This window comes from Sorghum bicolor, chromosome 1 (assembly GCF_000003195.3).
Source record: "Sorghum bicolor cultivar BTx623 chromosome 1, Sorghum_bicolor_NCBIv3, whole genome shotgun sequence".
NCBI classification, from domain to species: Eukaryota; Viridiplantae; Streptophyta; class Magnoliopsida; order Poales; family Poaceae; genus Sorghum; species Sorghum bicolor.
The window spans coordinates 60,543,547-60,614,426 of NC_012870.2; the positions used below are offsets into that span (position 1 = coordinate 60,543,547).

Sequence of the window (70,880 nt, forward strand, 5' to 3'; positions counted from 1 at the left end):
AATCAACGTACGGAACACGACTTTAAGGAGACAATGGCGGAACTACAGAAGATGATGAACCGAGCGGGCAAGGCATGGTTAGATCAGCAGATGGAAAATAAAGCGAAGTGGGCATTAGCATATGATGAGGGTGGGTTTCGGTATGGCATAATGACAACAAACTCCTCTGAGTCATTCAATCGTGTGTTCAAAGGCGTTCGATCTCTACCAGTGTCCGGTATTGTTGAGTTCTCTTTTAAGAAGTGCAATGAATATTTTGTTACGCGGTATGGCCTAGCCCTGAGGAATGAAGAGGAGCTTGGAAGATGGGGGAAGGCTGCACACGAATATTTGCAGGAGGCTGAGGAGTTGTCCAAGCAACAGGTTGGCGAGGCCTATGGATGAGATAGACTTGTTTTTAGCGTACGAGCTAGAGGGGGCACAAACCTTGGCGGCGAACGATTTGGTGGGCGAACGTTCCGTGTGGATCTTCAAAAAGTAGAATGCAGTTGCAACGTACCTCAGATCATGCATGCCCCTTGCTCACACATGATTACGTCTTGTCGGCTTAGAGGTTTGGACTATACAGTTGAACCATACATGTCACCCTTGTATCTCCGTGCCAACACCCTAAATGTTTGGGAGAAGAGCTTCGAGCCGTACCTTGACGAGTCGCAGTGGCCTCCATATTATGGTGAGGACTACGTGCCTTATCCGGACCTAAGAAAGGTAGGGAACAGAAGGAGGAAGAAGAAGCGACTGAAAGGCGATATGGACAATATGAAAGGTTATGGCGATGACATGTATGGTGGCGGTGACTTCAACGAAGAACGTGCGCAGAACCTATGCAGCATTTGCAAGAAACCTGGTCATAACGCTAGATTTCATAGGAGGGGTAGACAAGAGGTTGTTTATTAATCTTTGTGCTTATCAAAATTCTTAGTAAACATGCATTTATGTTATTCGTCATCAAATTTACTTGCTTTGTCTTATTACTAATGTTATTAATTGTACTAATGTTGTTTCTTTCATTTTTGAAACAGGCGGGCTACGATGGCGGCGCGGGCACCTCATCCCCGCTTTAGCCTCATTGAGGCGGACTACGACAAGGACCACCGGGCCAAGGCCTTGTCGGAGCAGCAGATGCCGTTGTGTGTGCTTCGTGGTCGCACGCACCACGTACACAGCTGGAACGAGCGATACGCGCCGTACATTCGTCGTGCAGGCTTTCTTGAGATCGTCCGGGTCTACAACAGTGGACTTCCCACTCTAGACCCTGCACTTCTTACTGCTTTTGTTGATAGGTAACATAGCATTTTACATTACTTTAATTTCTTTGTTAAATATGTGCCTTCAAATAATTGATATACACAACATTATAACGATGCAGGTGGAGACCAGAGACACACACCTTCCACACACCTTGTGGAGAAATGACTATCACATTGCAGGATGTGAAGATGATATTGTGTTTGAGTTTGTCTGGTCATCCGGTGACTGGGGTCGTCGATGAATCTACTTGGCTAGACTTGGTACAGGAGTTTTGTGGTAGGCGGCCATCAGATGCTGAAGTTAAAGGCACCAAGTAAGTTCATATTTGAGTCCCATTGAAATTACTAATATAACCATTTTAGATACATCTATATTTATACAATATTGGTTTACTTGTAATTGCAGGAAGACCTCAGGAGTGTCGACGTCTTGGATTACGCAGAACTTTGGTGCAGGACCACCGCCTGATGCTCCAGATCATGAGGTGGAGATGTATGCAAAGGTGTGGTTGTGGCACTTCTTGGGGGGTTTCTTGTTCCCTGATTCCTCAGGAGACAGCATCAGCTGGATTTTCCTGAGGATCCTTATGCAGCCACTGGAGAACATTGCCGGCTATAGTTGGGGTAGCGCGGTGCTTGCATGGACATACCGTCAGCTTTGCCAGGCCTGTCGTCGCCAGTCATCGAATGGAAACCTAGGTGGTTGCTCATATCTACTTCAGGTTTGGATTTGGGAGCGTTTTCCAGTTGGAAGGCCAACTAAACCTCCGGGTTTGCCTGTAAGTGCATTTGCTATTTCGATTTCTTCATAACACTTAAGGCATTTGTGACATTATGTTTGTGTTAATTGCAGGTATGGGTGCATGAAGATGTTGGACCCACCGCCCTTTTTCTCTGGTCAGATGCTAAGGTTGTCAGGGGCGAAGCAGACAGGAGGTACAGGCAGTACACTGACGAGCTAGACGTGTTAACACACAACTACGTAAGTTCAATTCACTTTTAGTACTAAATGCACTATTAATGCGTTTTATTTTGAAATATTAAAAATAAGTTTACAAATTTTGCAGGTCACATGGTCACCGTGGTCTCGGTGGGAGCTAGAGGGGTACCTTAGTCCACGCTGCGAGGAGGAGGATAGCGGTTGGCTTTACGATGGCCCACTGATCTTCTTCCACGTGGTCGAGATGCACTACCCTTGCAGGGTTTACAGACAGTTTGGGAGGCTGCAGGGGATTCCGCCGCTGTATTCCACAAACGCTGATCTGCATAGGTATGATGGCACTTTGTTTGTTTCCATTAAGTGGCTCATTGCTAATGCAACATTAAGTGGCTCATTGCTAATGCAATATATTTTTGTAGGATTGATCGTAGGTTTCGGTCCACGCAAAAGGATTGGGCGGTCAGGCACGATGCACATTTGCAGACTTGGTATCACAGGCAGGTTCCCCTCGTCAACTCACTACCACCGCACGACCCGGCCAGATGGATGGAGTACCTACAGTGGCTGCACCGGAGTACGAGGACTCATATCATGGTCCCGTACACCAACACCCCTGCAGATGAGGGTGGTGAGGATGACATCGCCGATGCGTTCGACGAGGTGCAAAGGGTTGACAAACAGGTTCTTAGAGCACCCTTAAATAGATATGTGGTAAGTACCTTGGACTTTCATGTATTATTTGATGTTTATGGCACAACAGTTGTCCAAATGATCGAGTTAATGTTGTGTGTCATGTTGTAGTCACAACAGTTGTCTAACTACTCCGAGGAAGCTAGTAGGCAACTGTTCCTGAGTAGAGACGACAAGAGCAACCCTCTTCGCAGCTTTGTCAAGGTACTTTCGATAAAATAATTCATTATTACAAAGCAATTACAACTGAATAATGTATGTTGTCATTTTATCCTGCAGAAAATCAAAAAGGGCTGCAAGAAGTTAGCGGCTAAGCTGAGCTGTGCAGACACGACATATGAGCCTCCGTTGCACCCCATGTTGTCTAGGAGCCAGACGGCCTCGATGTCCACCAGAGCTACTTCGGCTAGGGCCGCTTCCTCCTCTGTACGTACTCCGCAGTACACAGGGAAGGGTCCAGCGGACGTGGACGATGAGGACGAGGCCCTTCAGTACTCCACGACTAGTGGCGACGACGACGACGACGAGTTACAGTGGGAGTTCACCGGTCACGAGGAGATGGGTACCTCACAGCTACGCGGTGCTCCTATTGGTACACAGGGGGTGGAGTACACACAGGGGGTGGAGTACACACAGGAGGAGTACAGACACGTCGAGCACCAGGTGCCTATACTGTGCTTTTACTTTTCTATATTTGCATGATTCAAAATTTAAAATTGCTCATTAGGGTACTTGTTTGCAGGGTACTTCGTCCACACAGGAGATGGACCGTGTCCATAGGCGGCAGCGAGAGAGGTAGCGGCGAGACCGCACGGACGTGGGGTGGACAAGCAACGTGGTGCCTACCAATCCTAGGAGGCGACGGAAGCCGCGAAACCGCTACACCCCTGGCGATGATTAGATTAGACATGATTAGCAGTTGGGACTTGTCATGTAGTACCTGTGCAATTTGTTATTTCCAGCATGTTGATAACTGTGACATATTTCTAGATATTTGATGTGCCTTTTTTAAGCATTAGTGAGAATTATTTTAGTTGTTCGTTCTATAGTATATTTGGTATTTACGTAAAAATCTCTGTCTTGCCAAACCAACTGTGAACCAGGACAATCGGTTAACAAAAACCAAAGAAAGAAAGTGCAGCAAAGGTTCTGGCCATTTTCTGGCTACCCCGCCATGGCTGGGGCGGGTTAGGGGTACCCCGCCATGCCCCATGGCGGGGTAGCCAGAAAATGGCCAGAACCCCATGTACCTTTCATGGCACTAGTCAAAGTGACTTCCTCTATTTCTTTTTAAATATTACACAAAAAACTAGCTAGTTAACATGCAAGAAACAAAACTTTTAAATGTTATATTAGTTAAACATATTACAAAATCTTTTTAAATTGTTATGTTAGTTAAACATTCTGACAGCTGTGGACTTTAGCGAGGAGCGATCAAATTGAAATACGTCGGAATACAAATTATTACATGACAAGTTTCAAAGTACAAATCCCTAAGCAACTCACATACATTACCACATCAATCAAACTGCGTGCACCACTGCGTAAGCAACTCGTCCTCGGACTCCCAATCGTCCACTACAACCTCCTTACCCATGCTCGCCTCCGCTGCCTTGGCCTCACTAGCCTGTCTCTCGTAGTAAGCTGCCTCCGCCTCTTCTGCCGCCTGAGAGTATAACTGTCCCTCTTCCTCGGTCATTTCTGTTGGCCACCATGAGTCGTAGACCGATGTCTTCTGGTTGTGGTATGCAGCCTCACCCTCCTCTAAGGCACCGACAGTCATCGGTCCTGACGCCTCACCCTCCTCTGCAAGACGAAGTAGGTCGCCTATCCTTCCCATTTCATAGTCATGCTCGTCCTGAGGGTACCCCAATTCCTCGGCAAGACGAATGAGATCGCCTATCCTTCCGGTGTCGTCGTCTTCCTCCGCCTCGGCCTCCTCTTCGACCACAATCGGACGGCTAGCGGTGCCACCAACTGCAGCGTCCCGCCCTAATATCATATTCTCCGCGTACTTAGCACGGCCCACATCTGCTTGCCAGTTCCCGGTGCATCCAATCTCTGTAACTACAAAATTGAAAGAATTAATAACATATTCATTTCAGAGAAACAAACAGTTTCACTTTCAACAATTAAATGACTCACTAGCACATAATGAGGCAATAGTATCGTTCAAGCATTGCATCTCAGCTCTCTCAGCCTCCTCCGCAGCCTTCCTTGCATCCTCTTCAGCCTTCCTTGCACGGTACTCCTCTATCTCCTTTTCCCTCTCCTCGGACCACTTCTTCCATGTAATACTCGCAGGGTTACGAACACGCAACTCCTGGGCGAATGCAAGCATTTTCTTCTTATGGTCCTTCACAAAATCAGTGACATAGTTTGCAGGATAACCTCTCGTCTTGCGAACTGCTACTCTTGCCTTATACTCATCTTTGAACTTAAACACATCATCAGATGATTCCCATTTGCATTTCTGAGTGCTCTGTTACGGGAAATATATGAATACAAAGTTAGCGTACAAAAACAAATATATGAGTATAGTAGTACTAAATGTGCACAGTCCTAGCAAACCTCATCATAGTCGATCATGTGGCCACAGAAGTGGCCAATCCCAAGACCTGAAGGAACTAGGCCGTAGGTAGCTTCAACACCACATTTGCACATCACGGGAGGCGCAATAGACCTCCGCTTCTTCTTCCACTCTGGAACCTCCTCCTGCTTCTCAGGCTCTGGCCAATGGCTCTTTGGACCATAGATCCACTCCGCGAAACGGCACTTTCGAAAACCACGATCCTACAAAAAGAACACATTAGAACACACATAAACCAACTGAAATTTTAAGATTGACCCTAAAACTTACTTCACGCCGCAGAGGACAAATGAACTCTAGTTCATTCCGTGGATTTATCACAGCTTGTTCTCCGCAATGACACTTTGGAGGATCCTCGAGCCGCCGTGCAGAGGCGACGGCCTTCTCTTCCTCCGTCATAGGAGGAGGGTTAGGGGGGGGCGGAACCCAGCGAGTAAACAACTCACGTTTGCAATGATCAACGCCGGGATAGAAAAACAGAATTCTTGGGTCAAACTTGTCCGGCCCGTCGATCCATTGGAAGAAAAAGCACCGGAAGTAGGGCTACAAAAGAGTTTCAATTGTCTCATTGGGAATAAAAAGATAAAAAACCATTAAGAAAAACAAAGAGCACAATGACTTACGCTATAACTATAACAAGTATAGAAGCAACGTGCTGCAGTATCCGGATGTCTCGACTGGCTCACGTGTGCCGGATGTCCACAATCACAGTTAGGAATAGGTTCCTCGGGAGGCACGGGGGCATCCTTGCAAGACACATTGGGGTACAATTCTCTAGGACGACCATTTTTTCGCCAAATCGACTCACGATACGAGTCTTCCATCTAAATACGCGAAAATAATTCAACACAAATCACATAACTAAACAAAGTAACGTAACAAGAGATTTACTAAACATATTAAAAATAAACAATTGAAGTTATCTAAACTATGAAAACGTAAAGGTTGTAAGAAATTTACCATCTCCAAACGAGGGGTGGCCGGAAAAACAACCGTGGAGAACGACGAGGTGGGGAATACGCAGCGGAGAGGGGCGCCGAGGCAGGGCAATGGGGGTGAAGGACCACGCGGAGGGGCACCGGAGAAGAGCGGAGCTCCGGTGTGAGAGAGGGAGAGAAAGAGAGACCCTCGGGGTGAGAGAGGGAGAGAAATGAGATGAAGATGGCCGTTCGGCCGATTAAGTAGGGCGCGGGCATACCCCGCCATGATCCACGGCGGGGTCCACGTCACCACACAGGCACTACACCACAACACTTTTTTAGCGTCAGATATCTGACGCTAAATCTTTTTTTATCGTTGGATGATCTGACGCTAAATATTGTTTACAGATCAACTGACGCTAAATTTATATTTACCGACTCATTGTCTGATGCGATAGATATTCATATTTAACGTCGTAATATCTGACGCTAAAACCCTACACAGCGTCACTCCATCTGACGCAAAAAAAATTAAGTGGGTCCAAGCAAAATAATTCCAAGGCTGCTTTATAAATTGTAGAACTTATTAAAGATTGTTACTTCTGAATTTATGTATCTATGGTCACAATTACGAGGTTGCGTTGCACCTACAACTGTGTGGATCATTTTTTAGCTTAGCAGAATGAACAACATTCTAAACTAGTACAAATCCTGACATTGTCATGCATATGCATATTTTATTGTAGAGAACTCATGACCCAAGTGATGCAACCATTGGTCATCACTACAAGAAATAGTGCTTTACATGACGGTTTAGAGATGACATTCTTACAAACCAAGCAAGCAAACGACAAGGACAAGCAAGATCAAGATTGTGGGTTATTTAAGAATTATTTGGTTCCTTTAACATTTTATTCCTGATTTTACCAAAGGAAAGAAAATAGCAAAACCTTTGTTACATGAAGGGCTCGAACCTCAAACCTCCCAAATGAAAATTAAATCCTACCACTATGCCGTTTATATCAGTTTGTGATATGGATGGTTCGTTATCCCTAAAAGTTTATTTGACGTTCATAATTTTTTTTTTTAAAAAAATCAGATCATACTATAATGGGCCTCAAAATGATGCCCAGTTCAGCCCAAACCAAGCCGTATTCTCTGACTCGTTGGTTCTTGATGAGATGAATGGCTGCAATGCACCAGACTTTGAATAAACCTGCTCAAACCCTATCGTCTCCTCCTCAGCTGCAGTAGATATCGGCGCCTCCTCCAGCGCCTCTTTTTTCCTTTTCCCCATCCTCGCATCGGGCAGAGCAGTGGCTCTCAGTGTGCCCAAACCCTAGCTTCGCACTACACAGCTCGCCAGATCTCGCCCACGCGGATCCGGCCCTTGCCGCAGTGGACCATGCCCCTCCATGTTTGGAGTCCCGACGGCTGGCTCGTCTCCCACCTTCCATGACCACGGTGGGCACGGTGAACTGCACGAACAACACGACCTCGGCGAACCAGCATGGAGGCCTGCCCGCGTGGTGCAGGCCCCAACTGCGCGCGTGGTGCAGGGGCATGGCGACGGCCGGCTCCAGGAGGTGAGGATCTCCTTCTCTCCTCTTTTTATTTTTTTATTTAGGGTCAGGGTTAGGGATTCGGGAAATAGAAGACTATTCCTTCTAATTGCATAGCTCATGGACTGAATCACCCTTAATTTCATAAGACTAGATCTAATCATGATTTGTCTCAGGTCCCACAAACTGCTCTAGTATTTTTGGAAAAGCATTAGGGACTAATCTTCTAGTAATTTGATCAAACCTGCTCTTCTTTGAAGAATGAACATCATATCTGCAACGCCAACCACTGCACCACCGTATCTCTGCAACTGCAGATTTAGACAAATTCTGCGGAGCATATTTCCAAAGTAAGCTAGTTATGAATCTTTGAAGTTATAAATGATACATATATAATTCTATATATCTGGATAGGACTGAATCATGCCATGATTCAGATTCTAAAGTTACATGATGAAAAAATAATGTGAAAAATCTTTATCTACTAGTGATACTCGACAGAGGATTCTTGTGAAATTTTGAATGCCTTCCAAGTGATCAAAGTACAAAATTTGCTAAATAGTAAGTGCCATATCAGGCAAGTGTGTTAAGTTTATATAAGTACTGAAGAAATAAGGAAAGCTAACTATTTCCTGAAGAGTGAAATGGTGAATCGAATTGAATCATCATTTTTTGGACAGTGAAATGGTGAACTGAATTTTTAGCAACCTGCGCAGTTGAAAAATAAAATCAGAAAATTGTTAGCATACTAAGGCTTAGCTGTGCATATATAGTTGATTACAGTCAGCACTGCATACATGTAAATAGTCATATTGCAATCTGCAAACAGTTATAGAATAAAAAGTCCACTACACTTCAAGATAGTGCACTAAAGAATTTGATTGAACACGTGTACAAAGGAAGTTAGCATGGTACCAGATGTCAAAGATCCTTGCATAGTCTCTCAAAACAATGTGTTGACATTTCCTGATATCCTCGATTATAATTACCGATCTACATGTTCGATAGCAGAGTTAATACAAGTACAATGATATTAGGACAACTGATATAGGAGCTCTCGGACATTAATGCATTTTCTAGAAACTGGATTTAATAAGGTACAGGTCTGTCAATATACATATCCATCCAGACAATGCCAAATTGCAGGCAAGTAGGCATCACCTTGCACTATGCACAGCAATTAGTAAGAAAAAAAATATTTCCATTGATAAATAAAAGATAATTAGTCAATTAGATAAGATAATTACCTTCAGAGTAGTGAATGCTTCTGAAATTTGTAGCGCTGAGTGCCAGTCTTGTAGCTCATGGAGCGAACCACCCTTGAGTGAAATTTGTAGCTCATATACATGCCTTGTTCTAACATTCTTAGGGCGCATCATTTATTTCAGGTTAAAAAGGATGTTATATTATATGCTATATTGAGATCTGAGTTACCCGTGGCTAGGGGGACAATCCTTTCAACTACTCCAAGCACTATTGTAGGAGGATAGTCCATTCAATAAAGTAATAAACTAGACTTGATAGAATTTTCATTTCCACGACCTCTGATGCATGACCAATGTTTCTAATTAATCCTATATGTGATAGATAAAGGAATGCAAGAAGAGGGAAGACAAGAAGGCATCAAGCACACCTCTCAAGGGCACTACAGGTATGTCCCTTGACTACCTGTAAAACCTACTGACTAAATTCAGCACCTAGTGACAATCCTCAAGTAATGATTTAACTTACTGTTGTACTACTATAAAAATGTGTGAAGGTTTTGACCAGCCAAGAAAGTTTCTGGTTAGATATTTAGTATGTAACAGTAGCCCATTTTTTCTAGGCCTTAGTCATCTTGTTTGTCACATGACAGTGCTGCTATGTTCATAAAAAAACATGACAATGCTGCTAGGTAGAGGCCTTTGCACTCGACTGATCTGCACCTAATTATTTTAGTCATCTTGCCACTAATAAGAAGTATACGTGCTCCCTAGTGGTAAATTTACTAATTCTCTAGTGCTCCCTAGGATGAGGCAAATGGAATTGTTGAATGATTCTGAAAACAAGAAGAGTTATGCCCATGGCAACCCACTGCCTCAACCTAGCAAGTGACTCAACCTAGCAAGCAGAATTTAGCTAGCAAGTAAAAGAGAGAATCTTTTAAAGATGATCCTACTCACACACTAGTAGTACACTACTATTATACAATAGCTTTATATTATTTTCTCCAACTCAACCTAGCAAGCAGAATTTAGCTAGCAAGTAGAAGAGATATTCTTTTTAACAGATGATCGTACTCACACACTAGTAGTACACTACTATTGTACAACAACTTTTTATTATTTTCTCCACTTGCCTAATTACATGTTATATTTTTCAGGAAGTGCTAGGCACAACAAGTGTTTGGCTTAAGTTCATGGAAAATGGTTCTCCACAACCTGGTGGACGTGCTTTTGGTTTTTCATTTTCTATTGTGTGCACCAACCTTAGTATTATATATCAAACACAAACTACTATATATTGCTTGGTGTACATTCATGTAAGCTTGTGTTGGATAATGTACTATGCAAGACAAGATTGTATGTTTGACTTTGTTGGATAATGTAGTGTGATGTAATGTGCAAGACAAGATTGTATGGTACAATATATATATATCTACCTTCATATCATGTATGACCTTATATCTTTGTGTGTGATGGACATTGAGCTTGAATGTGGGTTTGATGTGCTAAATATTTCCATTTTTTTGTATTCGAATTGTGTCGTTGAACAATCTGACGCTATATATATGTTGATCATTAGATGATCTGACAGTATATGTTTGGCCAAGGAGTGTCTGACGCTAAACATTGCCAGGAGACTATCTGACGCTAAAAATTCTCACAGCAACAGGCTATCTGACGCTAAAAGTCTGATCTGACGCTATATGATTTTAGCGTCAGCACTTACTGCGTCTGCAGAAGTCTGACGCTATATGTTTTTAGCGTCAGACAGCATGGCGTTGTAGCGGCTTTCTGCGTCAGATCATCCGGCGCCAAATCTGGTGTTGTGGTGTAGTGAGGGCCATGCAGCGCTGACGTGGCAGGTACAACCCCGCCACCATGCATGGCGGGGTGCTATGATTTTGCCCCGCCATGTATGGTGGCGGGGCCAAACGGCCTACTTTTGAAAATTTTTTCAAAACCGTGTCAAAATTGAAATTTGTTTTAAAAATGGACTAAAAATAAAAAAAGATTCGCCATGCATGGCCTTCTTTAATTTTACAATTTTTTTTTAAAAAATTTCTGTGACATTAAATCTTATAACATATGTATAAAACATTAAGTATATATAAAAAATAACTAATTATATAATTTAACTGTAATTTACACGCACAATACTATGTTTATCTATAATTTGAGACATAATTTTTTTTAAACTTAGTTAATTTATAATTAAATAATAATTATCAAATATAAATGAAAATGATATCCTAGCTAAATCCAAAAAAGAGAGAACATGTCAGTGGGTGGAGCGGCGACCGGACGGACACACGACGTGGGGAAAGGGAAGGGAAGAGAGAGAGGTTGCCTGGCTAGCGGCTCGAAGCCGAGCCGATTGGAACGAGTTGTGAGTTGGAGCTGACCGAAATGAGCTGGTCCCCGTTGCCAAAAGCTGCACAAAGGCCTTGTTTAGTTCACCCCGAAATCTAAAAGGTTTTCAAGATTTTCTGTCACATCGAATCTTGCGGTATATGTATGAAGCATTAAATATAGACAAAAATAAAAACTAATCACACAGTTTGACTGTAAATCGCGAGACAAATCTTTTAACCTTAGTTAGTACATGATTAGACAATATTTACCATAAACAAATAAAAGTGCTACAGTTCCGAAAACTTTTCAGTTTTCAGAACTAAACAAGGCCAAAGTACGGGTCCCACTTGAAAAAGCAGCCAATCAAAGCATCCTGTTGACCGCTACTAGTTACGAAGTTACAAAGTAAATGACAAGAACAAATATATAGGTCTTTTATTCTATATCGTGATTCCTTGGAGATAAATTGAAACATGATGATGGCCCACTAAAAGCCCAACTGAATGAATGAAAAAAGAACAAATAAACATATGGTGGGTGTTCAACCCCGACCACGATGGAGCATATGGTGAATGAATGCCCTTAAGCGAAGAACGCCTTCAAGAACTCGAGGACCTTATCCACATCCTGCAGCAGGATGCCCTCGGCCGCGTCGCCCGCGCGGAACCGCTCCGCCCACGCGGCCAGGAGCGGCGTCCTCGCCGCATCCAGGACTCTGACGCCGATCATCTTCTCCAACACATCGAACCACCCCAGGTAGCCGCCGAGCACGACGTCCATGTACCCGGCGGTGTCTCCGCCGAAGTAGCCCTTCCCCTTGGAGCAGTCCTGGAACGCGCTTTCCAGCGTCTCCAGCGCCGCGATCGCCTGCGCCGCGCCGTCCATCTTCTCGTCTGTCTCACCGGCGAACAGCATAGTCCGCCATGCAGACCCGACCTAATAATGCATGTCCAAAGCAAAAAGGAGCATCGTTTGAGGTCCATGACAAACTTAACTAAACAGAGCAATGGCGACGAACGCACCTTGTCATCCACGTACGCGGCCCAGAAGCGGGCGGTGGCACGCTCGTAGGGGTCGGCGGGGAGAAGCGAAGGTCCGGCGGCGGCGGTGGCGCCGAAGACTTCATCGATGTAGTGCACGATGACCTGTGATTCGCAGACGGGCTTCCCGTCGTGGATGAGCACGGGCACCTTCTTGTGAACGGGATTGGACGCGAGGAGGAGCTGGCTCTTGTTCTTGACGTCCTCCTCGACGTACTCGTAGCTCAGGCCCTTGAGGTTGAGCGCGAGGCGTGCCCTGATCACGAACGGGCTGGTCCATAGGCCCAGCAGCTTCAGCTCGCCGCCGCCTCCAGCCATTGGCAGAACTTGCTTTCGGATCAGAGCGTACGTGCAGACAAGGAGAAAAGCCGAAAATGTGTATGCAGATGCGTATAGCGTAGGCGTTCACGTTGTGGTTTGAATCTGGTGCGTTGTGTCCGTATAGTAGTGTCAGGCTATTGGGTTATATAGAATGTGAGCCTTCAGTTTTTTGTTTGATTGGAAATTGGAATGCTGTATGCGTGTCCCGACTGGCCGTCTTGATGTGAACGTTCGGGTCCGTCGTTTTGAGTTTCAGGTGATACAGGTACGGTGTATGTATTGATCGGTGCCGCTAGCATGGTCGGCAGTCAATGAGATAGCAGCCACGCCTTGTTCGTCCTAAGAAAAGTAGCAGCAACAGTTACCACGGCACTAACCATGCATCTCCTTTGGGGATTCGTTTTGAAAAGTAGGGCTGCGATGTTCTTTCTTTGACCAAGATGCTCCCCCTGCCCTTTTCCGACTACAGTTTGTGCGGCCAGCTTCTATCTAGTTCTACTAATCTACTCCATCGCCCGTGTCTGTTGGTGTTGCTAATGATTACTCTCTGGTCGCTGCTAGTTAGATTATATGAAACGTGTTCTTCACTTTTCTGAAGGACATTGCTTAAAATAATTTATGCGAAAGATGACGCACCCAATGACCTGCCGCACGCCTGCATCTGCACCTGCACATAAAAGGCTCGACAAACTTCCGTTGCACTTGCACCATCTCTCTGATGATCTGTATACCAACCGGTACGTGTCTCCATGTCATTGTTGTTTATTTCCAGCCAATCGAGATAAATACAAGTACTGTTTGCTCAATAGTTTCTATCTCATCAATGAGATAGCAACTTTTGATAACTTCACCCGTTCAACAGTTTTCTAAAGCCACTACTAATATCAGCTTTCACTCCTAATCTCATATTGAATTTTTTGGGAAACCACTCAGTCACTCACCAACAGTTTTGTACTCTCCTAAAATATAGTGCATCATTGTTCTAAAATATAGTACATTTGGAAAACAAGAAGATAACGTTTACCTAAATAAAAATACATATTATTCTATATAAGAAAAGTAATATAATTCATGTACTTATCATATTTTGTATAAGGAGACTGAAAGTTCACCCTTTAATTATGAAGAATAAAATCAAATTTCAATATATTAGTAAGCTAAGTGAGGGATATATGGGTCTATTGCACTCTACCTTATTTTGTCTCACAATAGACATAATGCACTATATTTCACGACAGAGGGAGTAGACTACCAATTCTTACATGTTGCAAAAACAGAAGGCACACGCTTATCAATCTGTGTATGTGTAACACCCGAAATACTGATTTTCAATTTATAGGATTTAATTTAATTTAATTAAGTGTTTTTGTGGGCATTTGAATCTAGCAAACAAATAATTTTGTGAAAATTAAAACTCATCATAAGTTCAGAAACATGTTATGCATTCATGCTGGAGCATATTTAATTCTGTGCTTTTGGCTTTTTGGTTTGAATGTATTTGATTCAAATTCACTTGTGAAAATGCTTTGGAAAATAATAAAAAAAAAGGGAAAACCCAGCCAACCCCCTGGGCCTAATCCCTTTCCCCCGGCCCGCTTCCCTTTCCCCCCACCGCACCGCAGCGGCCCAAACGGCCCAGGCAGGTGCGCTCCCTCTCCTCTCTCACCGCCAACCGGGCCCCGCGCGTCAGTCTCCCCTATCCCACTTTCCTTCTTCCTCCCTGCCGTGCTCGAGCAGGAAACGTTTCCTCGCCGAATCGGATCCGCGGATCCCGCGATTTCCTTGCCAAGCGCGCAAACCGACCACTATAAAGCTTCTAGCATCGCTCCCTCGTCATGTTTTCGCATCTAGGTCGCCAAAACCGAGTCCCCGTGCCTTGTTTCGCGAGTTCTGGATCTCGCCGGGAGCCCTTTTCGCCGCCGCGCGTGGACACGCCCCTCTGCTAGCTCTCGGCCCGAGCCAAGCCCCTAGCTACGTTCGCGGTGAGCTTCTCGCCGTCCCGGTATTTTCCTTTCAAAAAACGGTGCTCGGAAAGGAGAAGCCGAGGAGCTCCGGCGAGTTTCCGCTCTCCGGCCATGGTGGCCACCGCACCGGAGCCGGCAGCCTGCTGGCCGGACCACCGCCCAGCGTCCAGGATCAATCTCCATCGTCGGATTGAAAATCAACGGCCGCAAATAGAACTTACCCCTTCGGGGTAAATTATGTTAAAGAGCCCCTGGGTTTCTTTAGTTTTCCACCCGCGCTCCATGGCGTACTTTCGTTTTTACGCTTTCCAGTTTCAAAAGCGTATTTCTGTCAGCTGAGTTTCAAAGGCGCTTTCCAGAAATTACAGAATTGCCACTAGATTTGTTTTGCTTATAAAATGCTCATTTTAACTCCGTTTTTGTCCATTCAAATTCCGTTGGATTCGTATTTACGATATCTACATGTTAGAAATATTAGTTTACTGTTTTGAAACTTTTTAATTTCCTGGGTCTATTTAATTAATTATTTCTCTATAGAAATCTTAGAAAATTCATAACTTCTACGTTTTAAATCCGATTTTCGTGAACTTTACGTTTGTGTGATCGTAGCGCTGCGTAGAATATTTTGATAAACTTTTACATTTGTTTTACTACTGTTTGGTGTATTGCTCTAATTATATCTTGTTTGCTTCGTGTATGATTGTCTACATTGGAATGCGTGTTGTTGATTGATGATTGGGATTAGACGGTGAGCCGTACGTTGGTGACCAAGACCAAGCTTTTGAGGACCAGCAAGCTCAGGAGAGCTTTGAGCAAGGCAAGTATAACTGGGGACTATCCTTGTTACCTATATACAATTAATACAATATTTATCATATGCATGTGTCCACCTTGATGACCTTAGCAAAATCATAGATGATTGTTATCTTGAATTCCTTGTTACCTATTTGGATATGCATTTGGGTAGTTCTTGCTAGTGCTTGATTATTAATCCATGATCTTGTGACATGAATATTTGAATATACAATAAACAATAAAATAAGCTTTCTAGCAACTTGAATATAAAGGGTGGAAAGAACTCTGGCTTTTGCTAGATTGATCTTGACCCTCCATAAGGACTTATCCCTTGGCAAAAGCTGGGACAACTCGTACAACCATGAGGGCTATATGGCTCTGGCTTTAGTCAAGTATGAGTAAGCTTTTCTAGCTTGTTAGAGGTTACCCGAAAGGGCGGAGGGGCTGAACCGTTTTGGGTATAGTGCGAGCCCCTGTCCTTATGTGTATAGGCTGCGCGTCATTGTGCCATTCGGAAGGGGGGTATCTATATCTGCGCGCAAAGGAAACCTTGCGGCCCTAACTTGTTAGACGAACCTTTGAAAGACTTCATAGTGAACCCTGCCGGTTTTCCTTGGAAGTGAGCTAAGAGGTCGACGGGCCTCGGGCGAAAGGGTAAATCACGACTCATGGGTAAAGATGTACAACCTCTGCAGAGTGTTAAATCTGGTATACTAGCCGTGCCCACGGATACGGGCGGCCCGGAAAACTGACGGAATAGATGGATACTAATGAATATGACTAATGATAATAAATGATGGTTTATTATGTTGTTTACATGTGTTATTCTTAATTCTTGTATACATTGATCATGTGGTTATGGGATTATTTATGCTACCTTGACATTTGTTATTTAATTATGAATATGCTATCCACCATTACAAGCTAAATGCAGTCAAACCAGTGTCAGCTATTTGAGCCTCATGAACCCCTGGTTATACTTGTTGAGTACGATATGTGCTCACTCTTGCAATTTCCCAACACCTCAGGAAATGATAATGAAGATGACTGGAATGAGGATTATCGTTACGAGTACTAGGTTTGGAGCCAACCAGTCAACAGTGTCCCTGTGTGAAGCTTCCGTCGAGAGCGTTGTTTAACTCATATTACTTTTGGTGTAAGACTATGTGATTTATTATGTTCCGCTATGTAATAAACACTGCAATGGTACATTTAAGATTTGTCTACTTATGTGTGCGACTATTCCTGGGGCACATATGAGTCTTTTAGGCATCCTATTTTGTTCTTAAAATATGGGTGTGACAAATTGGTATCAAAGCTTTGTTGACTGTAGGACGCAAACCTAGTTAGCAAAGGGTCAAAATTTAGGTCCTTATTTTACTTACTTCATGCTTCCCACTATGGTCTTGTTATTTGCTAAAAGTTTATGCTTCTCTATCTTGCTCTATTGTGAAATTATTGCATCCATCTGATCTATGTCTAAAAACTTTTTGTAGATGCCGCCTCGTACCCGTAGTGCTGCACGCATGGCTGCTGAGGAGTACCGTGCCATGTTCAACCTAGGAGGACAGCATGTGGATGGAGTTCCTGAGCTGGAAGATGAGGAATCAAGGGTGGAAGCTCAGGAGGAAGGGCCTGAGGATGAGGAGATGCAAGATCTACCTCCACCACAGTCTGCTAATGCAAGGATGGGATGGACTACTGAGCTGTGGATTCCAGAAGCAGATCCCAAGGCCTTCTTCCATGAGAATTTGGTGTTAACATTGAAACACCATTACCCGGATTTGCAAGCCACACTGGAGTATAACTGCACTGAGCACAAACACCCGCTGAGGAGATCACTTTGGGTTGCAGAGCTGATAGTCAAGACACTGGATGCCACCAAGGGGATTCGAAAGGTGGAATCAAAACACATCGCTCGAATCAGCCGGGACACGATGAGAGAGAGCATGGCAGATGCAGCTTACCAGGCCTTGATCTTTTACCGTGGTAGACGCTTTGAGGATGTTCAGTACAATGCAACATACCACTATCCTCGCTTTGTACCAGAGAAGATGACTTGGGCCATAGAAGTTGCAGATGCTTCACAACCAAAGCTTCAAGCACAAGTGGAGTTGACTTATGAGCTGACACTCAAGGTGATAGAGTTGGAGAATGAACTACACCGTGAGAGGAAGCTGCTGGAGAAAGAGCAAAGGGAAGCTGATGACCTTCGAGCGGAGTTAGGCCGCCCCAAACTTCATAAGAGGCTGCATGTTGAACCCATCTTGAAGGATGCTGCACCCGAGGAATAGAAAAGAACCCATATGTAATAGGAACGTTAGTAGTTTACGAGTTATTTCGAGTCTTTTGCTATTGTGGCGTGAACTTGGTGTGCTTGCTGATTTGTTATTATGAATTTGTGTGATTTGGATTTTTGTAATGAGTGCTGGGACTTTGTGGGCATGTCCACAAGTTCCCTAGTTAAGAACCTTAAGTAAGAACATGAATAAATAGTGGGTTGGGGTCATATCCTGTTTCTGTCTTTTGCTGTTTTCTGGAGCAGTCTGCAATGATTCTGGAATAAATCAAATTCTGCTCATGCAATGTTCATCAAATTTTTCTGGGAAAAAGTAGACTTTCATATATTTCCAATGCCGCAAGAATGACCATATTATCTATTATGAGCTGTGAGTTATGACTGTTTAAAGTTGAGGTTTCTGCGCAGTCTGGAATTCTGGAACAGTTTCGGTTGTACCCAGTTTTTTGGTTAACCTCACGTTGGAATCTGGTAATATGATCTAAATGAAAGTTGTAGACAATTTCTTTATCTTTCCAACGGTGTACAGCATGTATCCTTTTGAATTCTGGAACTCGAGATATTACTGATTTTCTGATCTGCTGATGTTGGATGTTACCCAGAAAATTTCAGATTCGGTTAACTCTTGTAATTGTCATGTTGGACATTACTAAGATGTGTTTATATACCTTGGAATGCAGATGGCAGCAAGGGGAAGAGGCAGAGGCAGAGGCCGTGGCAATGGCAATGACAATGGCAATGGTGGCAATGCCCCAATCACCGTGGAGGAACTCATGCAAACCCAAAATCAGATGATGCACGTTTTCATGCAGCACCTGCAGCAACAACCTCCACCAACACCACCACCTGTTCATGTGAGGGACAAGCGTGGAGAGTTTATGAAGGGGAGACCTCCGGTATTTACACACTCAGCTGATCCCATGGAGGCAGATGATTGGTTACGTGCTGTGGAGAGGCAGCTAAACATAGCACAGTGCAATGACTTGGAGAAGGTGTTGTATGCTTCTGGACAGCTTCAAGGTGCAGCTCAGACATGGTGGGAGTCGTATCAAGCTGCTCGTCCCAACAATGCTCCTCCTGTCACATGGCTGGAATTCTGTAGGGACTTCAGAGCTCGACACATAAATGAGGGAATGATGGAGCTCAAACAGGAAGAATTCAGATCACTCCGGATGGGCTCCATGACAGTGGCAGAATATCATGACACGTTTGAACAGTTGGCTCGCTATGCCCCGAATGAAGTCAGGGAAGATGCTGATAAGCAGCGCTTGTTCATGAAAGGCTTGTACTATGAACTCAGGTTGCAGTTGGCAGGAAACACTTATCCTACCTTTCAAGCTCTTGTGAATCGTGCTATCGTGCTTGATAATATGCGGAAGAGTCAGGATAAGAAGAGAAGGATGCTGGTACAAGGATCTGGGAGCAACAACCGTCAGCGTTTCAGTTCTCATCAAGGCCATCAGCAGAGGTTCCAGGGACCAGTTAGTCAGTGGAACCGTAACCAGCAACCCCAGCGTTTCCAGAATCAGTCGCAGAGTGGGAACCAACGTCCTTCATTCCAACAACGTAACTACAATCAACAGCAGCATGGTCAGCAGACACCTCGCTCAGGGAACTCAAATGCCAACTCCACAAAAAGAAGTGCTTCTAACATTCCTACCAGGTGTTTCCGTTGTGGGAAAGAGGGACACATGTCATATGATTGCCCGGAGAAGCTCAACAAGCCGAACAACAACCAGAAGACTGCTGCTTATGCGGCAACAGTGAATAATGTGGCTACAGAGACAGTTCAGGAGGGACCAGAGATCATGATGGGTACGTTCAGCATCAACTCTATCCCTGCTACAGTTTTATTTGATTCTGGAGCTTCGCATACATTCATATCACAAGCATTTGTTAGAGTTCATAGCCTTCCACTAGTTGCAATGAAAACTCCTATGCTAGTTAATTCACCGGGTGGGACTATACCAGTTTCTTTATGTTGCCCCTCAGCAAGTCTTTCTTTAAGGGGGGTAGATTTTCCTATCAGTCCCATGGTTATGAGAACTTCAGGCATAGATGTGATCTTGGGTTTGGATTGGATGAAGCAACATGCGACAAATATTAATTGCAAAGAGAGAGTAGTGGCTCTGACAACACCAAAGGGAGAAAGAATCAGTGTTGATGTAACAATGCAAGCACCACTCACAGCTAAAGTGAACCAACTGACTGATGATGTTGATCCTCCGAATCTGGTAGTGGATGAGTTTCCGGATGTCTTTCCAGATGAATTGCCAGGTATGCCACCTGACCGAGACATTGAATTTATTATTGAGTTACTACCTGGTACTGCACCCATAGCTAAAAGACCATATAGAATGGGGGTTAAAGAACTAGAAGAACTTAAGAAACAAATTAAGGAATTGCAAGATAAAGGGTTCATTCGTCCTAGTTCATCACCATGGGGTGCACCAGTTATCTTTGTTGATAAGAAGGATGGTAGTCAGAGGATGTGTGTTGATTATCGGTCACTTAATGAGGTCACTATCAAGAATAAATATCCATTGCCTAGGATTGATGACTTATTTGATCAGCTAAGAGGTGCTTGTGTGTTCTCTAAGATTGATCTGCGTTCTGGTTATCATCAATTGAAGATTCGGAATTCAGACATACCAAAGACAGCTTTCACAACAAGGTATGGGTTATATGAGTATACAGTTATGTCTTTTGGTTTGACCAATGCACCAGCTTACTTTATGTACATGATGAATAAAGTATTTATGGAGTATCTTGATAAGTTTGTGGTGGTCTTTATTGATGACATTCTGGTATTCTCTAAAACCAAGGAAGAACATGCTGAACATCTGAGATTGGTCTTACAAAAACTTAGAGAACATAAGTTGTATGCTAAGCGTAGTAAATGCGAGTTTTGGTTGGAGGAAGTTTCTTTTCTTGGTCATGTTGTCTCTAATGGTGGTATTGCAGTGGATCCTAGTAAGGTGAAAGATGTGTTGAATTGGAAACCACCTACAGATGTAAGCGAAATTCGCAGTTTTCTTGGTCTAGCTGGTTACTATCGTAGATTCATTGAAGGGTTCTCAAAACTTGCAAAGCCTATGACTGCTTTGTTGGAGAAGAATGCTAAGTTTGTATGGTCTGATAAGTGTCAAGCTAGTTTTGAGGAGTTTAAGAAGAGATTGACTACCGCACCTGTGTTGGTATTGCCAGATCTGAGTAAGAGTTTCTCTATCTATTGTGATGCTTCTCGTCTGGGTTTGGGTTGTGTTCTTATGCAAGAAGGTAGAGTTGTTGCTTATGCATCCAGACAGTTGAGGAAACATGAACTGAATTATCCTACTCATGATTTGGAGTTAGCAGCTGTGGTTCATGCACTCAAGATTTGGAGACACTATTTGATTGGGCATAAAAGTGACATATATACTGATCATAAGAGTTTGAAGTATATCTTCACCCAGACCGACTTGAACTTGAGGCAACGAAGATGGTTGGAACTGATAAAGGATTATGATTTGGAAGTGCATTATCATCCTGGGAAGGCGAACGTCGTAGCCGATGCACTTAGCAGAAAGAAACATGCTAATGAGCTTCGGGCGACACCTGAATCTGAAGAGTTGTGTGCTGAATTTGCATATTTGAACCTGGGAATCGTAGTAAATGCTATGGAGATTGAGGTCACTCCTACTCTAGAGGAAGAGATATTGAAAGGACAGTTGGAAGATGAGAAACTGAAGGAGATAGCACAGAATGTGGTACTAGGCAAAGCACCAGGATTCAGAATAGATGACAATGGTGTACTATGGTTTGGAAAAAGGATATGCGTTCCAGAAGTGAAGGCTATTCGTGATATGATTCTGAGAGAGGCTCATGAGTCAGCATATTCCATTCATCCTGGTAGTACTAAGATGTATCTAGATCTGAAACAGAAGTACTGGTGGTATGGCTTAAAGAGAGATGTGGCCGAATATGTTGCTTTGTGTGATACTTGTCAGCGAGTGAAGGCTGAACACCAGAGGCCAGCTGGACTGTTGCAACCAATGAAGATTCCTGAGTGGAAGTGGGAAGAAGTAGGCATGGATTTCATAGTGGGTTTACCACGTACACAGAGAGGATATGATTCAATATGGGTAATAGTGGATCGATTGACTAAAGTTGCTCACTTCTTGCCAGTCAAAACCACTGATTCAGGAGCTCGACTAGCAGAGTTGTATATGGAGCGGATAGTTTGTTTGCATGGAGTGCCTAAGAAGATTGTATCTGATAGAGGCACTCAGTTTACCTCTATTTTTTGGAAAGCAGTGCATGACTCATTGGGAACCAAGTTGAATTTCAGCACCGCGTATCATCCACAGACAGATGGACAGACTGAGAGGATCAATCAGATATTGGAAGATATGTTGAGAGCTTGTGCCTTGCAGTATGGGACTAGTTGGGATAAGAGTTTGCCATATGCAGAATTCTCCTACAACAACAGCTATCAACAAAGTCTTAAGATGGCACCGTTCGAGGCACTATATGGTCGGAAGTGCAGGACACCTTTGTTTTGGAATCAGACAGGAGAAACTCAGGTGTTTGGTACGGATGTGCTTAGACATGGAGAACAACAAGTGCGAACCATCCGGGATAATCTGAGAGTTGCTCAGTCTCGTCAGAAAAGTTATGCAGATACACGTAGGAGAGAACTAGCTTTCGAGGAAGGTGATTATGTCTATCTAAAAGTGTCACCTATGCGGAGTGTGAAGAGGTTTAATATGAAGGGAAAGCTAGCTCCAAGGTATGTTGGTCCGTTTAAAGTTTTGCAAAGGTGTGGAGAAGTAGCGTATCAGTTAGAGTTGCCTGAAAGTTTGTCTGGCGTGCACGATGTGTTCCATGTGTCACAGCTCAAGAAGTGTTTGCGTGTACCTGAGGAGCAATTACCATTGGAAGAACTTTCTGTTAAAGGTGATCTCACTTATGAGGAGTATCCGGTCAAAATATTGGAGATAGCTGAGAGAGTCACCAGAAGTCGGGTCATCAGAATGTGCAAAGTACAGTGGAATCGACATTCGGAAGCAGAGGCAACTTGGGAAAGAGAGGATGATCTGAGAAAATCGTATTCATATTTGTTTGAGTAAGTTCTGCTCAATCTCGAGGACGAGATTATTTTAAGGGGGGTAGAGTTTGTAACACCCGAAATACTGATTTTCAATTTATAGGATTTAATTTAATTTAATTAAGTGTTTTTGTGGGCATTTGAATCTAGCAAACAAATAATTTTGTGAAAATTAAAACTCATCATAAGTTCAGAAACATGTTATGCATTCATGCTGGAGCATATTTAATTCTGTGCTTTTGGCTTTTTGGTTTGAATGTATTTGATTCAAATTCACTTGTGAAAATGCTTTGGAAAATAATAAAAAAAAAGGGAAAACCCAGCCAACCCCCTGGGCCTAATCCCTTTCCCCCGGCCCGCTTCCCTTTCCCCCCACCGCACCGCAGCGGCCCAAACGGCCCAGGCAGGTGCGCTCCCTCTCCTCTCTCACCGCCAACCGGGCCCCGCGCGTCAGTCTCCCCTATCCCACTTTCCTTCTTCCTCCCTGCCGTGCTCGAGCAGGAAACGTTTCCTCGCCGAATCGGATCCGCGGATCCCGCGATTTCCTTGCCAAGCGCGCAAACCGACCACTATAAAGCTTCTAGCATCGCTCCCTCGTCATGTTTTCGCATCTAGGTCGCCAAAACCGAGTCCCCGTGCCTTGTTTCGCGAGTTCTGGATCTCGCCGGGAGCCCTTTTCGCCGCCGCGCGTGGACACGCCCCTCTGCTAGCTCTCGGCCCGAGCCAAGCCCCTAGCTACGTTCGCGGTGAGCTTCTCGCCGTCCCGGTATTTTCCTTTCAAAAAACGGTGCTCGGAAAGGAGAAGCCGAGGAGCTCCGGCGAGTTTCCGCTCTCCGGCCATGGTGGCCACCGCACCGGAGCCGGCAGCCTGCTGGCCGGACCACCGCCCAGCGTCCAGGATCAATCTCCATCGTCGGATTGAAAATTAACGGCCGCAAATAGAACTTACCCCTTCGGGGTAAATTATGTTAAAGAGCCTCTGGGTTTCTTTAGTTTTCCACCCGCGCTCCATGGCGTACTTTCGTTTTTACGCTTTCCAGTTTCAAAAGCGTATTTCTGTCAGCTGAGTTTCAAAGGCGCTTTCCAGAAATTACAGAATTGCCACTAGATTTGTTTTGCTTATAAAATGCTCATTTTAACTCCGTTTTTGTCCATTCAAATTCCGTTGGATTCGTATTTACGATATCTACATGTTAGAAATATTAGTTTACTGTTTTGAAACTTTTTAATTTCCTGGGTCTATTTAATTAATTATTTCTCTATAGAAATCTTAGAAAATTCATAACTTCTACGTTTTAAATCCGATTTTCGTGAACTTTACGTTTGTGTGATCGTAGCGCTGCGTAGAATATTTTGATAAACTTTTACATTTGTTTTACTACTGTTTGGTGTATTGCTCTAATTATATCTTGTTTGCTTCGTGTATGATTGTCTACATTGGAATGCGTGTTGTTGATTGATGATTGGGATTAGACGGTGAGCCGTACGTTGGTGACCAAGACCAAGCTTTTGAGGACCAGCAAGCTCAGGAGAGCTTTGAGCAAGGCAAGTATAACTGGGGACTATCCTTGTTACCTATATACAATTAATACAATATTTATCATATGCATGTGTCCACCTTGATGACCTTAGCAAAATCATAGATGATTGTTATCTTGAATTCCTTGTTACCTATTTGGATATGCATTTGGGTAGTTCTTGCTAGTGCTTGATTATTAATCCATGATCTTGTGACATGAATATTTGAATATACAATAAACAATAAAATAAGCTTTCTAGCAACTTGAATATAAAGGGTGGAAAGAACTCTGGCTTTTGCTAGATTGATCTTGACCCTCCATAAGGACTTATCCCTTGGCAAAAGCTGGGACAACTCGTACAACCATGAGGGCTATATGGCTCTGGCTTTAGTCAAGTATGAGTAAGCTTTTCTAGCTTGTTAGAGGTTACCCGAAAGGGCGGAGGGGCTGAACCGTTTTGGGTATAGTGCGAGCCCCTGTCCTTATGTGTATAGGCTGCGCGTCATTGTGCCATTCGGAAGGGGGGTATCTATATCTGCGCGCAAAGGAAACCTTGCGGCCCTAACTTGTTAGACGAACCTTTGAAAGACTTCATAGTGAACCCTGCCGGTTTTCCTTGGAAGTGAGCTAAGAGGTCGACGGGCCTCGGGCGAAAGGGTAAATCACGACTCATGGGTAAAGATGTACAACCTCTGCAGAGTGTTAAATCTGGTATACTAGCCATGCCCACGGATACGGGCGGCCCGGAAAACTGACGGAATAGATGGATACTAATGAATATGACTAATGATAATAAATGATGGTTTATTATGTTGTTTACATGTGTTATTCTTAATTCTTGTATACATTGATCATGTGGTTATGGGATTATTTATGCTACCTTGACATTTGTTATTTAATTATGAATATGCTATCCACCATTACAAGCTAAATGCAGTCAAACCAGTGTCAGCTATTTGAGCCTCATGAACCCCTGGTTATACTTGTTGAGTACGATATGTGCTCACTCTTGCAATTTCCCAACACCTCAGGAAATGATAATGAAGATGACTGGAATGAGGATTATCGTTACGAGTACTAGGTTTGGAGCCAACCAGTCAACAGTGTCCCTGTGTGAAGCTTCCGTCGAGAGCGTTGTTTAACTCATATTACTTTTGGTGTAAGACTATGTGATTTATTATGTTCCGCTATGTAATAAACACTGCAATGGTACATTTAAGATTTGTCTACTTATGTGTGCGACTATTCCTGGGGCACATATGAGTCTTTTAGGCATCCTATTTTGTTCTTAAAATATGGGTGTGACAGTATGGCGAGAATTAGAGCATCTCCAGTAGACTACCTAAGCAAACTACCTATACCCAATTTGGGTAGTAGAGGTAAAAACATTAACTCCAGCAGACTACCTACTATACCTAATAAATTTGTTGGCTACCCAAATTCCCCTCCCACCAGAGACTACCCATTTTCTCGTTCGCTTGTTTCTTCCCTGTGCGAGTCTTCTCTTCGACCGAGCCCGACGTAGGGAGCCCACCGCCGCTGCTTAGGAAGCCGCGACCCCACTGCAGGAGAGCCGACACCAACGCAAGAAGTCCGACGCGCCATAGGGTAGCCCACCGCTGCCGCTGGTCCTTCTCCGCCAAATTTGGGGTCGACCACCTCTCCAACTTGCTTGTCTGAGCTGCCACGCCATCCATTATCGGTAGCCTACGCCTACCCGAAGCGCCTCACCGCTTCTTCGATGCCGCTACAAGTGCCACACAGAGCAGCCACGAAGTGCATCCACTGAGTGCATCTCCACCTTGGCGAGCCAACTAGATTCGCATCTGCGGTCCAAGGCTCATCGTAAGACGCTAGTGGCCTGTGCGACCCCGTCCGATGTGCCTCTCCCCTGCAGGCTCCCCTCCACCGCTATGGCCAAGTTCATCTATGATGGGGAGATAGGGACGAGGATGACATGTGGGAACCAAAATTGCAGCAGAATGAAATTAGGTGGCTACCAAAATTGAGTTTTAGGTAGTGTTGCTAGAGATGCTCTTATGTTAGTGGGTGCTTTTCTTCCATTTTTTCTCATCTCATGCCACCTGCCGTCATCCTTCTCCTTTTTTATTTTTTTAAAGCAAACCATTGAACACTATTAGTGAAACACAATAAAATCCGTCCATACTCCTTTTTGAGTTAGAATAATCATAGATTTGATAAGTGATTTTTGGGACCCGATGGAAATGCTCTAACGAAGTTCATGTGTAGACGAATAATTGCCTCCTTTGAAGCCAAAATTGCTTATTTCCATTACCTAAGAACATAAAAAAAATCAATCTGTAATTTGTAGGTACTCAGTCAAAACTAAGCAGTACTAAAGGAACAGGCTCGGTATTCAAACTAGAGTGAAACATTTGACTCCTCTCAAATTATCAATAATTTTGAAAAAAATATCCTTAGCACAAATTCTAGAAATCTTACATCCTTCACCTTTTTAAATAGAACAAAGTACCCCTACATCAATTAAGGGTCTTTCTGGAACGCATGAGTTACATAATCAGTTCATTCCTCACAGGAAGAATAGAGGAATAGAAAAAAACCCTACATTCCTATAGGAGCCTAAAAACAGATATTGGGACCGGACTGGACCGGCGGTCCGACCGAACCGAAGCCAGAGGTATGCAAATGAATCGCTAATAAACCGTTGAACTGCCGGTTATTTTTGAAAAACCGCTCAAAAAGCCAGAGATCAGGCCAGTGACATCACGTGTGCAGAGCCAGGGAGGGGAGAAAATAGTGGAAAAAGAGGGCTAAAGTGGCTGCAAAGGGAATCGAACCAAAGAACCTCAACTTTAAAGAGCAATAGCACCACCGCTGCGCTATGTCGGTGTTTGTGTCTTTAGGGCAGATCGAAGCTATTTGAACCATTTTGAACCGGCAGTCTAAACGGTTGAACCAATCAAACCGTGAACCGAGAGTTTACCGGTTCGATCTCCGGTCCGGTCTTAATAACTATGCCTAAAAGTGGTTTTGAGGGTGTTTTTTAGTTAAAAATAAATCTGGTACATAGTAGATAATGTTTTATAACTAAAAAAATAAGCCTAAAAATTTGGAGAAAACAATATTTGAGACATATTAGGACAAGAGACTCCCAAATAAAATATTGGGAGGTCGAGAAATTACTTCAAGAAGTTTCCAAAAATTGGATTGACCTATAGGAAAATTCAAAAAATTTAGAAAATTTCCAAAACATTAAAATCAACGTCTAAACAGAATGCCGGTTGCATCCATGCTTGTTGCATCACATGTTTTTATTGTGCAAAGTTTTTGAAACATGTTTATACATCAAGAGTGTTTTGGGAAATTTCAATGTTTTTCTCATTTGTGAAGAGCTCGATCAATTTTTAATAGCTTCCATAAAAAATCACACAAACCTAAAATATATTTAATTTTGGTGTCTATTCAAAAACTTTTCTAAGATTTTTATTGATTTTTTGGTGTCTTGATGATATTTTTAGTGTTTAATAATCTTATATACTCCCTCCACCCAAAATAAGTGACGTTTTTTTACTTTTAGATTTCTTGTTTGACAATTTATCTTATTTAATTTTTTATACAAATAATAAAATAAATAGTTATTATTAAAGTATATCTAATGATAAAAAATGTCATAACAAAATAAGTAATATTTATAAAAAAAAAATGTTTGAATAAGACAAACGCTTGGCTGACTGATTTGTTATAACTGCTGAATTCCTGATAGATTCGGTGAAGCGAACATCGAATATGGAAGAGAAGCCATATATGAAACCCAAAACCACTCTCTGTGAAACGTTTCATCATGATTTTACTGGTGGTTCCTGTCTAGAACCTGGAATAATTCAGCTTGATGCTCGGGTAAAATCAGGCCTCAATTCTATCGAATCAACTGGGAAACACCCGACGACCCATTAACAGAACAGCGCACTGAAAATGACCAAAGCAAACATTGGGAGTTCGACACCGGAGCACATGGTGGTGGCGCCCACCTAATCCAGGAACTGCTGCAGGAACTCGAGCACCTTGTCAACGTCATCCGGCAGGACGTCCTTCGCCGCTTCCGCGGCGGCGAACCGCTCCCCCCACGCGGCCAGGAGCGGCGTCCTCGCCGCGTCCAGGACCCTGACGCCGACCATCTTCTCGAACACCTTGAACCACCCCAGGTAGCTGCCCAGCACCACGTCCACGAACCCGACGCCGTCGCCGCCGAAGTAGTCGACGTACCTCCCGCCGGAGCAGTCCCTGAACGCGCCCTCCAGCGTCTCCAGCGCCGCGATGATCCGCGACGCCGCATCCGCCTTCTTCTCGGCCTCCCGCGCGAACAGGATGGTGTGCCATGGAGACCCGACCTTGTCGTCGACGAAGGCGGCCCAGAAGCGGGCGGTGGCGCGGCCGTAGGGGTCGGCGGGGAGGACCGACGGGCCCGTGCCGGCGAAGACCTCGTCGAGGTACTGGACGATGACCTGCGACTCGGCGATCGGCTTGCCGTCGTGGATGAGCACGGGCACCTTCTTGTGCACCGGGTTGGACTGGAGAAGGAGCTCGCTCTTGTTGAGGAGGTCTTCCTCGACGTACTCGTAGCTGAGGCCCTTGAGGTTGAGCACGATTTGGACCCTGTTGACGTACGGGCTGTCCCACACGCCCAGCAGCTTCAGCTCACCTCTCTTGGCCGCCATTTCTGCCGAGCGATAGAGCTCGATCGATGATGGATGCTTTTTGAAGGGGACGCAGTAGTGGAGCTACTAATGCGAGTGGCCTTGCAGGCATTCAGGAGACTATGATTGAACTAGCACGTTAGTTAGTGCAAACCTGTCCTCGGCATAATCGGATGATTTGGGTAGTGGGAAATCGAATGAATAGACGTGCCAGCTGCCAATTATTTGGTACAGCTTGTCTCCCGCTTTGTTTTCAAGGAAAGCAATGGAACCGGAAGTACTTAGTGAAGGACGGCGATTAGAAGGGGTGAACGGGAGCCTTAAATATTATTTGAAACTTTCAACCACTATTCCAACATCAAGCCCTAACACAATACAATGAGAGATACACAAGTTTTTTTTTTGAGGAAAATGAGAGATACACAAGTTAACCGGTAGCTAGATATCCTTAGCGAAGTCTTAGACACACTTAAGAACACTCAAGCACCGATGGAAACAAACACGAGAAAGAACGGAAGAAAACGACACACGCTGCTGAGTCCCGGACTGCCCGGTAGGGAGCTCAAATTGTCCGCGGAGCAAGCCTCGACTGATAGACTTTAAGGGCCGGACTGTCTAGCGTTCACCCTCCCAAAACCGAAAGACAGCAAATAGTTCTGGACTGAACACAAGCAGCAACGGCGGACTAGACTATCCGAGGTCAGGGCCCAGATTGTCCACAGGACAAAATCCAAAAACCAAACTGTGAGAAAACAGTCTAGACACTGCTCGCACAGGGGTAGCGGATTGCCCACAAGATGATTTCAAGCAAAGCCTAAGCTCACCTGTGCTCGCTCACGATTAGCAAATTGTCCGCTAACTGGGGCTAGACTGTGTCCAGGGACCGCGGAATAGTGAAGAACAGTAGCACCCCAAAATCACCCTCACCCTTGATTCATCCGATTTGTGGCTAAATCAACACCAATTGCCACCAAACTTGGTATGCATGATCACAAGGCAGTAGAGGAGTGATCACTAAGAGATCATCATCCAATTTGAAACCAATCAACGGGAAATCAAGGGAGAATAAAAAAGCCCAAAAACCACACCACAAACTTGATTCGTCCCGATATACAAATTCGTGGGGATTCAGTCAAATTCCTACGGTGGAAAAGATCAACTCACGCCATAGATCAAGCCAATACAAAAAGAACAAATCAAATTAGTCTCAAAATGATAAATCAAGCCACACAAGAAGACGAGCAAAGGGGAACTTGTGAAGAACAAGATGAACATGAAGAACACGGTTCACAAATCGAAACCTGGAGTTCTCACTGTAAAATCTTGGTTCTTACATAAATCACATGAATTTGTGGACCTCTTCTGCAAAATCTTGGTTCTTATCTAAATCACATGAATTTGTGGACGTCTCTCACTCAAGAATACAGGAAGAAAAAACAAAGTAATAAGGAAATGTAAATGGGAGAGTAAGGGTGATTGGGGCACCCTCATCCTTATTTATTAGGGCTATTTGACAACCCTAAAGTGGCCTTAGATATTTTGAGTTGAACCACATAACCTTAGGGTGTTAGGGTCCAACCTAGTAATCTTCGTCCGATGGCCATCGCACCCTTCATAAGATAGTTTCACCTCGATGCAAACTACTCAATACCGGCATATGTTATCCGTTCCTCGTTGGAACCTCTGCCCAGGTTTTGAGGCCTAAATCCGCGAAACTCACCACCAGTGGTTTTGAGGCCAAAACCACCCAATCATCCGCGAGTAGCATATGCTCCATACGCGTCCCCCGCCACTTGACAAGTGTCACCGCCGTCCTCGGCTGGTCGGCTGCCAAGTCCTGCTGAGCCTTGCTCGACTCGCACGTCCACTGTTTTGACTTGGTCAACACAGTCACTCTCATGTACACTTGTGCTTGTTGATGTCCTAGATATCCGCCACCGCGCTTGGTCACTCGGCCTAATGGTCCCTTGGTCCAAGTCTTATGTCTGTCCTTCACCGCTCCCGGTCCATCGGCATGGCACGTCCCTATGACCTTCTCCTCGCCATCGACCATGGCCTCCGAACTCTACACCTGTACACCACAAGCCAAGAGATATGTTGCATGACCCAACTCACGCTAATTGTTTGTCACTAACTCAATCTAGGTAGTGAATCATGTTGACAATCACTCATCACAAAACAAACTATAAGAACACATATCAATCATGTGTTCGCGCTTAGTACACCCTCAGTTTCAAATGATAAGTCGCTTTAACTACTTCGTACTCCCATGTCTATATCTCTAGATTTAGGGTGTATATAACCGAACGAAATGTATGTAGATGAAGTATATGATCATACTAGACCATCTAAGGTGATATGTATGTTAAGTATGTATACACTATTGTAGTATATATAATAAGTATATATTACCTTAGATGGTTATACTTATTATATATACTACAATAGTGGCATTTTAGTAATATATTAAAAATATGGATTCATTCGAAATTTTTTTGTGTGGTACGATCTAGAATATCTTAATTTGAGTATATAAACATACTCAAACCGATAAACAAGTATGAACATATATATAATGTGGTTTATTGAAGATGGGAGTAACTACTACTGGAAGTACGGAATATATTATTGTGGTTTGCTGGTCTGAAAAGTTAAGACTGAAATTATTGTTGGATGATTTATTATAAGACAAAAGCACTGCTGTCTGATAGAAAAAGTACGACTGAAACAAAAAAAGAGAACAGGCTCACGTTATATAAGTTTTTTTTTCAGAGAGGGAACAAAGGCATGTTCGGCTGTTGGAATGCGCATGGACATGGGTGAGGTATAGATTGCCACATGAATACATGATGTCTTCGAAAAACTGGTGCGACAAGTCGGACGACACTTTATTGGTTTGTGTGATAAGTTAGGATAGAAAGTACTGTTGGCTGATTTATTATGAGAGAAAAACAATACTGAGGCCCTGTTTACTTTCCTACCCAAAATTTTTTCATCCATCCCATCAAATCTTTGGACACATGCATGGAACATTAAATGTACATAAAAAAATAAACTAATTACACAGTTTGGTTTAAAATCGCGAGACGAATCTTTTAAGCCTAGTTACTTCATGATTAGCCTTAAGTGCTACAGTAACCCACATGCGCTAATGACAGATTAATTATACTTAATAGATTTGTCTTGCAGTTTTCTGATGAGCTATGTAATTTATTTTTTTATTAGTATCTAAAACCCCTCCCGACATCCTTCCGATATATCCGATGTGACACCCAAAATTTTTTTATCTCTAATCTAAACAGGGCTTGAATGGCTGACAGATTCGGCTGATAAGCCCAAACGAATAAGGCCACGTCGCTCGAACGCCGCGCCGAAGAAAAGAGGGACACTGCTGGCCCCACCCTATCCGCATAGGGAGCTGCACCTGAGGTTGCGTGGCCTTGTTTAGTTTCGAGAAAAAATTGCAAAAAATTTCAGATTTCCCATCACACCCACATCGAATATTGCGGCGTATGCATGAAGCATTAAATATAGATAAAAATAATAATTAATTGTATAATTTACCTATAGTTTGCAAGACGAATCTTTTAAACCTAGTTAGATCATGATTATATAATATTTATTAAATACAAACAAAAATGCTACAATATCTATTTTGTAAATTTTTTTGAAACTAAACAAGGCCTAGAATGAGAGCTGAGGCGGCAGGTGGAACATGTGGTGACTAGTGAAGCACAAGACCACCAAATTGCGTTATAAAAAAGGCAAAATAAAATAGAGGCCACCCACTTGCCGTTTGCCACTCGCCATCCACCCAAGTCATAGTCTGCAAATAAATATATCATGACACGAACGACCAACTAGATCCATGACTTAGTACTCTGTAAAGAAAGTCGTCTAAAATAACGATACGCTCTTTGAATTCTAATTATAATTTAAACCTTGTCTAAAATAATTTTTTTATAGCTACGGAAAAAATATATACTAGAGAGGATTAGATGCCCTTACTATGTGAGGCTAGTCTTGCACAGACTCGGAGCAAGATAGGACTAGTTAGCTACATACAAGGCAAGAACCAGCAGTGGAGCGAGGGAGACACTGAGAGAGAGAGAGAGAGGAAACAATGGCGGACAAGGAGGATCTTAAGCTCCTCGGCCTGCAGCTGAGCCCGTTCGTGATCCGCGTGTGCATGGCGCTGACCATGAAAGGAGTGAGTTTCGAGTACGTCGAGGAGGACCTGAACAACAAGAGTGAGCTCCTGCTCAAGTCCAACCCGGTGCACAAGAAGGTGCCCGTGCTCATCCACAACGGTAAGCCCATCTGTGAGTCACTCGTCATCCTGCAGTACGTCGACGAGCTGTTCGCTGGCCGGTCGATCCTTCCAGCCGACCCCTTCGAGCGCGCCACTGCTCGCTTCTGGGCTGCCTACGTCGACGACAAGGTATGCACGCACGCACACGCGTTTACTTCTATGTTAGTTTTCTGCGCCTGGTCTTGTTACCGATCGAATTGGCAGCGCCGGCCCTTGTTGCTCGCAGTTGTTCCCGGCGTGGTACGGCATGGTGAAAGCCCAGGCGGAGGAGGAGAGGGCGGAGAAGGTGAAGGAAACGCTTGCCGCAATCGAGAAAATGGAAGTGGCCTTCGCCAAGTGCTCCGGCAACGGCAACGCCGCCTTCTTCGGTGGCGACTCCATTGGCTACGTCGACATCGTGCTCGGCTCCTTCTTGTTCTGGTTCGAGGCGGTGCGCAGGGTTGACGGCCTGGAGATCATTGACGCGAGCAAGACTCCGCTCTTGGCTGCGTGGGCGGAGCGGTTTGGAGGGAGTGTAGAAGCGAAGGAGGTGGTGCCGGTGCCTGAGGCGGACTTGGCGGTACAGTACATCAATAAGTTTCGTGCCCCTGCCATCGACGCTGCGAAGTTAGCGAGTTCAGAATGAGTTCAGGCCACCAAAGCTGGAAGAGGTAAACGGTGGGGTAACAGTTGCTATGATCCTTCCAATTCCAACCGAATAATGTTGAAACTTGAAAGATTATTATATTGATAAATATGTAGCGGGTTGACTAATTTTTCATCTGATTATGTTGTTCCAGTCGTCTGCTCTGCAATAAATATGATTATTTTGGTGTGAACCTTCCCCTCTATGTAAAATCTAGGCAAAAAAAGAAAAGAAAAAAAAGCCCGTCGACAATGCGCCCACTCGCTGAGCCTGCTGTCGGACCCATCACGAGACCGGCGAGCCTAGCAAGCTTGTCAAGAGGCCCACTAATGTCGAACCCACCGAGGGTCTTCCGAGAAAACGTCAGACACTAGCCTCACATTTCATATATGTCAAACCCGCCACGTAGATCTCGTGAGCGATTTAGTACTACTTGAATGAATCACTACTACATGATTCTTTTTGCGTGGCGGTGACCTATTTTGAATAGAGGCATGCACACTTTTTGCTCGCCACCATTATTCCATGGCAGGCTAGCCCCCTAGCGGCCGCCTTAGTTAAAGTTTAATGGAAGCAGATATTTTTAAACAACCGCCTCCGAAATTAGACTATTTTGGGAGTTTGTCCTCTTAAAATGATTGTCTCCATTAAAACGATTTACGGAGGCGAGTAGCTATCAGGCCCACCTCTACAAAGGTCGAGGCCCAATAGGGCCCAAGTGTGGTCCGACAACCATCTACAATATAAATATACAGGTTGGAGTTTCCTTTGACAGACATTTCTCTTCGTCTCCCTTATTCTCTGAGCCGAGCGGCGGCGCGCTCCTCAATGCTCTTCCTTCACCGCCACCCTCCTCCTCAGCTGAGCGTCTCTCCTCTCCCTCCTCTCTCTCTCTCTCTCTCTCTCTCTCTCTCCCTCACTCATCCTCTCCTCTCTCCCTCGGCGAGCAGTGTGGGGCTACGACGGCGCGGGGCTACGGTGGGGCGAGGCCACGATAGTGCTAGGTGATCGGTGCGTATCTGCATGGCCGCGAAGGCACTTAGCCCTTGGTGTAGGCTGTGACTGCGCTCGGCGTAGGACCGAGCGGTGGTGCCCCAAGCTCCACTGCATCTAACACTTGGCGTGGATCCTCAATCGAGTGCTTGGCGTGGAAAGGCAAACCTCGATCTAGTCTTCGACACAGGTAAGATCCGCTCTTCTCTCTCACTCACCATCTCTCCTCTCTCCTCACTCTCTCTTCCTCAGAAGGGCTGAGGGTCCAGTGGCGGCATGGAGGTGCACCAGCTCTGGATCTGCCATGGAGAAGGCTGCCCACACTTGGATCTAGCAAGGAAGAGGTTAGATGTGCTTGGATCCGATGACAGCAATAGTCTGGATCCACAATGGTGGTCGGTGTGGAGATGTCTGCGTGTGGCATGGCGAGTGAGGCGATACCAAATTCGAGAATGGATTTGCTGTTGGGCTCGTGGATTTTTTGTTTTTTATCGATTAATCGAAGTGCGTATTCTAAAGGGCCCGCCTCCATTAACCAGTTAATCGAGACAAGCATGGTAACCGCCTCCATTAAGTCTTGATTAACAGAGACCTTCCATTGGAGGCAGTTACGAATGCCCGCCTCCACTAATGAATAATGACCGCCTCCATTAAATTTCCTGTACTAGTGAATTCACTACAGAGAGCAAATCGAATTGAATGAGAGAGTGGGAGGAGACAAATCCGGTACAGATGAGGTATGTCAATGAGGGCGAGCAAGACAGCACTCCAAATAGGCTCTAGTGGTGGAACTCTGGAAGAGCACCAAAATCCATTACATTTATGTACGGAGGAGGGACGGATGTAAAGCCATTGCTACATTATCTCGTTTAGAAGAGGAAGGGCATAATTTCATCCATGCTAGATCTCGTCATGGTGGATGGGGATCTTGCCATGTCTGGAGGATTGGAGAGGAGGTGGGTATCTTCAAAGTCGAAGAGGATGTAGATGTTGTTGTCCATAGAGACGGATAACCGTTGCCACTCCATTAGCCTTGTAGTGGCCGCTACTAGGCCCTCAACCATGATGCCACCAAGAGGCCCTTGATCGCACCACCATCACCAAGCCCTTGCCCGGCATGTCGCCTCTGCTGTGATGCTAGAGATGAGAGAGCCGAGGAGAAAGAGGAGCGAGAGGGTGAGATAGATGCTTGAGGAAAAAAATGAGTTCCCTTCATGTTGAAATCCTCATTGTTGCTTATATATATGAACCATAGTGATGGGCTAGTGGGCTTTGACTTTTAGTGGCAAATCAATTTAGTTTTGTAGAGATGGTTCCAAAGTAAAGCGCCTCTGAAGTTAGGTAGGTATTTTAGGAGACAGATAGTTTTGATGTGCATCTATTGTAAATAAAATAGGACTATCTCTTAAAATTATTTTTGCAGTGGTTCCAACCATGCACTTTGTTGTTTAGCAGCTTTAGGTCCTTTTTGGGACAACTTATCTCTACTGAAGCTTGCTTTCTCTCACCACTGGTTTCCAAAATAATCACGGGGAGAAATGGCTTCTTGTTTGGCATGCCCAATTGTAGGAAGAACCACCATTGTAGTAGCTAAGATGAGGTAGAGGGGGGGGTCGGCTGTGTCTCCCTACTTTGGCTCTATCGCAAAGGAGGAAGAGGAGGTATGTGCGGCAATATGATGAACCCTCGCTAGTTCACCCGAATCTACGTAGAAGGGGCGAGGGTAGTCGTCTCCTAAATCGCCATGAAGAAGCATAACAAAGGAAGGGGCACACCGAAGAGGAGGAAGTGCCTCCTTGCTCAGTCGCTGGTGAGGAGGTGTGCACATGGCAACCCCTCACCTGGCCGATCTTGGTTGGGATGTGCTTCTCGTCCGGATCTTGACCAATGATGAGCTTGGTAGGGGTGACACTTGAAGAGGAGACAATGAAGGGGCAGACATTGCGACGTGATGAGTATAGAGGGAGGATGGCCATCGACAGATAAGAGGTGGGCACGTATGACGAGGACAAAAAGGACAGGAAGACACTAGTGCACAGAGGTACTATACAGGCGGTTTGTAACCCCTTTTACAGGCGGTTTGGCGAACCGCCTGTGTTTGGTGGCCTGTGGAAATAAATTTTTCCACAGGCGGGTCACTGAGAACCTCCTGTGGAAATGCATTTCTACAGGCAGTTCAGTTATGGCAACCGCCTGTAGAAATCTTTTTCCAGAAAATATAAAATCAGTTTTTAAAAATAGGGAAAAAAGATTTTAATACAAGGAAGGCCCATTGGCTATTCGTGTAAAATCACGTGCTACGCGGTCAGTGGGATTCGAACTCGAGACCTCGCCCTCGCGCGTACCCTCCTCTACCACTCCACCTATCACTCAGTTGTGTTCGAATTAGAGTTGAGTTCCCCACATACTATCATAAACCAAGCATAAATTGATTATTTGAGGCCCTAAATGGATTTAAATGGAAAAGTCGTCAACTACAAAGTTTTACAACTTTTTAAGATCTACAACTTTTATATTGGTAGTTCCTTCATCCGAGGTCATTTATAAAATTTGAATTTCAAATTTGAGAAATTCAAATGTAGTTTTCAATGACAAGATGATTTCAAATGAAAAAATTATCAACTAAAAAGTTTCATAACTTTTCAAGATCTACAACTTTCATTTTGACAGTTTTTTCAAACGAGGTCATTTGAAAAGCTCAAAAAATTCAAGTTGACATGTATTTCTACAAGCGGATTTCTTTGTACAGGCGGTTCCTTAAGAAATCCACCTGTAGAAATACATGATTTCTACAGGCGGTTTTGTAGTCAGGTAAGCCAATTTCTTTCTACAGACGTTCTTTAATTAAAACCGTCTGTAAAAATAAAATTATGTTCCACCGCTGGCTTTGAGCAATTCTGTACTAGTGAGATATGATGAGGGCGATGCTTGCAGAGGGAAAAGCTATGGTGATTTTTCCCACTGCTCCCTCCCTGTCACTTCGGTGTTCATGTGTAATTGGTGTTGTGGTGAGAATCACGGGATAAAAGCCCGGTATTTGGGGGACTTGGGCCCATATTTTTTATCCGAATCTATACCAAACATGCCTTAGCCGCTAGGCATGTGAGGTGGGCTATCGAATTATAGATGGGCTCTAGAACATTTCATCGTAAATGTATACCTATCAAATCTACATTGCAGAGCTGACGAAAGAGAAACTTTGCAGCATCTTCAGCACGAAAGCAATCGCTTGCTTCTCAATTGAAATGTCTGGAAGACATGCATGTTTTTCTTAGAGTTGACTGACTAAATGCAGGCAGATAGATGGCCCAAGGCCTAGCACACCTATGGGCTATGGCAGCCCCCTGCGAGCCCGCCTCATCTTGTTATACTCCAGCAGCCTCTGCACGTCAGGTATCACCTCCCTGACGCCGTCGAGCGCGGCGAACCGGTCCGCCCACGCCGCCAGCAGCGGCGTCTTGGCGGGGTCGATAACCCTCACGCCGCACATCACCTCGGACGCGCGCAGCCACCCGAGGAAGCCGCCTAGCACGACGTCCACGAGGCCGGCGGCGTCCCCGCCGAAGAACGCCTTGCCCCCGGAGCACTCCTCGAACGCCTGCTCAAACTTCTCCAGGACGGCCACCACCTGCCTCGCCGCCTCGACCCTGTCCTCGCTCGTCCTGCCGTTGTAAACGGGTATCCAGGTGGTGAAGAGCTGCAATGCAATTGCAAGCCGCCCAATCAGTACCAAATCTGAATTAAGTTGATCTGCAATTGCTTGCGAGTGCATCATGGAAGACACGGCGGCACCTTGTCATCTACGTAGGAGGCCCAGAAGCGAGCGACGGCGCGGCGGTATGGGTCGTCGGCGGGGAGGAAGCGGGGGCCGTTTGCCGGGAAGGCCTCGTCGACATACTCCACGATGACCCGGGACTCGCAGACGGGCCTGCCGTCGTGGAGGAGCACAGGCACCTTGGTGTGCACGGGGTTGGAGGCGAGGAGGAGCTCGCTCTTGCAGTTGAGGTCGTCCTCGACGTATCGGTAGGCGAGGCCCTTGAGGTTGAGCGCGACGCGGGCCCTGATAACGAACGGGCTCGACCACACGCCGAGCAGCTTCAGCTCTTGGCCTTCGTTGGCTTCTCGTGCTGCCATTGGTTTTGCTGTGAGTGAGTGAGAGTATTCTAGAGTTCCTTTGGTCTTTGTTTGGAGGAGTGTGTGAGTGTTCCTTCCGTTCTGCGAACATCAGGATTCGGTCGTGATCTGATTTGGAGCGGTGTGCGAACGTCAAGATTGTGTCCATGTGACCATGTGCGTGGTTCAGACATTCACTGTTCGTGTTCGTCATGCATGACGTGCACTCGCTTCGGAAAAAGGGCAGCAGACACTGTAAAGTTTTATTGACTTGACTAACCGCGAATTGCCTGTTTCGACAATGTAATATTAACAAACATTACCTAATCGCTATACTTAAAAGATTCGTCTCGTGATTTACAGGCAAACTATACAATTAGTTTTTGTTTTCATATATATTTAATGCTCCATGCATATGCCGTAAGATTCGATGTGACAAAGAATCTTGAAAAGTGTTTGATTTTTGGGTTGAACTAAACAAGGCCTTACTATATATTTTTAGCAAGATTCTTTATTATATATACTACTAGTAATTAGAAAACAAGTTTTTTTTTTCCAAAAATAATTCCAACTGATGGAACCACATGTATAACTTCTCATAATTTATCAAATGCAAGGCGTTTAGTGCTCTAAAGTTTTTTTTTATCTTTTACATTTTCTAAATAGCTTGTTATAGCTTTTTAAGGAATTGAAAACTGTCCCATCGTATTTAACGACACTTTAGCTCTACTAAATACTCTAGTCTAGCTGATAATTTTATTTTTTTCAGTATTGCTAACCCTGACAAAGGAAAATAATAGTTGTTTTTTTTACTTTAGGTGACTATAATCAACTTATCGTGTTGTGTTCTTAGCTTAATACAAATGATGTGTCATGAACCAATAAATTAAGTTACTGAGTCATCCATTGTTGAATGTTGAATGAATACACAAATGTTGATTATATTAATGAATACGTTAACTGATTGAATGACACAACTACATAGAAATTTTTACAAGGCGTTTCTAAAATAGCCTCCGAGGTGGTTGGGCCGGTTTCCTACCTCGGTTATTCGTGGTAAAGCAGCCAGCCACTAGTTAATGTTTAACCGAAGCGGTTATCCTATCACAATCATCTCTTTTAATATATTAACCGAGACAGTTGCCTTAAAATAACTATCTTGGTTAATAATCGATAATGGTTGCCTGCCTCGGATGTTGGAATAAAAAATAATTTAATTTATAACTTTTTCATATGAATTCAGGTGAAGATAAATTTTATATTAAAATTGTAGCACTCAGAGATCTTCAATTTTCTAGTTCGTTTTTCTGAATTGGTACTGTTTAGGTCCCAAAATAATGTTTTAAGTGCACAAATTTTGAAATTTAAAATTATCACCCGATCTCATATGCTAGATATGGTCTATACAAAATTTATTGTTCTTAATAGAATCTACAACGTCGTGTTAAAAAGGCTTTACTTTGAAGATGTTTAGAGACCCAAATATGTGTTTGAAGTTTATAAAATTTGAAATTAAAATTTTTAAATTCCTAAACGATCTCAAATGTTCACATAGTTGATACCAAAGTGTAGTAGCCAACCTGATCTAAATGTTTGATATTCACAAGTTTTTTATTTAAAGTCACTTAGAGTCTCAAATATGTGTTTAAAATTCACATGGTCTGAGACTTAATTTTTTGAAAATTTTCAAACTATCTCTAATGGAGATACATCATATACCAAAGTTATAGTACTTCAGAAGATCTAAAACTTTGTAGTTGAAAGTTTTTCATTCAAGTTTATTTTGTAACTAAAATGTCTAATATAATATTAGAAAATATTGATATAAAAAGATAGCCTATTAATAAACATGAATGATTGTGTGGTGGCAGCAGTAGTGATGTGATAGTGGTGAGTGCTAGATCATGAGTTTAATTCACTAAAGTCACATGTTTTTTAAGGCAACCGCCTCATTGCAGGCATCTTAACATGATTGTCTTGGTTAATCGATTAACCGACGGTTGGCCAACCGCTATATATCCTGACCTTTTGGCGAAGCCGGTTAGAAAAATCACCTTGGTTAGGGCGGTTTCGTGTTTATAAAATTTTCTTGTTTTAATATATTTGTGCAGAATTGATTGAGAATTTCTGTTTTCTTTAAAACCATGAAATGAAATAAATTCTACCATGTACGTACCTGTTTGGTGCAGATTCTGCAAAGTGCTTCTGCCCAAAAATAGAACGCCAACTAAACGAGTAGCGCCTGAAGCTACTTTTTCAGAGCAACTATTTTCATGCATGTAGTATAATTTTTGTAGTACCTACGACCTACTTTCAGTTTTCTACTTTTTGAATAGTTAGAAATAGAGAGATATTTCATAGTTGTTTCAAAGGAGGAAGAGAGAAGGGATATGCTTCATAGTTGTTTCAAACAAACAACTTATCATTTTATTTGGTTTATCTATGAATTGTGGAAAAGGTTATTCTCATAGATACCTTTTCCACTTATCATTTTGCATTACATATAGTTCACAACAATTTTTTCACAGCACATAGCTCACAATATCTTTTCCACAACTCATAGATAAACCATATATACCATACACCATGCATTTTATGATTTTTGTATAGGAAGCTACGGCTAAACAGTTTAAAACCTAGCTTAATTTTTTTAGAAACATGTATTCTAAAATGTTTCTGCCACTTTTAGCTTTTTATAGTCTCCAGAGCATTTCCAGCGAAAACTCTAAACAGGACCTCAACTCTATATTTTAGGACTATATTTTTTAATTAAAACATACACACACGAAAAGGGCGTAGAAAAAGGTGAAGGACGTATACATCGATCATTACCTAACGCACTAACAAGTAACCACACAAGCAAGTTGCACTCTTGCTATGTACCGCACGTGCAACAATATCACACCAAAGAAGAACAGGGGCGCTCAATCGATAACATCGCATGCACCACCTTAAACCCTTTATCTAGCATAATATTAGGAACCGAGTAGATTCAGTTATTCGTTGCCAAAGCGGCTGCCGCCGCGCCCCGCCTCATCATGGCGTGCTTGATCACCCTGCCGAAGTCCGGCAGGGCCGCCTTGGCCGCGTCAAGCGACGCGAAGCGGTCGGCCCAGGCCGCCAGGAGCGGGGTCCTGGCGGCGTCGAGGAACTTGACGCCGAGCAGCACCTCGGACGCGCGCACCCACACCAGGAGCCCGCCCAGCGCGACGTCCACGTTCCCGACGCTGTCGCCGCCGAAGAAGGGTCTCCCCTTGGAGCACTGCGCCAGCGCGCCCTCCAAGGTCGCCACCGCCGCGAGCATCTGCTTCACCCCGTCGCCCATCTCCGCTCGTGTCCTGGTGCCGTCAAGCATCTTGAACCAGGGCTCCACCAGCTGCACGCACACGCAGACAAACGTCGTCGTCAGTTCAATCCGCAGCGCTGTGAACCGCGAACAATAATATGCATCAGTAGTTAACCTTGGTCTCGATGAAGGCGACCCAGAACCGAGCGATGGCACGTTCGTAGGGTTCAGAGGGGAGGAGCGGCGGCCCAGCGGCGGCGAATGCCTCGTCAATGTAGTCGACGATGACCATGGACTCGCACAGAGCCTTGCCCTTGTGGAATAGCACGGGGACCTTCTTGTGGACGGGGTTGCTGTCGAGGAGGAGCTGGCTCTTGTTGGTGAGGTCCTCCTCGACGTACTCGTAGCTCAGGCCCTTGAGGTGGAGTGCAAGCTTCACTCTAGATCCGAAAGGACTGAACCAAGTGCTCAGAAGCTTCATCTCGTCTCCTCCACCTGCCATTTACTTGGCTTCCCTGCGTGTTGGGTCTTGTTTAATTTTTGCTGTTGTGATGTGATGTGTTTGTTGTGTTCCTCGCCGTGTGATCTGATTCGAGCGACGATCAATATATAGAGAGCTTGGTGGGCATTGGTTGCTCCGTCGTTTCAGGCTTCGAGCGCGGCGTCTATGGGCAAACGTTGTTTAGAATCTCAAGCAATGAGAGGCAGAGTGGGTTCGGGTGAACAGTAAACTAGAGAAAGGTAAGAAAATTAAGTGCTCGAGTCAATACCCAGGACTAACTTTGCAATCGGAGAACAAGAAGGTTCTATTTGCCTTTCGTCGTGTCGCCCGGCTCGGCGGTTAGCAGAATGTAGGGAAAGGGGTGCACATTGGCACGGACGCGCACTCGGGTTTCGCAGCCAGTTTTAACTTTTAACGGCTGCCGCACACAAGATAAAATGACGGCCCAGACAGATTGGGCTCCTTTCTCCTCATCTCGATCCAAAAATCATAAAATTGAGGAGAATACTTCACTCACCTTAAACAACTTTGGAACAACAACTGGACAACTATCAAAACTCACACCACTATATATATACTCCAATTTGGTAGAATCGATCCAACTAATTAACAACTCAAACAAAGGACTAAGAAACACAACCACCTACTCGGCAACACTAAACATCACGCAGCTTGGGGCACAACCACAGCCAGATGACAAGGAGCAACCGTAGAACTGGAAAGACTAGCAATGTCTCTAAGGATGAAACAATGCTAAAAGCGCTGACCAGCTAGCTTATCAAGGAAAGGTTTTCACCTATAACATCCAATACGATAGGAGGAGAGGTAGAATAGGACACGGACGTCGTTGTCCAAGCTTTTGCCGAGCCTCATGCAACCTCTACATAGTCACCACCAAAGACCCAACCCTACCAGGTTGGTAGAGTGCGACGATGGGTCAACAAGAGCCTTGACCTGCCTCTACCCCTAGGGACGACGGCTAGGAGAAGCGCTAGGAGGTCGGAGAGTGTGCCCCCCACCAGAATAAGCAAAGTTGGCTAGCAGCAAGTAGATCTTACCAGCTCTGCCACATAAATCGGCCTGAAGATGGGGAGGGCAGATGGTTGAGGGCTAGGCAGAAGAAGCCCAAGTCGCCTAGCCCACCAACGCTCTAACCCCTACCGAGCCGCCTCCATATCAACCACCTTGTGCAAGGCCTCCAACAACATTCACACTGAACTGCCACCATCTACACGCCTGCCCCTGCCCCTCCACGGATATAAGCCAGACCATAGCACTAGAACCAGGAGAGGATGTTGGATCCGATAGAGGAAGCGCTGACCACAACCATAGAGGGTAGACATGGCCTCCCACTGCATCCCTACCACCATGGCACGCCTCCGATATGTGCACAGAGTCCCCAACTACTGCACCCACCTAGACGTGGTCTAAGAGGGCCCACCACCATGGGCCTCCTTAGATCTGGCCACAGGACCGCCTGATCCGGCGATGGAGGCGCTAGCACTACTACAAAAAACCTTTTGCGAGGCGTTTCAAAATGTGCCTCAGAGGCGGGCAGACATTTCAACCATCTCGGTTAATACCTCGGATTAACTGAGACGATCATTTTTTATTAATCGAGGCGGTTATAGTCAACCGTCTCGCAAAATCGATTTATGGAGGCGGTTAAAAAATAACCGCTACCGTAAATCTTAACGGAGGCGGGCCTTATAAGTAGCCCGCCTCCAAAAATACCTCTATTTTCGGAGGCGAGCTACTTATAATGCCCGCCTCGGTTAATATTCCCGAGGCCCAGCGAAAAGCCCATATCCAACTCATATCGGGTTTATATATATATACGGGGAGTTAGGGTTCCAATCACTCAAGCCAATCGTCCCTTGCCCACCGGCGCCCCTCCCCTTCCCCTTCGTATCTCGCCACTAGCCCGACGCCCCCGACCCTCCCCTTCGTATCTAGCCACCGGCGCCCCTCCCCTTCCCATCTCACCACCGGTGCCCCTCCCCTCCCTGTCCCGCTGGCGGCTCCCCTTCTCTCCCATCTGGTGGCACCCCTTCTCTTCCAAGCAGCGCGGCTCGTCCATGGCGTGGGGAGACCCGGCCCCTCCCGGCGCGCGGTGTGCGGAGCGACCATGGCACGGGGAGGATCTCTACCTCCACTGCCACGGGACGGTATGGCCCTCCTCCACGTTGGCGAGCTCCTCCCGGCGCGGATCGAGGGCAGTGGCACCTCCTTGCAGCAGATCGAGGGCGCCGCCGTCCTTCGGCTGTGGATCGAGGGTGTCGTTGTCCTTTGGCAGCGGATTGAGGGCGTCGTTGTCCTTCGGCAGCGGATCTAGGGCGGTGAGACCCCCACGACTCCCCAACAGCACCGGCGGCTCCTGAGCGACGGTGGCGGCGATGGCTAACCGTGGATGGGCTCGGCGGGCTCGTGGTTGGGCTTGCGGGCCTATCCATGGATTTTTTTTATTTTTTTATTTTTTATTTGATTAACCGAGGCGGGTAGCAAACTGCCTCGGAAAATAGGTCATTTAGCGTGACCTTTGATCCGAGGCGGTTGCAAAAACCGCCTCGGTTAATCGATTTTGGCCGCCTCCTTAAAGTTTTTTTTAGTAATGTAGAATCGTGGTACAACGCTGGAGGTACCCGCCGCCAGCCAATGCGTTGTGGACGCCACCCATAGGAGAGAGAGAGAAGGGAAAAAAGGCCCCGCTACCACCATCCTTGTGGATGCATTGGCCTCTAACAGTTAGCTCCGATGGTGGCAAGGGAAAGGAGTCAGGGAGGCAAGGCCTCGATGGCGGGGTAGGCGAGGCACCGCCCAAGTCGCTTAGGAGAGTGACAAGGAGACCATGAGAAAAGTGTTAGTTTCATTACAGAACATTAACCTATGTTAAATTGGCAAGATGTTCTAGCGTCCGCGAATGCATTTGATGAGAGTCAAACATAGGGATATTTAAGTCCTCAAAGAGTACCAACCGACAGATCCTGACCGACCTCACAAGGTCGCTCAAAGGCTCGTGGGCTATACCCATCGGACGCTCACATGCACCCTCTGGTCGGGAGTTGGGCAGAGCCTGAGCACGCCGATGGCCACTATCTGGGACTCAGGGGTACACCAGAGCTCTAGGTTCCTGAGTAGCGGTAGCTCGAGCCTGACTCCAACATAACACTAGCTCCAGCAAACGCTTGGGCATGTGACCGATGTCGCGAGTGGTGGCCAACCTATTGGGCATCTGAGACTCCAATAGATACGAAGATCCCTTAGAATCGGCCCAACCAACGGACATGGGGTGTTATCCTCCACTTCCTCGACAGGGCCACACAACTGGCATGACAAAATGAGACAAACAACTTCACTACCCTAGGAGTGTAGGGTTCTAGGATCCACTTGTTAGCCCCTCAGGCAAGGCCTCCTATGCAATCAAAGAGCCCTTGAGAAGGTTCACCAGGTGGAGGCCAGACCATAGTAGACATCCCCTGACGGTCAAGTGTCATGGGCTTCAGCAACGTCAGGCGGTGCCTGCAGCTCCTCCAACTCTACGACAAATTTAGGTCCATCCATGCATGCCACTACTGGAATTCCCTTCTTTGCCGACTGCCAAAAGCAGTCGGTAAAGGCCCTAAAACAGGTGGCAAAGGTTTTGCCGACTGCTTTACACGTGGCAGTCGGCAAAGAACACGTGGCAAAGAATTTGTCGGCAAAGAAACCTTTACCACCTGCCAAGAGAAAAGCAGTCGGCAAAGCCTTTGCCACCTGCCAATATGGCAGTCGACAAAGGGAACGAACGCCGTAGTGAGATGACGGAGCGCATCCCGTTTGCCGACTGCCACGCGGCAGTCGGCAAAGGCTTTTCTTCTTCTTTTTTATAATAGAATTTCTTTGCCGACTGCTTTTATTGGTAGGTGGCAAAGGTTTTTTATTTTTTTCAAAACAGAAATTCTTTGCCGACTGCCTTTTTTGGAAGGTGGCAAAGGAGTCTTTGCCGACTGCCTTTAATGGCAAGTGGCAAAGGGCTCTTTGCCGACTGCCTTTAATGGCAGGTGGCAAAGGGCTCTTTGCCGACTGCCTTTATTGGCAGGTGGCAAATGGCTCTTTGCCGACTGCCTTTATTGGCAGGTAAAATAGCTTTTTCTATACAATTTAAAATATATTTAATATACTTGAATAAGAACATGTGTACAACACTCCAACATGACCTAATACACACGATTATATATATTATTAGTAGTCCAACATGAATCCACTAAATACAAATATATCCTAGTGTTGCATCAACATAACAACAAAGTACACAAGGCGCGTAGACTTTTGGCACCCATCTACCCAAATCTTCTCCAAATATTTGGCATCAACATAACAAACTCTTTGCACAACCACAAAACTGAGAGTACTAGCTAAACATTTACTAAAAGGAGTAACATTGGACAAAGCACAGGCAACAGCCTTGCCTTTGTCGCTGCAGCCCCATATCTCCCTTAGCTCGAGTTGCAGATTTGACAATGCAACCAAGACAGCCACCTAGCAAATTGGCAAAGAAGACATCTTGATCATCCAATATCTGAAATTAAGATTGCAAATAGGCATTAGTGTTAGAACCATGTTGTCCGACAAAAGATAAGAAACAGAAATATAAATCAGCTTCAATTTTAAACATGTGTTAATGCTTCAAAAAAAAGACCTAGCAGTAAACTAAAAGCATCGCCTGTGCTCCAAGCAGTTGATCCTGAATATACCTCATATGTCACTATCCCACCAGAGTTTGCTGGTTGACGCAGTGTCGCCGTGCACAGAGCGTCGTTTGCTGAAATTATGCATGTAGTGTGCGGGCCTTGTTGAGAAAAGGCCATTATTTTGGACGCAATATCCTGAAAATACAGAGATAATTTCGTGCATAATCTCTCATTAGATTGTTAGTGATACAGTACAACAAAATAGCAGGCTCAAAAAACACAAGCCATGGATGCCACTAAAGTAGTTGCCAACTGGTAAATATATGATTAATGCAACTAGAATGGAAGCCAAGATAGAATCTACAGAACATTCTCCAAAATTTGTAAAATTATCCCCTGAGCATTATGTTATACTTACTATACTAATGAATTCTGTAATATGTTGAACAGATGTGTCCTAATTCATTGATGGAACAGAAAACATGGGAAGTTTCGCAGCAGTTAACAGCAAGAGAAAAAGGTATAAAAGGATAATGCTAAAAATGCTGAAAAGGCCATGCAAGAAATGTTTTGAGCTTATTCTAGAAGGGAAAAAAGGCATATGGCTCTCTCTTGTTGCTCCTTTATTAGATACAGGCTCTCTCTTGTAGCAACAACTAGATAATACACAGTGAATTTCTTTGACTAGGCCATGACTAGGATTAAAATATTGCAGGAAGAGAGTAGCAGTAGTAGAAGAGGAGCTCAGTATAGATGAAAGGGGTCTTGCCTCCATCGAAGTAGCAGCCACTTAGTTCCTGGCTCTTCACTCAAAGTTGAGGCCTTAGAATATTTGGTGAGGTTCATAGGGACACCTTAGAATATTTCTTTTCCCTCTACTAAAAACACAAAGCCCCTTCCATGAGAAGAACCTCTAATCTGCTCTAGAGCAGCACAACAATTAGGTGCTCAATAATATTTTGGGCCAAGAGATATATGCTAACTATTATCGGAATAAGAACTAGCATTCCTTCTTTAGTAGAAAGCTACATATGAAAATACTTGAGCCTTGGCTAAAACACTAAAACAGGAACCTGTAAATCTAGAGCACATGAGCACTCAGGTATATATCTTTCAGTTACAGAGTTGCAGACTAGGTTAAAAAAATAAAGAAAGAACAGGAAGATGTGAGGGAGAAGGGAGAAGAACTCACTTTCAGATTACGGAGGGTTGTTGCTGGAGTCCAAATCCCCACACATCAGCATGCTCGGGCCTCCTTGGCTTGCCTGGGCGCCATGGCTGCCCAGCTCTGCACATCAGTGGAGCACGCTGCATCGTGCCTTTGGGATGCAAGGCATTAGGATGCGGCAGTGAGAGGTGGCGCATGACGGCAGAAAGATGGATAAGACTGGAAAGCATATGGAGGCGTACTATTTGAAGGTCATTGTGCTATCAAGATTGCCCTTTACAGCAAGAACTTAGCCTACTTGTACTGTACATTACCATATAGCTGTGCAAGCAAACTCCAAAACTATAGACATGTTTCCATCAGAAGACATGTATTGAGTACCATTATCATATTTAAACATTGGAACTCATTGAAAGGTCTATCAACGATTACACATCCAATTTGCACTCCGTTAAGAACTAAGAAGCAATACTAAGAGGCGATGGCAAAATAAAAGAAATAGCCAGAGCATGTGCATTGGTAAGCAAGCACAATCTATATATTATATATGAGGCTCTGGTCACCAACATGAAAAGCATACATTTTTAGCCACGCTAGATCAATGCATGTTATAGTAATTTACAAGATCTGTGACCTACTAGCTTAGCACCCACTGCACCAGCACCATACAAAGTTGTATTAAGTTCTAATTAAAGAGCCTATTAGATAAAAAAATATTTTTACCTCAGGAATAAGATGTAATAAATCTAGCACCAGTTTTCTTATACCAGTGCATACCCTGAGAATATGGAACAAGAACAAAAAGAGAGATCATAATATTTCAAGAAAGATTTATATCGCCAAGAATTATTTCTAGAAATATGTCTATATATAGGATTCATGCTTAGGTTGTGGATGCAGTATATAGTGGTCAAGTCCAGCAATTGTTTTTTTAGATATAGTTCATTGATGGAACATTGTTTTCAGAAAAAAGGCCAAAATATATAGGCTAGATTCGAGCATATATATATCTTGGGAAGTAGTGATAGCAGGGACTCAAGCAAAACAAAACAGGTGAGAATTCTTCCGTTGATTCTCCAATAATACCCCTGCAACACATGAAATCGATCGAGCATGCCGTGTTCAACTAGAGTCTACAGTAAGCAAGCAGACCGTCAGCAGCTAAGGCCCTGTTTAGTTCTCCACCCAAAAATTTTTCATCCATCCCATCGAATCTCTGGACACATGGACACATGCATGGAACATTAAATATAGATAAAAAAATAAACTAATTACACAGTTTAGTTGAGAATCGCAAGACAAATCTTTTAAGCCTAGTTACTCTATGATTAGCCTTAAGTGCTACAGTAACCCACATATGCTAATGACAGATTAGTTGTGCTTAATAAATTTGTCTTGAAGTTTCCTGACGAGCTATGTAATTTCTTTTTTTATTAGTTTCTAAAAACCCCTCCCGACATACTTCCGACACATCCGATGTGACACCAAAAAATTTTCGTTCCCAATCTAAACGGGCCCTAAGCAAAGCAGCGGGCCACGACTGGATCTCTGCTCAGCCACTCGCTGCAACCAGCAGTCCAGCGCATAAACCCGACGCTACAAGGCACGCTCCTGCAATCTGGACTCAGCACGACAAGCTTAAGCAAACCCCAGCGCACACGAATTTGGCAGGGCTGCTCTTCCGTACGGAAAGCGCGTCAGATCCTAAATTAGCACTACTGCCCAGCGTGGGCGGACGGGTGGTAGGGGAACAGCGGCCGCGGCGGGAGGGGGCGAGGGAATCAAGAAACTCCAAGGCAAGGCAGGTGCAGGGCGGCGGCGGCGGTGGAAGCGGAACTCACGATGTAGCGCTGGTAGAACTTGCTCTTGAAGTGGTCGACGACGTCGGGGCGGGAGGCGAGGTTCGGCGGGACGAGGACGTTGGACCAGTAGTCGGCCCAGCGCGCGTCGCCCTCGTAGTCGTACGCCGCCGCCGCCGCCCGCCGCGTCGGTCGCGGACCCCTCCATCGCTCGCCGGGCTGGGGGTTGGGTGCGGGGCTTTTGCTGCGCGGGGGAGAGAAGCGTGGCGCAGGGGAGAGGGGGCGGGGCGTGGCGCAGGGGAGAGGGGCAGGGCGTGGGGGAGAGGAGCGTGGCGCAGGGTAGAGGGGCGCGGCGCAGGGGAGCTGGGCGGCGGCGCGGCGGGCAGGGGAGAGGGCGGCGGCGCTCAGGGCAGGGTATGGCCGGCGGCGGCGCTGGGGCAGGAGAGGGAGGCGCTGCGGGTAGGAGGGAGGCGCAGTGAAATAGATATGAGGAGAAATGGGCCGGCCCAAATTTTTTTAGGGTAAAGGCCTTTGCCGACTGCTTCCAGGTAAAAGCAGTCGGCAAAGGCACTAGAAAATATTTTAATCTAACCTCTTTGCCGACTGCCCTGAACCAAAGCAGTCGACAAAGATTTTTTATGTTTTTTCTTTTTTTTGCAGCCACAACTTGCTCTTAATTTTTTGAAATTTTTAACATAGGTTCCACATGTGATAACATTAAACCTCAAAAAGTTTTGTGATTTTTTGACTTTTTTTGCTATATTTCATTAATTAATTTCTTTAAATTGATTTTTTAGTTCATAATTCTACTTTGAACTATAGGTGCATGAAATAGTAAAACTTAGCCATTCAAAGTGTGATAAAAGTGATTTTTAATTATATAAAACTCAAACGAAATCAGAAAATTACGAAACTTGTTGAGGTGTCATGTCACATGAGGAGCCTATGATAAAAATTTGAAAAAATTTGGAACAAGTTGTGACGTCAAATGTACAAAACCCAAATATTTCCGCATGTGATGACATGTGATCTTATTGGAAATATTTGGTTTTTGTTCATCTGGTACTGCAACTTACTCCAAACTTTCTCAAATTTTTTTATAGACTCCAGATGTGATAAAATGACACCTCAAAAAGTTTTGTTATTTATTGACTTTTTTTGCTATATTTCATTAATTAATTTCTTTAAATTGTTTTTCCGCTTCATAATTCTACTTTGAACTATAGGTGCATGAAATAGTAAAACTTAGCCATTCGAAAAATGATATTCACGTTGAAAATATATTTTTAGACCATATCCATAAACTGATCCAAAATTTTGAAGTCCTTGTCCATGAAATATGATCATCCAAGTATGGTAGAAGTGATTTTTAATTATATAAAACTCAAACGAAATTGGAAAATTACGAAACTTGTTGAGGTGTCATGTTATCACATGAGGAGCCTATGATAAAATTTTGAAAAAGTTTGGAGCAAGTTGTGACGTGAGATGTATAAATCCCAAACACTAACGCATGTGATCATATGTGATCATATTGGAAATGTTTGGTTTTTATTGATTTGATACTGCAACTTGCTCCAAAGTTTCTCAAATTTTTTTTATACGGTCCACATGTGATAACATTAGACCTTAAAAAGTTTTGTGATTTTTAACTTTTTTTGCTATATTTCATTAATTAATTTCTTTAAATTGATTTTTCCGCTGCATAATTATACTTTGAACTATAGGTGCATGAAGTAGTAAAACTTAGCCATTTGAAAAATGATATTCATGTTGAATAATATATTTTTAGACCATATCCAAAAACTAACCCAAAATTTTGAAGTCCTTGTCCACGGAACATGATCATCCAAGTGTGCTAGAAGTGACTTTTAATTATATAAAACTCAAACGAAATCGGAAAATTACGAAACTTGTTGAGGTGTCATGTTATGACATGAGGAGCCTATGATAAATATTTAAAAAAATTTGGAACAAATTGTGACGTCTGATGTACAAATCCCAAACACTAGCGCATGTGATCACATGTGATCATATTGGAAATATCTGGTTTTTGTTCATCTGATACTGCAACTTGCTCCAAACTTTCTCAAATTTTTTCTATAGGGTCCACATGTGATAACATTAAACCTCAAAAAGTTTTGTGATTTTTTGACTTTTTTTGCTATATTTCATTAATTAATTTCTTTAAATTGATTTTTCCACTCAATAATCCTACTTTAAACTATAGGTGCATGAAATAGTAAAACTTAGCCATTTGAAAAATAATATTCATGTTGAATAATATATTGTTAGACCACATCCAAAAATTGACCTAAATATTTGAAGGTCTTGTCCACGGAACATGATCATCCAAGTGTGGTAGAAGTGATTTTTAATTATATAAAATTCAAACAAATAAGAAAAATTATCAAACTTGTTGAGGTGTCATGTTATCACATGAGGAGCCTATGATAAAATTTTGAAAAAAATTGGAGCAAGTTATAATGTTAGATGTACAAAACCCAAACACTTCGCGTATGTGATCACATGCGATCATATTGGAAATGTCTGGGTTTTGTTCATCTGATACTGCAACTTGCTCCAAACTTTCTCAAATTTTTTATAGCTTCCACATGTGATAACATGACACCTCGTCAAGTTTTGTAATTTTTCGACTTTGTTTGAATTTTATATAATTAAAAATCACCTCTAACACACCTGGATGGTCATGTCCCGTGGATAAAGACATCAAAATTTTCGGTGAGTTTCGGGAAACGACCTTAAAATAGACTCTCCAACATGAATATCATTTTTCGAATGGCTAAGTTTCATTATTTGATTCACATGCCGTTCAAAGTAGGATTCTGCGGTGGAAAAATACAATTAAAAGAAATTAATTTACAAAATATAGCAAAAAGGGTCACAAAATCACGAAAGTTTATAAGGTTCACTCTTATTGCATGTGGAGGCTATGAAAAAAGTTTGAGAAAGTTTGGAGCAAGTGACGACATCGAATGTCTAAAACCTAAATTCAAATTTCAAAAATAAAAAAATTTATCTTTGCCGACTGCCTAACGGCTTGGCAGGTGGCAAAGTGGACGGAGATGGAGGCCGTTAGTTGGCCGCCACCTTTGCCACCAGCTTTTCTTTGCCACCTGCTAGGCAACCACCTTTGCCACCAGCCAGGCAGTCGGCAAAGGACGTCTTTGCCGACTGCCTTTCTTTGCCACCTGCCAGGATAGTTGGGCAGTCGGCAAAGAATCCTTTGCCGACTGCTTTTAAAAGCGGTCGGCAAAGAAAATGTTTGCCGACTGCCCTACCTTTGGCAGGTGGCAAATAATTTTAGTAGTCGGCAAAGCCCAGTTTTCTTGTAGTGTGCCGTGGTAGCACCCTCCTACACCCGACGCTTGAAGACCATATAGACCAAAACTCCAAGCAGACTTGTACCCAACTTTCCTTGGTATATATATAAGGCGATACGTCTACCATTGAATGATGAATTGTGCAGGTGCAGTTTGTTTCTTTTCTTAAAATAAATCTAGAAACATAGAACTCAAGTTGATAACTTCAACGTAAAGATATGTGTTTCTTCATGGGTGCACGCTCTTCAACCACAAGGACTTTTTTATCCTATCTAAATTGTCCACGTGGGAACCGCAACCAGCGGCGCGAAGGAGGAGAGATGCGCAGCCGATACACGCGCGGATAAATGCGTGCGCGTTGCCCTCGGATGCCAAGTTTCTTAATTTACCAACCTCTCATTTGCTAAACCATTGGAGACAACAATTTCTTATTTTACCAAATTATCAAAGATAACAACCTCATTTGGCAAACTCTTGAAGATGCTCTAACATAGCTATCTCGTGCAGGGTCAACTACTGAGCTTCTGATCGGAGATGATCTGGATCTGTCATCTCGCGTTCTTGGAACATCCTTTCAGATCCATTTCACTTATGTTACCTAGGATCGACGCTCCCGACCATACTGGATCTAAACATTGGACGTTTCTTTTGAGTCCCAGGCCAAGGATGGCTGTTTTTTCGCGCAGGCGTGCACTGGAGTGACTGCATGAATTAATGTGATATGGAAGATCTTAGATCGGACGTTGGGAATACATCTACAACCTGTGCTCCATTGCTTGGCTTCAAACATAGCGGGAGCCAAGCTGTACCAAATAGTTGGCAGTTGGCACGTCCATGATCATTTGATTTCTCACTAAAGGGAAGCTGTGTCCCAGATCATCCAATTATGTGCGACAAGAGGACAATATCATTGCCTAAAGGGAAGCTAGAACTCAGGCATCTGACAATTAGGAAAAGTAGTTCTAAATAGCTTGTTATAGCTTTTAAAGGAATTGTAAATTGTTCCGTTGTATTTAAGGACACTTTAGACTAACTAAATACTCTTATTTGGCTAGCTGTTAATATATTTTTAGTATTGCTAACCCTGACAAAGGAAAATTATCATTTTTTACTTTAGATCACTATATAGTCACCTACTCATCTTATCGTTGTGTTCTTTACTTAATATAAATGATGTAATGAACCAATAAAATTTTGAGTTATTTACTGTTGAATGTTGAATGAATACAAATGTTGATTATATTCATGAGTATGTTAACTGATTGGATGACTGAAGTAATGAATATGTAGATATGCTCCCTAGAGCGGTCAATATGTCTTTGATTATGAAATTTTCTTGTTTCCATATATTTTTGCAGAATTGATTGTGAATGTCTATGTTTTCTTAAAAACCATTAAATTCCTTAAAACCGTTAAATGAAATAAATTGTACTATGTACATGTTTGGTTTAGATTCTGCAAAGTGCTCCTGCGCGGTGTCAAAAAAAAAACACCTACTAAATGAGTGGCACCTAAAGCTGCTTTTTCAGAAGCGGCTACTTTGTGTTATATATAGTGCCTTGGACTCTACTTTTCAGTTTTCTACTTTTCCAAACAGGTGAAAAAGTGAGACATTTTATAGCAGTTTCAAAGGAGACAGAGAGGAAGAAATAGATTCCATAGTTGTTTCAAACAGACAGCTTCTAGTTTTTGAAAGCTCATGCTAAACCAAACTAGTCATATACACTTAAATACCTTAGTCTGCTATTTAAAACCTTGAATTTTGTTTAAAAACATCTATTCTAAAATGATTCCGCCTTTTTAGCATAGTGAGCATTTCTAACAAAAACTCCAAACATTTTTTAGAAAAGGAGGTTTTCCTTGCTTTATATTTCAAAAGCAACACAAAAGTTAAGGTCTAAGTTTTGGCGCATCCGCCTTACAAGTTTGGCCTCAAGGCAATATCATTGGGCTATCAGTGAAAGCATATGACAATCTATTGTCTACGTAGTTTTCTCTTTCATGCCGAGCCGAGATTACAGCGTTGAATCCAAAAGTTGAGCACCCGATTGTACCGACTCTGATAAAGAACTCTCCAGATTGATCCATATTAGTTGAGGGGGTGATGACGCTTTTACTTCCAGATGTCTGACCACCTCCTCGATGCGTTCCCCTGTCTCTTGCTGCAGCATTGGCCTCCATCTTGTTAACATTCTTGCAGTCCTGAGAAGCACATTGTTCAATCCCCTCCAGAAAACAAAGTTCATTTCGTAATTTCCAGATCGACCACAAAACTGCAGCAGATACAATATTAGTGATCCTATGTCTTTTGTTAGCCGATCAAAACCGAGCTATAGACTCAAAATCCTGCCTCAAATTTACTCCTGTAATATCAGAGATGCAATTCCAAACTAGGATTGAGACACAACAACCAAAAAAAAGATGTGGAATAGTTTCATTCTCCGCACACATTAGACAGGTAGGATCATTAACTTTCCTCCTCTTAGCTAAATTGTCCCTAGTTAGCAACTTGTTATTTGATAGAAGCCAGAGATGGAATTAAACCCTCGATGGTATATTCAGTTACCAAATGGAACTAACATAAACTGAGGTAACCCCTCTGAAATTAACTACAACATATAAGGTTTGAACAGTGTACTTCCCTCAAGATGTACAAGAACAGATAATTTGGTCCTCCTCCTGAGAGAGAGAGAGATAGACCATCAATCAAACTAAAGAGCTCCCACCAAAGGTTCATGATATGTTCAGATACATTCCTTCTAAAGGTAAGTTTTAGATTCACACCATCCCACACACCTCACAAATTGTTTTGCCCTGCTGTTCATTAATGATATATACATGACCTCAACTCTACATTTTAGGACTGTTTTTGTTAAAACATACACACGAAAAAAGCATAGGAATGCGGTCGAAGGAAGTATACATCAATCATTACCTAACACACTAACAAAGTAACAAGTAACCACACAAGTCGCACTCTTAGCTTGCTATGTGCCGCACGTGCAACAACATCACACCAAAAACGAAGAACAGGAGCGTGCAATCGATATCGCACCACGTAAACCTTAATTATCGAGCTTAGGAATTGTGTAGGTTTAGTTATTCGTCGCCAAAGCAGCTGCCGTCGTCGCGCCCCGCGTCATCATGGCATGCTTGATCGCCTTGCCGATGTCTGGCAGGGCCGCCTTGGCTGCTTCAAGCGAGGCGAAGCACTCGGCCCACGCCGCCAGGAGCGGGGTCCTGGCAGCGTCGAGGAACTTGACGCCGAGCAGTACCTCGGACGCGCGCACCCACACGAGGAGGCCGCCCAGCGCGACGTCCACGTACCCGACGCTGTCGCCGCCGAAGAAGGGCTTCCCCTTGGAGCACTGCTGCGCCGCCAGTGCGCCCTCCAAGGTCGCCACCGCCGCGAGCATCTGCTTCACCCCCTCGTCCATCTCCGCACGTGTCCTGGTGCTGCTGCCACCAAACATCTTGAACCAGGGCTCCACCAGCTGCACGCACGCACACACAAACAAAAACGTCATCCGTTCAGTCTCTGCAGCGTGAACCACGAACAAATATGCATTTGCCTCAAGAAAAAAAACAAATATGCTTCATCAAACCATCATTCTGGACCTATATATATTTTGAAATTCAAAGCAGATAATAAGATATTAAGGGTAAGGGAAAAAGAAAACCTTGTCTTCGATGTAGGCAGCCCAGAAGTGGGCAACGGTGCGTTCGTAGGGGTCAGCCGGGAGGAGGGACGGGCCGCTGCCGGCGAAGGCATCGTCGATGTATTGCACGATATGACCTGCGACTCGCAGATAGGCTTGCCTTTGTGGATCAGCACGGGAACAGCCTTGCACTGGGTTGGAGCTGAGGAGGAGCTGGCTCTTGTTCTTGAGATCCTCCTCGACGTAGTCGTAGCTCAGGCCCTTGAGGTGGAGAGCAAGTTTCACCCTGGACCGGAACGGGCTTAACCATGTGCTCAGAAGCTTCAGCCCATCGCCTCCACCTGACATTTTTCCTGAACCTGCAGTAAGGTAGCGGCCTGTTTAGGATTTCGTCATCCTCTTCGATCGGCCAGACGTGTTTATTGCCTAGCTAGCTTGCTGTGTGGTTCTTGGAGTAGCGGCACAGCTTGGGCGTTGGTTACTCCGCCATTCCATCGACGTTGATGAGCCAAAATGTTGTTTGACTGATTCACGTAGGAGTGGTTCAGTCCACAAAAAACTAGAGGACGTAAGAAAAAGCCTCGAGTGGTTCATGACCCAGGAGTTACACAGATCGAAGAAGATTCTGTTTTCCTTTCGTGTGGGCTGGCTCTTTGGACAGAAATAAGATATATACTAGTTGACAAATCCGTATTCACTACCGGAATATCTGGATATGGCTCAAGGAAAATCTGGATATGCCTTTATTAGTAATGCTCCTCATGAGATATATTAAAAAGAGAAACAGGTCCTAAAAATCTCATATAAAAATAAAAATCATCTAGCATTTAATTTAGTAAGCCTTAATAATCATCACCAATAATGAACTATTACTAAATTACTCACACTGCTGCACGTTCGGGCATTAGCACCGGTCGGAAAGGGCCTGTTACCCGGTTCCCGAGCCGGTGCTGCGCTTCCGGGACTAAGGGTGGGTCCACCTTTTAGTCCCGGTTTAGGGAACCGGGGCTAAAGCCCCCCTTTAACACCGGTTGGTTATTGGTTATACCAACAGGTGTTAAAGGATCCTGCCAGGGTTGCCACGTTGCAGGACCCTTTAACACCGGTTGGTATTACCAACTGATTTTAAAAAGTTACTTTTTTTCGGTTCATTTCTTCGGTTCTGTTTATTGTTTTATATAATAATAATAGGTTTGTCAATACATATTTTATGCTGATATAATAATATATATATATTACACGCATATTAAGCATATATAAATGAAAATTATAGGCTTAGCTTTATAGTTAAGCTTTGCCTATAATAAAATGAATAGGCCACATCAATAATTAAATAGATGGATATGTAAAAAGATTTATATATAGTTTTATAAGTACAAAATTCGTAACACATATATACATAGAGTTTTTTTCTCTCAATCTCCAAAGCCGATACAAATGATCATTGTTGTTTGGAATAAGAGTTTCGTTACCGTTGAAGTGAAACTCGTCGTTTGGATTGATCACTTGCTCGCGGAGAAATCCTGCTATCGTCTCTTGAATAGCTTTGATGTGGTATTTTTGCATGACCTTTTCCCTCAACCATTCCGTCTTCAATTTGAAATAAAATAAAAAAGATATTAGTTATCTAAGTTATTCAATATAATTCAGGAGATAATGAAAAGAGACATGTAACATACTCTGAGCATCTCTATGGGTGTTTGATTGACTTGTACCATCATAAATTTGCACACGTAATATCAACATAGGTTGTTTCCTCTTTCTTGTCTTAAACACCACTGTACGATATATATAAAAAAGATTCACGACCACGACAATAAGAAAGCTAAAAGTTAGCGAAAGTTTGCTAGCTAGTATAACTTACTTGTGGATGAATTATATTAAGCGGCGCTTTATAACCAATGAGATGTTCACGGTCAATAGATCTTTCCCAAACCCTACACACAACCATTGTGGATCGTCTACTAATAATTGCAGAGTCATATCATGATATTCTTCTAGCTGAGATCGACATTACGTACCTTTGAATAATATTTACCATTTATTGGTAATTTCTTGTGGTTTTTCTCATTGTGTCGTAGATTATCAATCGGTTCTTGAATTTCAATGACCATGAGTATCCAGTGAAAACTGTTTACACACACATATATAGTCAGGCCTATAACTATATAAAACCCGAATCGAGTAACAATAAGCAAAAAAAAATGTGCATGCAACTTAATAACTATATAACTCACTCGAAATTGTAGGAGAAGAGTATTTTTTGTTTTTCTTTTTGGTTCACAAAGAACCTCAGACTTCTATCTCATGAGATGCTGTCCACACTGCCTGCGGAGCCTTGAAAACAATATAAGAGTCAACGAACCCAATACTATTGTTATTTTTGCTTCTGAGCTCTCTCATTTGGTGCCTGCATATATACATACAAATCATAAGTGTGTAAGGATTATATATATATAATTAAAGAAGGTAGAAGTTTAATAAAAAGAAAGAAATACTTACAGACAAAAGCAGCTGACGAGAGATTTGCGAGAGGGTCAAGGTGACATAATTGGTGCAATTCTTCGAACTGGACATATATGAGGTCATCTCCACGGAAGTAGTGATGTTGTCGAATACGAACAGAAATCCAATTATCTTCGCTTTTAGACGCCTTCATGCACCACTTGTTTATTGCAAATATTTGTGTGTCGAGCTCATGTAAATGCTAAGGGTTCGTTAGACTCCTGCCCGGTTCAAATCTTGTCCTCCATTGATCAACTACCTCAGCCTTTTCAAAAGTTTGACATCCAACAATGGCGGCAATGTCTTCAATATTTAGACCGCTCTATCTAAATTAATGCTCAAGTGAATCTAGCTCAGAAAAGATTAAAGATTTCTTTAGCATCAATTCCTCATTTGAGCCGTATTGATTTAGCACAATCAATGGGGCCACCGGTTTTGATACTTCCCTGAGCTATGGGACCCCATTTCCTACTCTCTTTCTAGGCTGTGAAGACTTGACCAGAGAGCGCTCATAGTCCGAAAGTGCTGGCTTTTTCTGAGCTTCCTGCTGCTTGTTTTGCTGGTCTGCCACCTTCTTCCTCAGTTCCTCTGGCTTTACATAAAAGTATAGCTTTTCTGCGTTTCGCCACTCTTTCCTTTCCTGCTTCAATTTATCGAAAAATTATTTTACCTCAGCTTTGGATGTAGCAATTACCTCCTCTTCACTCTTTTCATAAGATAATTTCTCTGGTGTCTTAGCTTTCTTTGCTGAGGCAGTCTTCTTCTTTGGAGGTGGGACCGATGACTTCGGTCGTTCTGGGGTGGACCGCTTCTGACTACCTCGCTTTGGAGGCGATGGGACCGACCATGTACTCTTTGGAGAGGGCGGTGCAGGCGATGGAGGTGGTGGGACTGATCTTTTTGGTGTTGGAGACCTCGGTGGAGGAGTTGGAGACCGTGGTGGAGGCGGTGGCGGGGTCGGTGTGGCCGCCGCAGGTGTTGGAGGAGATCCAGCATTATCACCACCCGCAGCACTATGATGCGCTGGGGAAAGAACAGTACTTAGGTTGGAGGAGTCCCTGTAGAGAAAACAATAACAAGTTCTGTGAGCAAACTTTATTTAAATGCAATACAAAATAAATAATATAAGAAGTAAAATCATGCACAAACCTGTGGTGAGGAAGAGGCGACAGTGACGTTCCTGGAATAATTATGAAGCGCTTGCGCCAACAAATAAACGTCTTCTCAGCTTCACCTAAGGTCTTCTCTCCGTCTCCCCCTTCTATTTGTAGAGGCACACTGCCACAACCTTTCTCAACCCTATCAACTGAGACGCTAGCATATCCAGCTGGTACTGGTCGATTATGGATTCTTGGAGTTCTCGTTCGGTCGATAGGGTTGACAACACCGATAGCCACCTTTTTTATTGCATTCCCATCTGGAACATGCAACTCACAAGTAGTAAAAGCCTCTGTGACATCATCCACGGGGAAGTGTAGCTTCGTGTCATCCTGAATGGTTGGTACTTCCGTGGATGCGCAACTGTTTTTCAACTGGCCTGGGGGGCTAATGTTGACCTCAGGCTATGATGTACCTTGCCTTTTTGTCATTTGACTATGTGCTTCTTGTACTTGCCTTTTAATCTCCGCCTGCATCCATTCTTCACGAGATTTCTCGCGCTCTTGTGACTGCATAATAAAAGCTTCCAGCCGGCGGATCCGCTCTGCCTCCTCGTCCTTCTTTCTCTGGCGGCTTCTGTAGGTTTCTTAATTAGCTTGGAATGAATGCAGCCACGGAACTGCCCCATAGCCTCTCGTACGCCCACCGTGCTCAGGATTTTCAAGCGCATACTTGAGTTCATCTTTCTCCCTGTTAGGCCTGAACTCACCAGACTGAACCACCTCTCGTGCACGGACTAGTCTCTCTGCTGCTCTAGAGATTTCTTGGCCCCAAACTAGCACCCCGGTGTCTGGGTCCACGCTTCCACCATGACCGTAGAACCAATGCTTGGAGCGCTCGCTCCAATTCTTTGCTATTGTCTCGGGTGTGACCCCCCTAGCAAGCATCTCCTGTTCCATTCGGTCCCACTTGGGAACAGCACTCTTATAACCACCTGATCCATATGATGGTGGTATGTCTTTTTACTTGCATTCTCTTTGTTCCTAATGACTCATTTCTCGCCCTCTTCTGATATTTTGTACTGTACAATGTCATCCCAGAAGGCCCTCAGCTTTACATATTGCTTGAGATTGAAATTTGGAGTCTTGTTTGTTTGACAAACTTATTGTACAAAGACTTCTTCCAATTCTAGAACAGTACCGCCATCTTCTTCATAGTCTAGTCATAAATTCGCACCTTCAACTCTTCATCGTTGGTGTCGAAGGTGAAAACCACCATGACGGCTTTCCAAACTAACTCCTTGTCACGATCAGAGACAAAACTGATTTTAGGAGCACCTCGCTTCTCTCTCTATTCATGAGCATTGATCGGTATTTGGTCTCTCACAAGGTATCCACAGGGACCAATATATTTATTTGCATGTTCACCAAGTAGTCTGCCTGTAGCTATCTCAAACTTGAAGATTACGTAGCGGCCCTCCAACAGCTTCTTTGCCCCTCGTGGAGGTACGCTTCTCCCCGTAGAGGTCGATCCAGAAGGCTACACGTAGATATAGAAACAAAAATACTAAATTAATAACCAAGTAAGTCTAAAACCTAATGTAAGAGATGCATTATATATGTTTACATCTATATACCTCACCAGTATTTCCTTCTTGTTGCACGACAAGTTATTACTCAGGCGTATTGCCCTCTTGTTGCTCAAGGGCATTACCCTCTTGTTGCTCAGTCAGATTGTCTTGCATGATCTTGTTGTAATCAATAAAGTACTGACTACCGTTGTCGATCATATTTTGAATGGCATCTTCCATATAATCAGAATCATCGTGAGGACGGTCGGCCATTTCTATGTCTGCAACCATACATATATATATATATATTCTATATAAGATAAGAAATAAACTAGAATAATATAAGTGCTAGATTGCTCCAAACGAAAAAATAATACTAAAAAATAATACTAACAGTAACATATGAAAGTGCTAGAGTGCTCCAAACTAAAAAATAATACTAGAATCTTTTAAGCCAAGTAATACACTAGAATAATATACTAAAAAATAATACTAGAATAATGTACTAGCACAATATATTTTATATCAATTCAAAACACTACAATTTATAATATACTAGAATAATATACTAAAAAAATAATACTAAAAAGTAATACTAGAATAATAGTATAAACAATAATATATACAAAACACTATAATTAATAATATAGTAGAATAATAGTACAAACAATAATATATATATAAAGTCTGCAGCAAGGATGAATGGTTCGTCTTTGAACCCACTATTGTTAAGGTCCACGGTTGTCATCCCATACTCCTTGTCGACTGTTACCCCACCTCCGGTCAACTTCACCCATTGGCACCGGAACAAAGGAACTTTAAAATTAGCTGCATAGTATAGTTCCCATATATCTTCTATGCGTCCATAATATGTTTATCTGTTCCCATTTGGATCCGTGGCATCTACGCGTACACCACTGTTTTGGTTGGTGCTCCTTTTATCTTGGCCTACTGTGTAAAATGTGTTACCATTTATCTCATACCCTTTGTATGTGAGGACATGCCACGATGGTTGTCTGGCCAACAAATAAAGTTGCTCATCAATGTTTTCTCACCCTGACATTTTTTGCGCAACCAATCGTCGAAAGTTTCCATGTGCTGACGCATTATTCAAGCTTCATTCTTCCCGGGCCACTGGGACAATAGGAAATCTTTGTGTACCTCAACATATGGTTCTGGAGAACTATGTAGTGTGCTTTATTGAAGTAATCGTCTCCCGTACCAATATATGTTTTCTTTCCAAGTGTTTCCTTTTCGCTAAGTCTGCCCTCATGTCGAGATTCAGGAATGCCAATTGGGTCAAGGTCTGGAATAAAGTCAACACAGAACTCTATGACCTCCTCTGTTCCGTAGCCCTTGGCAATGCTTCCTTCTAGCCGGGAACGACTATGGACATATTTCTTTAGGACACCCATGAATCTCTCAAAGGGGAACATGTTGTGTAGGAACACAGGACCGAGAATACGAATCTCTTTGATCAGATGAACTAGGAGGTGTGTCATGATATCGAAGAAGGATGGAGGGAACACCAACTCAAAGCTGACGAGACATTCCACGACATCATTCTGCAGAGTAGCTAGTTGCTCTGGATTGATTGCCTTTTGAGAAATTGCATTGAGGAATACACATAGCTTTACAGTGGCTAGACGTACATGTGGAGGTAAAATTCCTCTTAAAACCACCGGCAGCAATTGCATCATTAGCACGTGACAGTCATGGGACTTTAAGTTGAGGAATTCTTCTCTGGCACATTAATTATTCCCTTCATATTGGAGGATAATCCAGATGGGACCTTGATGCTGCTAAGACATTCAAACATGTTTTCCTTCTCTTCTTTGCTCAGAGTGTAGATAGCAGGGCTTAAGTAATGACGTCCATCATCTATCTTTTCTGGATGCAGGTTGTCTCGTTCTTTCATGCGCTGCAAGTCTTATCGTGCTTCAAGTGAATCCTTAGACTTCCCGTAGACACCCATGAATCTGAGCAAGTTCACACAAAGATTCTTTGTCAGATGCATCACGTCGATCGCGTTGCGGACCTCTAGGACATTCCAGTAAGGTAGCTCCTAAAATATGGATTTTTTCTTCCACATGGGTACGTGTTCCTTAGCGTCCTTGGGAATAGGTTCGCTGCCTCGTCCCTTTCCAAATACCACTTTTATATCCTTGACCATTTTGAGTACATCATCCCTGGTTCGATTGAGAGGCTTGGTCGGTGGTCTGCCTTGCTTTTGAAATGCTTGCCTTTCTTTCGTATTGGGTGGTTCACAGGAAGAAACCGACGGTGGCCAAGGTACACAACCTTTCGACATTTTTTCAAAAATACACAGTCAAGGTCTTCATAACAATGTGTGCATGCATTATATCCCTTGTTTGACTGGCCTGAAATAGTACTCAGAGCTGGTCAATCATTGATTGTTACAAATAGCAATGCTCGCAGGTCAAAGTACTCTTGTTTGTACTCATCCCACACGCGAACTCCTGGTTTGCTCAATAAAAGTTGAAGTTCCTCAACTAATGGCCTCAGGTAGACATCGATGTCGTTGCCAGGTTGCTTCGATCCTTGGACAAGCACCGGCATCATAATAAACTTCCGCTTCATGCATAGCCATGGAGGAAGGTTGTAGATACATAGAGTAACTGGCCAAGTGCTGTGACTACTGCTCTGCTCCCTCCAAAGGATTCATACCATCTGTACTTAAGGCGAACCACAAGTTTCTAGCATCATCTGCAAAATCTGGGAATTCTCTGTCTATCGCTCTCCACTGGGATCCATCGACAGGGTGTCTCAGCATATTGTCTATCTTACAGTCTTCTTTATGCCACCGCAACAACTTTGCATTGTCCTTGTTTCTGAACTGACTTTTTAATCATAGTATTATAGGAGCATACCACATAACCTTGGTAGGAATTTTCTTCCTATGACGTTCTTCACCCTCAACATCGCCAGGATCATCTCGCCTGATCTTATACCATGATGCCTTACATACCGGACATGCATCCAAATTCTCGTATTCCTCCCATTAGGACATGCGTATATCTTCTGGATTTCTAATCCCAAATGGTAGATAACCAAGTTTGCTTCATACGTAGTGGTGGGCAATTCGTTGCCTTTCAGAAGCATCTTTTTTATGATCTTCAATAACTGCCCAAATGCCATGTCAGATGTACCATTCTTTGAATTCCATTGCAGGAATTCCAGTGTGGTACCCAACTTTTTTGCCCCTCTTCAACGATGGGATATAGCGATTTCCTGTGGTCTTCTAGCATGCGCTCGAACTTGACTTTCTCTTTCTCACTTTCACATTCTCTTTGTGCATCACGGATGGCATCACCAAAAGTATCATCGCCCCGATCATCTTCTGCCGCTACCTCTTCTTCATTATCTCCCCCATTGCAACATCATTGAAGCCACCGTACTGAGCAATAATGTTGGCGTGGTCCAATTCTTCTTCTTCTTCTTCTTCTTATTCTTCACCTTCATCCATTATAATACTGCTTTCTCCATGCTTGGTCCAACAAATATAGTTTGGTACGAAACCAGACTTTAATAAGTGCGAATGAAGAGTTCTTGAGTTAGAATATTCCGTTAAATTCTTGCACAGAGCACATGGACAGCACATGAAACCGTCCCTCTTCTTTGTCTCGGCCACACTTAAGAAATATTGTACGCCATTAATGAACTCTTCGGTGCGCCGATTGGCATTATACATCCAATTACGTGTTACCATCTGTATTAAATATAACATATATATTATGAAAACCATGCACATATAGTTTCTCATCTTATTGCATAACATGTCTAACACACATAGTTGATTAATTCAAGCAAGCTTGGCTACAACAAATACAATCGCAACTAGCACTAAAAAAACCAAAACTAAAATGCACTTAAGCAACATAATTAGTTCGCGTCCGATCCCAACTATAATAGATAGATCATTCGCTTGATCAACATCATTGAACTCCTTTCGCTGGCTCACTGCCTCATCACCTTCAACCTCAACCGCTTGTGCAAAAGATTTCTTGATGTGTTGAATGTATTCTTCCTCCCAGTACCAACCTGTACATCCACCGGTACCGTTCCCACTAAAATTAAAAGAGAGAATCAAAAGTTTGATTAATATCATTAAAAAATAAGCACATATATAAGCAAATGTGTGGAAATAACTCACATGATGATCCGGACACTTGTAGAATATACGACCCTTGTTTACTTCCTCTTTTAACACTTTGTACTCCATCACAATCTTCTGCCCACACTTGCCACTAGTAATGAGAGAGTTCCGGCCAGTATCGCTTTTGAACCCGTTGAGAGACCGAAGACCTGGTCACGGTTGCCATCTACTATCCATACTCAATTTTTAAACAATTATAAATTCCACATTTACTAGTAAACATGTATGATTAAAGAAGAACCGTGCCAAGAAGGGGGGCGGTAGGCGCTGAAGAACCCCCCAACAAAGAACAGCTAGTTCACGAGCATGGTGTCTCCTACCGTTCCCCCTCCCCAGCCCCCCATCGTCGGCCATGGATCCCCCTGCTGAGCTTGGTGTCTATGGCGGGGCTCTCGGATCTCTGCTTTGATCCAGGGGCCAAGTTTGAAGATCTTGTCCGTGCTCACTTTGGATGCTCGGTTAGTCCCACGCCTGATTCCCCTCTCCCTAAGTTCTTTCTTGTTACGAGTTTTGGGCGCTTAGCAGTCCGTTTAAATGATGACTCTGTTGGGCTTCTTCTCCAATCGTGTCTTGGAGGATGTGCAAAGGATTTCAATGTTTCTCACCTTTCGGGGTGGATGTTTAAGTTCTCAGTCTCCTGCAAAAATGTCGGGTTCATGATCCGCAAGCTCAGAAGTTTTTCCTGTAAACTCTTTGAGGCTTTCTTCCACCTCTGCGGTGGAGGAGGACCTGACTGGCAGAGAGAGGTCAATCTCTGGACTGCTGAGGAGGAGGCAGAATGGTGCTCAGTCCGCTCCAAATCTTCGAAATCTTCCAAGAAATCTTATGCTGATATAGTTAAATCCAATCAGATCTGGAAGAAACCGGCTAGACCAGCCAGATCGGCTTTCCTCCGTTTGCAATTCCCTACAAATTATCAAGATCGGTTTTTGAGTACTGCTCCAGTTCATCGGCCCGGTTTCCCTCCCTCTCTCTCATCCATTTCAAATTCGAAGTTGGGACTGCGTAAATCTCGCCCCACCCCTAGATGGACGCCCAAACTTGCTCCTGGAAAAGGGCCCATCAACCCTTCCATTCTAGGGCCTGCCCCCCCGGGATTGCAGCAACTCCCGAGGCCCAGTGTTGATGTGTCCCTAGATCGCACTCGCTGCTTCAAGTGCTTGGGCCTAGGCCATTTCAAGAAGGATTGCATGGGGATGATTAGATGCCTTTTGTGCTTCAATTATGGTCATTCCTCCTCCTTTTGCCGGTCCAGATATGGTAAGAGGCAGATTTACAGGCCCATTTCCATAAGAGAAGGCGTAGGGTCTGACCCCCCTCCCTTAAATGCCTCGGCTCCATCATTCTCCGTCACGCCACCTGAATCCACCTCTCCCCCTGTCGCTGAAACCACCCCACCAGAGCCCCCAATGTCAAACTTCCCAGTTGAACCCAACGCCTTCGTCCCGTCGGGGTTCTCGCTGGCCGAGCCCCCGCTTAGGCCTCCTCTTCGCCATGAAGTTTTTGTCACCGGCTGCTACTCCCTCCTCAACGAGGATCTGGCGATCGCGAAGTTGACTCCCTTGGTGCACAAGGATGACTTCAAGTTTCTGGCCAAGGAACTCAAGAACTTCCTCGTCGACGTGCACCAGGTCTGTGTTACAGACATTCAGCCCTACCCTGTTGGTGATGCTTATGTGAGGTTCTGTAGCCCTTTAGAAAGAGAAAGGTTTCTCGGACGAAATTTTGCCTTTGGAAATTACTGTCTGCATTTCATTAAGCATGATGAAGCCGAGAATGCCACATTGTTCGAACTGGATAGGGAAGTCTGGGTCATGCTGCTGGGCTTTCCTGAAGATCTGCGTACCACTCAACACATTGCTAAGGCTGTCTCCTCCTTTGGCATCCTGGCGAACTGGGATGATGCTCCAAGTCTAGCACGCATTGTGGCTAAGGTCTACCTCAACGACGACAGGAAAATCCTAGACTTAGTGAAGGTCAATGCAGGCCTGCCCACCAAGGGTAGGTCCTGGACTGTTCCCTGCTTTGTACTCAAGAAGAATAGTGTGCAAGAGCTACCTGATGAAGAGGCCTATGTAACTCTCGGTCCCCTGCATCCCCCCGGTCCCAGCCCCCACTGGATGGGTCCTGTCCCTCATGGTGACCCCAATGCCACGCCGGCCAACTCCAATGCAGAGGGCTCAAACATGGTGATTGATAATCAGGGAGGAGGCGCAGGTCAAAAAGGAGGTGCCGGTCAGAAGGCTGCCGTTATCACACCAGGCCAACGCTCTGTGCAGCTGGAAACCCCCAACTTTGGCGTGGTGTTTGAAGACAGATATGTGCCGTCTCACCAGGTTTCAGTGGTTGATCCCCCTCAGCCTAAGATCAGGTCTATTGCTGTGAAGAGAAAGATTTTGGAGGATGGTGCTTGGACCAGTTCCCCTCCTACTGCCAAAACCCTGTCCCCTAGTGCCTCTCTGATTGGCAATATCATCAAGGTAATAAGTCACATATCTAAGCTTCCCCTGAGATCTCTTTTTATTCATCTTAATCATGTGGATATTGACCTTGACACCCTCATTCCCTCTTTCTTCGGTGACTTCTTGACCTTGGCATGGCTGGCCTTGTTACTGCCTGATCAGGGTAAAGATACGGCCCTGAACCGTGCTGAACTTGAGGACCTAGAGGCTGATGAAGATGTTCAGGAAATAGCAGCGTCCCTCTTCACACCCAGGAAGAGAAGGGCTGTCAAGGCCAAGGAGAGGATTGATGATAGGTTCCTGAGGCGCAGCAAGAGGAATGCCATCAAGCTTGATGGATACAAGTCCCCCCAGAAGCAGATAGTCGAGGCAACCCCCCTGGCCATGATACCGCCATCTCCCCCTGTGCCGGCGCCTGCACCCTACCTGATGAAGGAGATTGTGGAAGGCATCGCCACTGGGTTCCTCCAGATACACCCTAGTGTTGTGTCTGCTGCCATTCTCTCCAAAGACAACAGTGATGAATAGTTGGTCTCAATGGTGTGTCTACCCGTCGGGGACGGATTCAACGATGTCCCTTGCTTTTGCTTGTGTTAGAGTTTCGGGTTGGTCCTTTGTCTCTTTTATCACTACAGTCAGTGAGCAGCCTGCGTGCTGCAAGAATAATCTCTTTGTAATACCATGGTTTGGCCTCAGTTATCCTGAACAAGTCTGCTACTGTTACCTTTTTCTCATTTACTGTCTGTTTGTTGCCCTCACTGCTCCCTGGGGGAGTAGCCTCCCTCATCTTTTTCACTTGTGTTCCTATGAATAATTGTTGAAGGTTTAACATTCTGGTTTGGAACATTAGGGGTATTAATTCAAAGGAGAAATGGGATGCAATCAGAGCTAAGATCAGTGAAAGCTCTTGTCAAATTGTGTGTTTACAGGAGACGAAGAGAGAATCCTTTAACCAACTCTATATCAAGAACTTCTGCCCCAAAAATCTCGACTCCTTTGCCTTTTTCCCCTCTTCTGGAGCCTCGGGAGGTATCATCACGCTGTGGAATAGCTCCATCTTTTCGGGCTCCACCATCCAGGCTAATGCCTACTGTGTCACGGTCAAGTTTGTTAACAATCTGGACAACAGCTGCTTCTTCCTAAGCAATGTCTACGGCCCCTCCCATGCTGATGGTAAGTTGGCCGTTGTGACCTGGTTTCTTAATTTTGATTCCAGTCTCTTTGATGATTGGATTGTTGCGGGAGACTTAACATGTACAGATCCTCTGATGACAGAAATAAGCCTGGTGGAGATATAGGTGATATGAATCTTTTTAATAGCCTCATCTCTGACCTTGAGCTTCTTGAGATCCCCTTCAGTGGAAGGACTTACACCTGGAGCGAC

At 44.0% G+C, this 70,880-nt stretch overlaps 6 protein-coding genes, 1 long non-coding RNA gene and 1 pseudogene across 8 annotated transcripts; 1 reads left to right on the plus strand and 7 right to left on the minus strand.

Moving 5' to 3' along the window:
• On the minus strand, nt 4,315–6,215 carry LOC110432306. Its single transcript, XM_021452435.1, has 4 exons — nt 5,741–6,215; nt 5,452–5,673; nt 5,026–5,362; nt 4,315–4,947 (listed from the first exon to the last, which is right to left on the minus strand). Exons 1-4 carry the CDS (start codon nt 5,867–5,869, stop codon nt 4,400–4,402), a joined length of 1,236 nt encoding a protein of 411 aa, XP_021308110.1. The 5' UTR covers nt 5,870–6,215; the 3' UTR covers nt 4,315–4,399.
• LOC8062881 (probable glutathione S-transferase GSTU6) lies at nt 11,864–13,083 on the minus strand. The gene is made up of 2 exons (XM_002467554.2): nt 12,532–13,083; nt 11,864–12,445 (listed from the first exon to the last, which is right to left on the minus strand). The coding sequence occupies exons 1-2, from the start codon at nt 12,865–12,867 to the stop codon at nt 12,092–12,094; spliced, it is 690 nt and encodes a 229-aa protein (XP_002467599.1). The 5' UTR covers nt 12,868–13,083; the 3' UTR covers nt 11,864–12,091.
• On the minus strand, nt 28,323–30,848 carry LOC8062620 (probable glutathione S-transferase GSTU6). The gene has a single exon (XM_002467555.2). It carries the CDS (start codon nt 29,232–29,234, stop codon nt 28,548–28,550), a length of 687 nt encoding a protein of 228 aa, XP_002467600.1. The 5' UTR covers nt 29,235–30,848; the 3' UTR covers nt 28,323–28,547.
• LOC8062621 (probable glutathione S-transferase GSTU6) lies at nt 33,015–34,343 on the plus strand. Its single transcript, XM_002464987.2, has 2 exons — nt 33,015–33,654; nt 33,752–34,343. The coding sequence occupies exons 1-2, from the start codon at nt 33,337–33,339 to the stop codon at nt 34,148–34,150; spliced, it is 717 nt and encodes a 238-aa protein (XP_002465032.1). The 5' UTR covers nt 33,015–33,336; the 3' UTR covers nt 34,151–34,343.
• LOC8062882 (probable glutathione S-transferase GSTU6) lies at nt 38,332–39,392 on the minus strand. Its single transcript, XM_002467556.2, has 2 exons — nt 38,936–39,392; nt 38,332–38,840 (listed from the first exon to the last, which is right to left on the minus strand). The coding sequence occupies exons 1-2, from the start codon at nt 39,275–39,277 to the stop codon at nt 38,475–38,477; spliced, it is 708 nt and encodes a 235-aa protein (XP_002467601.1). The 5' UTR covers nt 39,278–39,392; the 3' UTR covers nt 38,332–38,474.
• On the minus strand, nt 41,942–43,115 carry LOC8063056 (probable glutathione S-transferase GSTU6). Its single transcript, XM_002467557.2, has 2 exons — nt 42,718–43,115; nt 41,942–42,632 (listed from the first exon to the last, which is right to left on the minus strand). Exons 1-2 carry the CDS (start codon nt 43,042–43,044, stop codon nt 42,249–42,251), a joined length of 711 nt encoding a protein of 236 aa, XP_002467602.1. The 5' UTR covers nt 43,045–43,115; the 3' UTR covers nt 41,942–42,248.
• Nucleotides 47,237–50,989, minus strand: LOC110431623. Of its 2 annotated transcripts, XR_002449038.1 has the most exons (4): nt 50,724–50,989; nt 48,907–49,033; nt 47,778–47,909; nt 47,237–47,602 (listed from the first exon to the last, which is right to left on the minus strand). It is a non-coding gene; the product is annotated as an uncharacterized LOC110431623 (long non-coding RNA). The 2 variants fall into 2 exon arrangements; XR_002449037.1 differs by lacking the exon at nt 50,724–50,989 and having other exon boundaries at nt 48,907–50,162.
• Nucleotides 56,823–58,240, minus strand: LOC8063157 (annotated as a pseudogene).

Bases quoted from the DNA above. Each gene is read 5' to 3' on its own strand.
- LOC110432306 (XM_021452435.1), bottom strand. From the start codon at position 5,869: ATGACGGAGGAAGAGAAGGCCGTCGCCTCTGCACGGCGGCTCGAGGAT. The intron at 5,674-5,740 runs GTAAGTTTTAGG...TTCTTTTTGTAG, and splicing joins TTTGTCCTCTGCGGCGTGAA to GATCGTGGTTTTCGAAAGTG. The intron at 4,948-5,025 runs GTGAGTCATTTA...TCAATTTTGTAG, and splicing joins TATTGCCTCATTATGTGCTA to TTACAGAGATTGGATGCACC.
- LOC8062621 (XM_002464987.2), top strand. From the start codon at position 33,337: ATGGCGGACAAGGAGGATCTTAAGCTCCTCGGCCTGCAGCTGAGCCCG. The intron at 33,655-33,751 runs GTATGCACGCAC...TGTTGCTCGCAG, and splicing joins CTGCCTACGTCGACGACAAG to TTGTTCCCGGCGTGGTACGG.
- LOC8062882 (XM_002467556.2), bottom strand. From the start codon at position 39,277: ATGGCAGCACGAGAAGCCAACGAAGGCCAAGAGCTGAAGCTGCTCGGC. The intron at 38,841-38,935 runs GTGCCGCCGTGT...ATTGCATTGCAG, and splicing joins CCTCCTACGTAGATGACAAG to CTCTTCACCACCTGGATACC.
- LOC8062881 (XM_002467554.2), bottom strand. From the start codon at position 12,867: ATGGCTGGAGGCGGCGGCGAGCTGAAGCTGCTGGGCCTATGGACCAGC. The intron at 12,446-12,531 runs GTGCGTTCGTCG...ATGCATTATTAG, and splicing joins CCGCGTACGTGGATGACAAG to GTCGGGTCTGCATGGCGGAC.
- LOC8062620 (XM_002467555.2), bottom strand. From the start codon at position 29,234: ATGGCGGCCAAGAGAGGTGAGCTGAAGCTGCTGGGCGTGTGGGACAGC.
- LOC8063056 (XM_002467557.2), bottom strand. From the start codon at position 43,044: ATGGCAGGTGGAGGAGACGAGATGAAGCTTCTGAGCACTTGGTTCAGT. The intron at 42,633-42,717 runs GTTAACTACTGA...GTGTGCGTGCAG, and splicing joins TCGCCTTCATCGAGACCAAG to CTGGTGGAGCCCTGGTTCAA.